The sequence below is a fragment of the Mustela lutreola genome, chromosome 10 (genome assembly GCF_030435805.1).
Source record: "Mustela lutreola isolate mMusLut2 chromosome 10, mMusLut2.pri, whole genome shotgun sequence".
Taxonomy (NCBI): domain Eukaryota; kingdom Metazoa; phylum Chordata; class Mammalia; order Carnivora; family Mustelidae; genus Mustela; species Mustela lutreola.
The window spans coordinates 84,802,391-84,874,479 of record NC_081299.1 but is presented as its reverse complement, the minus strand read 5'-3'; the positions used below and the strand labels follow the sequence as shown (position 1 = coordinate 84,874,479).

General features: G+C 38.3%; 1 long non-coding RNA gene across 1 annotated transcript; it reads right to left on the bottom strand.

The window, feature by feature from the left end:
• Positions 1 to 22,168: 22,168 nt before the first annotated feature.
• LOC131808982 (uncharacterized) lies at positions 22,169 to 35,484 on the bottom strand. Its single transcript, XR_009345020.1, has 3 exons — positions 35,355 to 35,484; positions 25,821 to 26,003; positions 22,169 to 22,238 (listed from the first exon to the last, which is right to left on the bottom strand). It is a non-coding gene; the product is annotated as an uncharacterized LOC131808982 (long non-coding RNA).
• Positions 35,485 to 72,089: the final 36,605 nt, after the last annotated feature.

The following is a 72,089-nucleotide window of genomic DNA, read 5'->3' as shown; positions in this document are numbered from 1 at the left end:
GTGATTGGGCAACAGGTGCAAACCTGGACCGTCCTGGGCAAGCTGGATGTATGGTAACTTAGTCGTAGAAACTGCACAGTTAAAATTCCATGGAACAGCACAAAACAAATGCTTTTGCTTTCCTCTAAGGAGCTCCTGGGGCTTTTGGTTTTGAAACACTCTAAGTTTTGGTTTAGGCAAAATTTATTATCGAGGTAGGAGTGGAGCAGGATAAGGACCAGTATATTGTCGTCCTTGAGAGCATTGACTGGTTGACAGTGGATAAATGGCTTAACTTCTCTGTGCCCCAACTTCCTCATCTGCAAATTTGGGGTAATAACTGTTATTGTGAGAATTAAATGTTAATTAGAAAGTGCTCACAAGAGTGTTTGGCTCAGCAGCTCTTTCTGCCCATGGGTCCTGTCTCCATGTTTTAATAAAACCACAATTTGCACTGAAAAAAAAAAAAAAAAAAAAAGGAGTGTTTGGCTCTTTGGCTCAAAGGATTATATAAATGTTCGTTATTTTTATAATTATCCTCGCTTTGTCGATTGCTCCCCAAAACAAAACAAAACAAAAGCAAAACCCAAAAGGAATAGATCAACAAATTATGTTCAGGGTTAGCCTGATATTTGGGTTCACTTGAAGATGGAAAGTGATCCAGGACAGATTAAACCGGAAATCTGGGCCTCCTCCAGAAAGAAATATTTCTAAGTTTTCTCTGGAAAGAAGTGAAGGGGAGGAAGAGGTCAGACAAGACCTTATTTTAGTGGTTTGGTTTAAAGTCTCGGAGATGTCCAATGCTGGGTCAACTCTGTACTAGACTTGTTACCCATGTAGTAGTGTTGTCAAAGCAAATGATGTTTGAAAAAACACTAGAAGCAGCCAGAACTAATAATCATTAGTTCTTATAATAATGAAAAGGAATCAGCTTAATGGGCAAGATTTAACTGGAAACATATAAATAGGGACCCACAGGGGGGTTATTTTTATAATTATCCTTGCTTTGCTTGTTTATATTTATAAACATATAAATATGGACCCCCTTGGGGGGTTAACTGTTTACAGTTAAATCTTGCCCATTAAGCTGATTCCTCTTCATTATTACAAGAACTAATAATTATAATTTATGACATCATAATTATAATTATAATTAATACAATAATATAAAATAATTATAGCTGTCATTCTTGAGCATTTATGAGATGCCAGGCCTTGCCTTGAGTTCTTCATATATATTAACTCATGATAAGTACTATTGTTGTTAACATTTTGCAGGTGAAGATACTGAGGAATAAATAAGTTACAGGTTTACTCAGTTTTGCATTCATCAGTGTCAGATACATACTGGGCACCTAATAAGTAATTTATTGAATCAGTCTGCTGGGAGGTGTATTAATATTTTCTAGCAGAACCTATGTACATGGTTCATTCTATTCAGTATGAAGAAATTTCAAGAATCTACTTAGAGGAAAAACATTTACAACCAACTTCTTACCCTTGCATAAATTTGTTCTTGGTATTTTGATTTCTGTAAGACCATAAGAATTCACAGTTATGAACAACATTCCAAATAACCTTTTAAATGCCATCATAGGTAAGAGTGGAAGTGTTAAATGAGATTTTGAATTCTGGAAAATAGCCTGACAAATGAGTATGGGCAATTTTTAATAAATCACCTATGTTTGGCTTTGAAAAGCCTTATTGTGGATACTTTTGCCTTCAGCAATTTGATTTCCTAATTATGTTTCTACCTCAAGACAGTATTATAATTGCTTGCATTTTCTGAGCACATACTGGCTGATAAGGGGAGAGGGGCACTTTTGGGCAGTTCTGTAAATGTCAGGAGGCCAGTCTGGGGTTAATGATGCGCTCTGAATCTTCCACACAATGGAAACCCCACACAGGAAAATTCTCCAGTGGAGAGTATGCCTGTGGTAAAATGTGTGAGGCACAGAGCAGAAAAAGAGGCAGCAGGAAAGACATCAACAGGGAGATAGCACAGAGTAGCCATTAGAGGCAATTGATCAGGGAAAGGAATAGAAGATGGTAGTAAATGTTTATTCTCCTCAATGGGCTATTTTGTAATGGTACTTTGTATCCTACGTGATTGGCCACAAAAGCAGGCACCACATTTTAATGTTCTGGGTCAGTTACGAAAACAATAACAGGGGAGAAATAGTATTCCCAAGGATGTGATGATATCAAAGTGGGTTTATTTGCTACATTTAAAATTTAAAGAGCCAGGCTCATGAAATGAATTCTAATTAGATTAAAAGCTTTCCTAAACTCCAAAGGGATGCAGTGGCTCATCCCTGTTCCTCCCTCATCATGCCTCTGTTTCGGAACTGCCATCTAAGCACTGCCATCATCTTGTCAGCCTTGCTTTCTTTGGTGAAAGCTACTACTCTCAATGATTCATCTGATCAACATTCATGCAACAATAACCAGAGGTGGGCAAATAGTCCAGTAGGGAAGAAAAACACTAAAACGCAATTACAGATCACCCTATAGTTACGATTAATGTTAAATGCCTTGAAGAAAAAATTTATATTTCTTAGTACATTGTATCTAGGGACCTATCCCAGATTAGTGTGTGTGTTGGGAGATGGAGGAGGGTTGGGAGAAGGTGTTGCTGCATAAGTTACCCTTTAGACTTGAAGAATAAGCAGGAACTGGCCAGGAAGTGGTGGCAAGAGTCTAGTGATGGCAAGTCAGGTACATATGACTGATCTTACTCCGTTCTTTATATTAAAAGGGTTTTGTGACTTTGAAGTTAGTCAGTGGACTATCTCTGGGGTGGGCTGATTGGAGGGAACATGATGGAAATTGAAAACATCACATAATAACAGTAGAACACTGGATTGGCACATCTTTCTTCTAAGATGCTTGTCCCCATCTTGAAAAGTAGAGATGTGCAGAAGAATTATGGGCATGTAGGTGAACCGGTTACTTTCTTTCTGGTTTTGGAGGTGCTGGAAGAGGGAAAGAAGAGTGTGCGTGGACTCAGCAGAGGTGGAAGGTAGCAGCCAGAAACTGTGAGATTGTTCTCCTCACTATAGTGCAGTTAGTGTGGGCTTATAGGGACCTCTGTCTGGACAGACAAGGAATATGGAAAATGCCTCCTAAGACTGGCAGATATAAAAAGCCCAGATGGTAGATATAAAAAAAATCTATCTCCAAAAGCATTCTGAGGGGAATTCAGTGCTGTTCTCCAAGCAAGAATTTGAAATCTATACAACTTAAGACCATTATGTTGCTGATAATTTCAGGTATTTATTTCTGCCGCAACACGGGGGACGGGGGACTTAAACAACTTTTATTGTGCTTCATGCTGGATTCTATAAATCACCTCAGAAAAAGGCTGACATTAAAAGCAAAAATGAGTTAAAAATCCCGTGTTTAAAGAGAAAAAAAGCTGTGTGGGAGGCAGGGCTCAGTCTGGGAGATTTGAGAGGAAAGTTCTCACGATGTTCACAGCCCACACGATCACAGGGTGTAAAATCTCAGGGAGGGGATTCTTTGGCAGCAGCGACATAGATAATCACATTTTCCTCAGAGCAGATTTTTTGTTCAAGTTTTTAATTCATGTTAAGATTTAAGGAAGTGTCTTTAATTACAAAAATGGCTAAACACTTCTATAGTATCCTTTCAGAAAACAGATTCCTTGAGGAATGATTTAATCCAATGATTAGGCTGATGACAGAAAAGCACAGACTTGTTATGTACTCAGTGAGGAATGTGTGTGTGTGTGTGTGTTTAAGTATGAGCACAAGATAGGAATATGCATTAAATTATTCCATTTCCCTGCTATCAGGTGGATAATGAGCAAATCCCACAAACATGGTTCTCCTGCAAGGATCATGGTTATTGTTTATTCATTCTCAAGTACAGATTTCTCCACATGAAATCGAAGTAACCAAACATAATTGTTCCTCTGTCAACTCTTGATTATTAGCGTGTAAATTATGCCTGAATGATTTACAGGGTCATTAACATCACTTCATCAAGGAGCCCAGATTATTTGAGTTTTGCTTTATGCCAGCTTAATGCTGAAGGAGCTATGAAAAGTTTCATAGTAATGGTAATGATACACATCACTATTTATTGAGCATTGTCTATGGGTTTAGTGTTTTCCATGTTTTATCTCATATAATCTTCCCTGTAGAATAGATATTATTCTTTTTTTTTACTCTTTTCTTTTAGTTAGTTTAATATTTTTGAGGTTCACCCATATTATAACATGCATTCACACGTCATTCCTTTTTATTGCTGAAAAATATTCTTTTGAATGGATATTTTATTGATCCATTCATCATTGATAAAAGTTTGGGTTGCTTCTACTTTTTTGGCTGTTATGCATAAAGCTATGATTATTTGTGAACATTTGTGTATAACTTCTTTTGCACAGATATATTTTCAATTCTCCTGGTTTATATCTAGGATAGAAATTGCTAGGTCATACAGGAAGTCTAGGTTTAACCTTTTGAGGAACCACCAAATTATTTTCCAAAGCAGCCACACCATTTTATCCCCGCGACAGTGTGTCAGGGTTCTGACTTCTCTCCTTCACCAACACTTGTTATTATCAGTCATTTTTCTTATAGCCATTCTAATGGTGTGAAGTGGTACCATTGTGATTTTGAGTTGGTCACTGATGACCAATGATGTTGAGCGTCTTTTCATGTGCTTGTTGGCCATTTGTATATCTTCTTTGGAGGAATACGTATTCAGATCCTTTACTTATTTTTTAACTGGGTTATATATCATTATTGAGCTGTGATAAGGTCTTTTTTTCCATTTTATTTTATTTTATTTCTTTTCAGTGTTCCAAAATTCATTGTTTATGCGCCACACCCAGTGTTCCATGCAATACGTGCCCTCCGTAATACCCACCACAGGCTCACCCAATCCCCCACTCCCCTCCCCTCCCCTCCAAAATCCTCAGTTTCTTTCTTAGATATTATCCTTATTTCTGTTTTATAGATCAGAGAGAGGGAAATTGTGAAAATTGGCCAAAATCAGACATCTCATCATGGTGATCAGTCTGGCAATCTGACTTCTCTACAAATTTGTTACAACAAAAGTGAAACATATTTTATTGCTTCTTTTTTCCCCCCAAATATATGGAATAAAAAATTTATCAGAGGGTCACCTGGGTCACTTGGTCAGTTAAAAGTCTGCCTTTGGCTCAGGTCATGATCCCAAGGCCCGAGATCCTCTCCTGGGATGGGGCTCCTTATGCCCCTCCCTGCCATCCTGTTCCTTCTCTGTTCTCTCTCTCTCAAATAAATAAATAAAATCCTAAAAAAAAAAAAAAAAAAAAGTTATCTGAATTGTTCCTTAGCCACATGTTTTATTTTGCTTAATAACACAAATTTAGTGACAGTAGGAGTTAAATATTATTGATCAACACTTGTGGACTAGTTTAATGATGCTATTTTTGCTTTCTTGCTTCAGTATTATCAGTTTGTAAGTAAATGATACCTTTCCCCCCTCTTTTCTTATCTCTCAACATGAGAAAATCTTGAATAGATCTTTAAGAAGTTTCCAGGTATAAAGTATGTAGCATGTCCGACATGTATTTGGCTTTGAATCCTTTCCTCTTTGGGGGGAGCATTTGCACAGCAAATATTACCCAACTGTCATAAATGCTCTTCTAATACTTACATATTTTACCTCCTTTTCATCTCTCAAATCACTATGATCTGGATTTTGTCTTCAAGACTTCTATCATTTCAAATCCCATGGCCTCTTCTCAGATCACATCTCATGATTTCCCAGGAAGTGACTTTATAGACAGTTTCTGACTTGTCTTGGAATGTTATCCTTTCTGGGTTTCAGTTCACCATTTCCTTTTGGTGTCCTCTCTTCTCAGTTTTCTTTATTAACTTGCCTTTATCTAATTATTAAGTGTTAGTGTTCCCTAAGGTCCCTTCTTCAACTGTCATCTCTTCTGTCTCAATGTTATATTTCCAGTTTCTTCATTTAGACTGACACATGCATTCCTACTTTCTGAATCTTCCCTGAGTTCTTTTATTTTTAATTTATTTTTATTTTTTAGAAGTGTGGGGAGAGAGAGAGAGAGGGAGAGAAAAGGGGCAGAGGAAGAGGGAGAGAGAATCTTAGGCAGGCTCTCTGCCCAGTGTGGAGCCTGACGCAGTGCCCCATTCCATGACCCTGAGATCATGACCTGAGCTGAAATCAAGAGTCTGATGCTTAACTGACTGAGGCAACCAGTGCCCCATGAATCTTCCCTGACTTCTTTAGAAACAGTGAATTCCTCTTCCCTTTCCCAGCCAAGAGTACTTTATTTATGCCATAGTATACACTTTCATCATGTCTGCCTTCTGACTAGTCTCCTTTGAGGAAATGATAGGCTCTGTTGCGGTCAGCTCAGCAGATTATCAGAACGGAAGTCTTTGTCTCACTCATGCAAGAGTCTGCTGCAGATCGCAGATAGAGCAGTGCTCAAGGGCAGTGGGTCGCCACTCCGTTCAGGGACTCAGGGATCCAGGACACTTCAAACCTGAGGCTCTACCTTCTAAGTAAAATGGATATTTTTCTGAATTCCATGGCAGAAAAAAAAGATTAGAAATTTGATTGGGTGTAGCGGCTCATCCTGCTCTGTGCCATTCAGGTTTCATTGGCCCTAGCTAATCATGGGTTCTGGACAGCAAGACTGGGAAGCTTAGTCTTCCGTGTGCCTGGGAAGGACAGGGGAAGGACTGGTAACCAGCTTAGCACAGGGATTGTATCATAATCATTTTTTTTTTTTTATGCCCCATACTTGACACAGAATTTGACAATAAACACCAATACGTGTTTCTTAAACCGAATCTTATCTAGTTCAAACTTGCATCAAAAGGTGAGGCTTTCCTAAAGGAAAGGGAGCTTCTGCAAATTACTCCAGGAGATATTTCCAGAATTAGGACAAGAATCTAAGTCCATTGCTCCTTTCACTACACTTGCTGTTCCTGAAGGAATTTGTTATAGAAGGATTGTATGATTTTGCTGGGCTGCGCATTAATTTCATTAAGGTGGCGACGTTTGTTTTTGTTCGTTTTCTTGCTTGCTTTAAATCCTGACTTACACAGTTAATAGAGATATGGCATGAAATATATTAGGAAAATGAATCAAAGGCAACAGAATCAACTTAAAATAGATTATCAGTTAGTTGCCAGGCAACATCAATAACTATTTCCAGTTCCTAAATAGCCCATGTCTCTTTTTCTACCCAGTCTTTAGTTGCATAGCACATTCTTCTATTGATAGGGAAAAAGAGAAGTGTGAAAAGTGAACCATAGTATTATAATTACCACCTACCCTTACTTTTTTTTTTTTAAACCATAGTTTCTCAAATAGTAATTCTATGTGTTTGCTTAGCAATTTAGGACCTTCCCCTCAACCCCCATTTTATGTTTACTAACTTTTAAATTAGTACATAGGGATTCTCTCAGTGCTATTTTTTCTATGAAAATATTAAATCTGATGACTACTGTAATATCTTTTTTGGGTGATCTTATTTCTTTCAAAGCTTGGTGATCTCATTTACTTTATATCTCAGGGTTCTCCTCCAAACTCCACCAAGATTCTCTCTTAAGCTTTGCTTTTGCCTGTGAAACTCCATTTGAACATATAAACTGATCTTAAATGCAGTGTTTCTAAAATAAACTCATGATCTTCTTCCTTTCTCCCAAACCTCCTCAAACAAACAATCACAGAGATTGCTGGGTGTGGCATGGGGCTGGTTTCTAGTCAGTGGAATCTGAACAAAGTTATGGGCATCCCTTCCAAGTCTGGCCCATACCATCTTCCCCACAAACCAACAAACCACGGCCACCAAATACCACCACCAAAACAGGTGAAAGCTCCTCCTTCCTAGTTTTTACTTGGCTGGAGATGGGTATGCCGAAATTGGAAATCATACTGTTAAAAGTGGTGAAGCTCTTATCAATCTGAATTCTCAAATGGTTACAGCAAAGAAGCCCTATCACTTTCCTGGACTGTTCTCATAGCAAGAAATAGACTTTTTTGAATCATTGGTTGAGATTATTGTTACCAGAGACATAATACAGAAACCTTGGTTTGTTTATCTAGGAAATAGGAAAAGTAACTGTTTTGAGAACCAAATGAAATAATATAAAGAAAGCATTTATTTTAATGCCTGATTATTAGAAGATAAGTTTTAGTTTCTTTACTTCCTTCTATCTTCCATTAGATACAAGGAATACAGTCCTTTCTTCTTTCCTTCCTTAACTTTCTTCCTTCCATCTTTCTTTCTTTTCTTTTCTTTTCTCTTCTCTTCTTTTCTTTTCTCTTTTCTTTTCCTTCCTTCCTTCCTTCCTTTCTTTCTTTCTTTCTTTCTTTCTTTCTTTCTTTCTTTCTTTCTTTTCTCTACTTCTTTCTTTTAGAGAGAGAGAGAGAGAGAATTGGGAGGAGAAGGAGGAGAGAGAGAGTCATAAGCAGGTTCCATGCTCAGTTCAGAGCCTGACATGGGGCTCCATCTCATGACCAACCCTGAGATCATGGCACTGAAATTAAGAGTCGATGGTCCAATCACTTGAGCCATCTAGGTGCCCCCCTCCCTTTTCTCACTTCTTATATGTCTGATTCCTCTACCATTTTTTCCTGCTTTGTGCTTGGCAAAGAAAATAGTGGTTATGAGACTCAACCTCTTAATTTCCTGTTGCCAAATCTACAAACAGTCATGGGTCCAAACCCCCATTTTGCTCTTTCCTCCTGTCCCAATCACACTCCTTCTGCCATTTAACATTAACCAGTGTGTATTAAGTGACTAGTACATGCCAGGTAATATGGGAAGCTCTGCATGGAATATATCATTAGAGCTCATGAAGAAAGTACTATTTTATATCCTCATATTGCAGATGAAAGAATGGGATCAGAAAAATGTTTGATCACAAAGCAAGTGTGATTGAACCACCATATATTTTTAGATTCTTTCATTCTATTTTCGCTTTCTAGGTGTATTTGAACATGCTCAAATGTCTACAACCTCCGGAAAACCATTCCCTGAAGCTACTGCTCCCTTCTTCATTATCTTCATCTACTGTCTACCTCCTCACCTCCACTTTGCAAGCTTAGCTCCTCACGTCTACTCTCTGGCTTGTGTCCTCACCACACAGGTAAAGTGCTTCCTCTGTTTAAGGAACTCACCCAGTGGAAACTGCCTAGTTTTTAAATCACTCAACCTTCCTGAATTATGCAGTTCCATTGACTACTCTCTTTCTTTTCTTTTTCCTTCTTTCCATGCTCCCCCCACACTTTTTTAAACATCCTTTTCACTCCACATTACTTGCCTAGCCACTGTTTCTCAGTTTCATTTTGGGTACTCTTTTCCTTTTTATATGTTGGTGCTCCTTGGGGTTCTATCCAGCTCCCTCCATTTTTTAAACTCTAAATATTCTGCTGATATCATTCACTCCTATGGTTTCAAGTATCAACTAGATGCCACCCCTCCCCATGTCTTTTATTCACATGCTATGAACATTGCTCTTGAATTCTATAACCATTTAAGTAATTTCTGTGTGACATTCTCAATTTAGATGCCACACGAGCATCTAACTCATTTCTAACTCATTTCTCAAACTCATTTCTAACACTGATTTCATAATCTCTCTCCAAATATCTTTCCTTGTAACAGTTCTTCTGAACTTCCCTGTCTCAGCAATTTGTCCATTTAAGTTGGAAACTGCATATGATTTTTGGATCTGGTCCTTCATTACTCCCCACACCCAATCAAGTTCTAAGTCTTGTTAATTAACCAGAAACTCTGTTTCTAAAATATAATTCAACCTAAGAGGGTTTTTGTTTTTTGGGTTTTGTTGTTGTTGTTGTTTGTTTGTTTGTTTTCCCTCCATTTCCCGTTTTGTACCAATTTACCCCTATCCATGCCTCTGGAGCATTGAATGCTGAAGATACATTATTTGCCATTTTGAGAAAATAGCAGGCCCTTTCATATTTCGAAAAAAGCTTACTTATCTTTTTCTCCTTTTTGTGCTTGGAAAAATATTTCAATAATCAGCTATCCTGTCATTGCCCTTGTGAACCTTGTGAAGTTTTCCTTGAGGCAAAGTTGGGTGCTGCCCTCCCGTCCTCCTGTGCTACCGTAGAACTTTGCACCCACCTCCTTTCTAAGTATTTATCAGAAAGTTTACATTATTTGAGTATTTATCTCTCCTGCTAGATTGTGAGACTGAATTGGACACTTCCTAATTTTAAAACACCTTTGCTAAAGGCCCAGTTCATGGAACGGCCATTTGCCAAATGATTGGATTCATCAACTTTATCAATTTATTCCAAACAGTTGTAGTTAAAGCTCTTTGGATGTTTAAGTTTGCTTCCCAACGAGGACATATGATTTTCTGGATATTAACATTTTATGGTGGATCTATCTTCTGAGAATCTGGCAAAAGGGTGAGGTTAACAAAATAGAATCAGTACTAATTTAAAAAATTTTTTTTCAAAGGAAAACCTATTTTCCAAACCCTCCTTTTTTGTCCATTTTATATGTAATGGGACCACTTGTCTACCTCTGAAATATTTTCAGTTATCTTTGAATGTCATTTTCTATTTTAGTAAATTTTAAGCATTTTCTTATTCTTTTGCCAATTCCTCAAATGGCATCCCAGCTTTCCTTTTTTATATCTAGCATTTAAAGTTTAAGATTAAATTAAACTTTAATGAAGATTAAACTTTAAATTTAACTCACAGGCACTAAAATAAATCAGAATTTTAAACAAGATTAAAATTTAATGAAATAAAATGTTTAAATTAAGTTAAATTTAGAATTACAATTTAAATTCATCCAAAAGGATCAGAATTAGTTAAAAACATTACATCTCCATGAAACTAAGAATGTGATTCTGTCAAAGAACAATTAGGGTATCTTGACTTGGGTGACTACCAATTTGCAAAATGATCTTACGCAAAATGCAATGATCAAATGCAAAATTTGATTTGCAAAATCAAAAACAATGAAAAAAAATGACCACAATGGACCAAATCAAAAAGATGTCAAAGAAAAGTAAAAAACAAATTGATTAAAAATATTATAAATGACAATTGATGAATGCTGAAAGGCTGGCTCAATACACAATACACAACGACATTGTTTTTTTTTTTTTAAAGATTTTATTTATTTATTTGACAGAGAGAGATCACAAGTAGGCAGGGAGGCAGCCAGAGAGAGAGAGAGAGGAGAAAGCAGGCTCCTTGCTGAGCAGAGAGCCCAATGCGGGACTCAATCCCAGGACCCTGAGATCATGACCTGAGCTGAAGGCAGCGGCTTAACCCACTGAGCCACCCGGGCACCCACACAACAACATTTTAAAAAGGAGTAAAAACCAGTGTAAACTGAGAGTCCCCATGTGAAAAGTAAAATTCTACTGATGCATGTGAACTATTTCACATTCAGTTATCAAATCAAATATTCTTCTTAAAATCTATACGATTATCTTTTGTCAAATCAATATATTTGATGGGTGGGTTGTCAGTGAATCAGACATTTGGTGAATTGAGTTCTAGTGAATTTGCATGTTTGCCATCAGCAAACTTGCCTACACTCTCAACCCCTTCTCCAATTTCCACAACCCTCTTATAAGTATGGCATCCTTAAGTGATGTCTGTTATTTCTTTTACAATCAACTTACTTATCTGGTCAGAGGTTTCTCATTTCCCCCCTCTTTCTGAGGCCTCTTGCCTCTTATTTGGTTGATAGATTCTGGACTTCCTCAAGGACACTACTATATGCTACTATAAAAGCAGTGTATTACTTTGTTCCCTTAGGCCCTCTTTTCTTAATGTTTATTTTTCAATGTTTATTTATTTGTTTGTTTGTTTGTTTGTTTTTAAGAGTTTATTTATTTATTTGACAGACGGAGATCACAAGTAGGTAGAGACGCAGGCAGAGAGAGGAAGGGAAAAAGGCACCCCGCCGAGGAGAGAGCCCGATGCGGGTCTCGATCCTAGGACTCTGGGATCAGGACCTGAGACAAAGGCAGAGGCTTTAACCCACTGAGCCACTCAGATGCCCCTATTTTTCAATATTTAACATATTTGTAAAATACAAATCAAAATGTGTCATTCCCTGTCTAAAAACTTTTTAACAGCTCTCTGTTATTCTTAAAGATCCAAGTTCAGTCTATGGCCCAGAATACAGCCCAGAAAATGTTCCTGCACATTTTGGCCCCTGGATGCCTTTTTGTGATTCTTGGAGGACTTGCTCCTTTTTGGGCTCCAGACATTGACTTTTCAGACCTGGGGATGTGCCACACCACTGTCCTGCCTGGAGCCTTTGTCCGTGTATTTTCCTGCGCACGCCTCTTGCTACCTACCTCGGTGCCCTTTGTTATGAAATGCCTCTCTCTCTCTCTCTCTCTCTCTCTCTTTAAACTAGGTTTTATTTTGGAGCGCAGTTTCAGGTTCACAGTAAAACAGAGTATGAAGAACTCAGAGAGTTCTTACATGCTCAGTGCCCCTACGTTCATGGCTTCAGAATGCTCTTCCATTTTTTAGCCTCTCCTCTGCTAGATACATTTCTATTACTGTTGGTTCTCATAGAATCATATTCTTTTTTCAAACATCACTTTGAGACCTTAACTTTTTAGTATGATTCTTTGTTCCTTGTCTTTTTTTCTCCACAAGGCATAAACTCCATGAGGGCAAATACTGTTTATTATTGCTTATCATTTGCTTCCCAAAAAATAATCCTATGCCTGGCATACTGTAGATTGTCAAAAAACATCCAACATCGTGGGTGAATGACATAGATCATATAACCCTTTAGAGTCCAGGGGTAAAACACAGCTCTATGTAATTACCAATATGGACTTTGAAAACCTCAAAAATAATTAACCACAATTTTGCTATTTCTTTCTAATTCAGACAAATTCAGATTTTGCATTATAATTATTCTTGTCCAGCAGCTCTTAAAATTAACCACAGATGTTATACTAACAGACATGTTAAGGGAAATAAAATTAGATTGTTATACATTAAATATAACAATTCCTTTCTTCTTTGATTCTTTTCTGTTTTCAAACCTGAAGTTTTTGGTTTCAAACCTGTAAAAATTTGCTTGCTTTAACTAAGAAGCACAGATCACCACAAGGGGGCAGGGGTAGACAAATATTCAGGTTTTTTTTTTTTTTTTTTTTTTTTTTTTTACTGTGTTCTGTATCACCAGAGTATTATTCTTTGACAGAGTAAATTTGGGCCATTATTTTTTGTATGAGGTGTTTTTTTTTTTTTTTTTTTTTTTCCATTTGCCATTCAGTTTAAAATCTATAAGTACTATTACCCTTTCCATACAGTGTATGTCTTTTCAAAAATGAACAGACCTCCACTACACAAATTGTAGGCATGAAATAACTTGTCTTTTCAGTACATTAAGTCATTTTAAAGAATTATAAGAATGATATGCTAGGCATGGTAGTAAATTGTTCATTGGTAATTTTATAGCTAGTTTCTATTCCTTTTTTTCACCTTTAGCACCCCTCCCCCTCCCACCCCTACATCCCCCTACCCTTTCCCCCATACACACATAGAGGCTAGAAGGGGGAAAAGGGGATTTTGTAGTTTTCTTTTCCAGGGTGGGGGGAAGACAATAATTTAGGGAATATTTGAGTATTTATTACATAGAACAAAGAAACTGAATACTTTCTGGGAATAGGATTTCATAGTATAATTCACCTTATTTTTCTATATTTTGTTCACTAAATACATATCTATCTTCTTCACTTTGGTTAAGAAAAACACAACCTGAGCTCTGTGTGGCTAGCTTGACATAGTTCTCAAAACAGTTTGGGTTGAACTTTATGTAGTGATCTAATTACATGACTAACTTTATATTATTGCTTATTCTGAAATTTAATTCCCTATAAATGAAGAGCTCATCAAATTTAGAGTTGAATTTTAAGAATGTTAAGTTTAATGATAATGAAAAGAAGATAATTTGCATGTGAACAGCCTTGGTTAGGAGAAAGTTTAGAAGAGAAAGAGGGCTTTTTAAGTCAAACTAATAGAAAGAAGGAGACTTTGATTCAGACTGGAAACCACCAAAAAGCACACAGGCTGTTTGGAGACAAGTCACTTAACCTGGATACTTTTCTATGCCTCTTTGCCTTCCCTTGCTTGCCTTCTGACTCTGGAACACCTCCTCCAACCACGCCCCTCATTTTTACTCCCGGTAGTACAAGTAACTAGGCATATCTATTACACTATAATCTCTAGCCCATGGAAGATACTGCTAATGTATCACCATACTCCTCCACCCCCACCAATCTAGCCTCAGTATCCTTCTCAATCCAGCTCCTCAAAATAGATTGAATACCAACACCAATTAATTACAGTTGTCCTATGAGGCAAAGCACATTTGCTGTCTTGGTGAGTTAGCCCAAACTGGTTACTGGTTGTCACACCAAGGTTGGATAGCTTTGGAAAAATGTAATTTTGACTTGACTATGATATAAAGATGTTGGGGAACAGAATGTCCCTTCTCCCATTACACATGGTGACAGAATAATACCATTCAGTCTGAGGTGAGAAAATAAAGCAACTAAATAAACTCTTCTAACATTTAATCTTGGTCAGGCTGAATTAGAACATTCGTCAGTAAACCCCATGAGGGGTTCCTGGGTGGCTCAATGGGTTAAACCGCTGCCTTCGGCTCAGGTCATGATCTCAGGGTCTTGGGATCGAGCCCTGCATCGGGCTCTCAGCTCAGCAGGGAGCCTTCTTCCTTCTCTCTCTCTGCCTGCTTGTGATCTCTGTCTGTCAAATAAATAAATAAAATCTTAAAAAAAAAAAAACCCATGAAAGAAGAGACATACCTATTTTGTTCGTCACTGTATCTCCAGCAGTTAGCCAATAGTCTGACACACACCAGATACTCAGTAATGTTTGCTGATTGAATGAGTGAATAGTGAATAATGGCAGATACCATGTTTTATGCTACATGATTTTCTCCATTAAATGAGGTAGTTTTTCACTCTAAGCTAGTAACTTCCAGAGAAATAAAAGGGAGAGGTTTTTTTCCAGAGGGTAATCCAGAGCTTTTCGGAAGGTAGCAATGGAAAGACATGAGCAGTAAAAGTTGGGAAACCTTCTGTGAGGGCCATGTCTGGTCCATTTCACTTTCAATCATCAAAGAATCATATAATTTAAAGAGTTTAGAACTGGAGATTTCTCATGAGTCAATATGATACTATTAAATTAAACATGAAATACTAAACATTGGTACACTTCTGAGACCCATCTTTGGGAATATTTAATTTAACTCTTACATTTTTGAGGAGAAATATTATAAAACCTTCCAAGGATATTTAATGTGATCTTTATTTCTAAAGGTCAGTTAAGTCTGAGGTTAATTCCTTGTATTCTAAACCGGTATCCTAAACTAAGAATAGAAGGCTCAAAACTGAAAATCTTATTATTCATATGACCACAGTAAGTGTGAACAGTTTTCAAGTTTTAAACTTGTGTTATAGAAGCAGAGGGCCTCCGGGGCATCTTTCATTTGTTGACATGTTGAGGAAAATGTTGCAAAATACTTCAGAGCTCATCAATGGAATACATTAGCAAGGTCCTTAGGTATTATCTGGGCAGGTACTGCCCAGTAGAACTTTTTGCCCCAATGGTGATACTATTTCGATTGTCCAATGGAGTAGCCACTATTTATATGTGGCCATTGTGTTCTCGAAATGTGGTTAGTGAAACTGAGGAATTGAATATTTAATTTTTTAAAAAATTAGTAATTAAAATTTATACTTGAATGCTACATGTGACTAGTGTTCGTTTATTTGGACAGTGAAGCTCTAGAAGGATAAATGCTTAATTCGAGTGCTGTAAGTTTTGAGATGAGATATTAAACATTTTAGCAAATAAGATATCAGACTAAAACTAATGGAAAACTCAAGAATGGTAGTATGGGAATTTTAAAACGCAACAAGTTAAGCATCTACCATGTACTTGATTCTTTGCCAGACAATTTTATATTTATTATCTCAGTGAATGCTTGTAAAACTCTGGGAACAAAGATTTTATCTTTATTTTATAGGCAAGGGGCCAGATATTAAAACTTCCTTAGTGGAAATAGGATTAGAACTTACACCCATTTGGTTTCAAAAGCCATGCTTTTGTACAATTTGAGTGAGCAGAAGAAAACTACCCAGATGCAGCTGTGAATGTGTGTCCTAGGAGGCAAATCAGGGCTTGAGTGAGTGTCACATCCAAATATTAGCATAGAATTTCTTAAAATCCATGGGAAGGCTAGGATTGGCTTCTGATGATATCATAGGGCTGAAGATAAGGATGGGTCAGATGGTCTGGGTTGGGAAGAAGAAGGATGTTTAGGTACATAAGCAATAATTGTTGGACTTAATATTCCCATTAGCTCACGCTAACTATCGTAGCATTCTTGGCTCCATTTTGTGGTTGGATACTACTCTGATGTTATTTTTCTCTCTGGTAATGCTCTGTGACTTGATTTTATCCCCATACATCATAGGACTCATGCAATGTGTTATTCCCCTGATAAGTGTGAGTTAGGGCATTTCCTTATTGTAACCGTGTTGAGAAAGAGCTTCTTTTTGGTGCAGAGGATGCTTTACATCACTAAACCTAATGTCTCTGGGTGCCTATGTCTTCCTTAACACCTAAATCATCCTGTAGAAAAATGTGTCCTGTATTCTCAGAATAAAAGGATAATAGCATTTTTCCTGACTTGTCTTTAGAGTGTGTGTGCCACAAAATAATAATAATAATAATAATAATAATTCTGCACTAGCTTACATATTAAATGAAAGTGTCTACTTAAAGATAGCTTAATATCAATTCCCAGGAAAGGATTGATCTTTATTTGACATTCTTAAGTTGGCTTTCCCAGTGATTGAAATAAACTAGATATGAATGATGGCCAGGGTGTGTGTGTGTGTGTGTGTGTGTGTGTGTGTGTGTGTGTGTAGGCTAGCCCTATACCTTGCAATTCTGGGATTGTTTTAAAACCAGAAGTCCAATATTAGAATTCTTTGATAAAGATTGGGATTATGAGTAGGGTTCACCGTATTTCCTTTGAATGGAAACAAGGGCAATTTTGTGATTCCCCTGGGAATTGAACCTAGGATCTTCTGCATTTAAAACAAATGTGCTAACTGCTATACCAAATATGAATCTGGTGCAAGATGGGGGACTCTATACAAGGTTATCAGTCCACTGAAATAGTGGGCTTTGGACGTAGTATGTGAGCCCAGAAATGGGATGTGAAAAGGAGACTAAATTTCTGAAAAAGCAGATGAAATGGTGCATCCGTCTTTGGGGCCGAAGCTGGAGGGGAGCTGGAGAAACAGCACAGGAACAGAAACAAGATTGTCACAAGGCAGTTAGGGAGCAAATTACTTGAATTGCAGCCCACTTACATTTGAGCAAATGTGCTTCTGGGACCTTGGGGCTTGTTCTTAAAAGAAACAGTCCTGTAGGATAAGTGCCTTGCCAAAGTCCAGATTGGCTTCAGTGCTGGAGAAACAGACACATTTTGCAAAATCCTAATGTTCATTGCTGAAGGAGAGCTCAATTCCCAGGAAAGAATTGTTCTTTATTTGACATTCTTAAGCATCAGCCATGTATTAGGCAATCTGTAGCCAGAGAGTTGAAAGAAATTTCTGCTGGCATAGTCTAGTTGCTGGATGTCTTCTGGAAAAATAAGAAATCCTGTTGAAGAACTATGTCAGAATCCACTCCAATCTCTCCCTCACCCCCACCCTCACCCATGTCTGGCCTTTATAAAGAAGGGTAATAAATCTCCTTTCCAAACTTATCTCGGTTATGGCAGAGGGAAGTGGAAATATGTTGTCCACTTGAGGGGAAGATTATTGAAGTACCATGGTACATGATTTATTAGAGCCTGTTTGATTTAAACTCTGATTATACCCCAAACACTCAGTTCTGCTTCACACGCAGAAAAGATCTCCTACAGCCCATGCTACCTTACAATCCTTCTCACTCCTTATCCACTTTGTAGGGGAAGGCAGACTGTTATTAGCCTATGAAAAACACACCCTGGGTTGCATGTATTATGGAGAACTCTCCTATGATACCTCTTCATTTTCCTCTTATTTTACCTGTGGTGATGTCTGCAAGTGCCTAAAGCTGGAGCTCGATGTGGTACTATGATGGGTAGTACAGGGAACAGAAAGGCTACCTCCTTGTTGTCCATGAAAATTGGCTTCCATTTCTCTCTCTCTCCCTCTGTACATGTAAACATGTCTGTCGCCACACTCAGACATATACAAACCATATGATAGGATAAGGTGATAATTCAAATCCATTCATTCTTTTAATAAATATGTATGTTGAACATCCTGGAGGGACAGGAAGAGTTGCCCTAATGAAATGACTGTAGACATTATTTTGTGTGTTCTTTCCTTCTTCATTATTCTCTTCAAATCAGATGATTTATGTTTCTTGCTTCAAGCTTTCTTTTACAGAGCAAGGAATAGAAATTCCTTGAAAGCAACCCTCTTTCGGAAAGACTGTGCTTATAAGAGGGGAGAAATGGGGAGAGAGGAACACTTTCAGTGAAACTGACTGGGAAGGGTGAGAGCAAGGCTGCTGGGTCTCTGAGTAGAATGGTTCTACCCCTTTTCCTTGACAGCATCCTTGGGCAATGGCAGGACTCAAAGTTATACCCAGAGACTCAAGCCTTGACTACAGAATTCCCATTCCCCATAAAGAGTCCTGGAACTCAAGAGAGGCACAAGGCAATCAGGGGCCATGTGCGACAATATCTGAAGGGAAACTAAGCTTTTCCACAGTAATCAGTAACAGGACAGGCCTCTGCAAAGACTTGGGACAGAATAGGAGAACTCAGCTGAATTTTTATAAGACACTAAGGACATGAGGACAAAATGCTATAATAATTATTAGGATTAAAATCTCTCCAGATTGGTGGGATTTGGAATTAAGGTGATTAAGCAGTATTGGATTTAAGTTAATTTAAAGAAAATAAAGCAATGCTTTATTGCTTGCACATCTGGATTTGTGGATTAAGTCCCTACCTGCTATCACTTAGCAGGGAACACAATTGTAAACAAGTGATTACTGTTGTGAATTGACTGATCTATGAAGGAAGAAGTCAGGGCATTTTGGAAACAACCTGAAGCTTAGTTGGGAGTGTGTTTGTGGGATATGATGGATGAAGGAAGTAATTATTCCTTGAGTGAACATTTTAGCTGTTATCTACAGGATAAATGAGTTACCTTGGTTAAGGGGACATAGGAAGGTTGAAGAATGTTCCAGGAAGTGAACAATATTTGAAAATATCCTGAGGTGAAAAAGAGCGTGGAACAGCCAAATGTGCCCAAGACATGCACGCAAGGCCGGGAAAGGTCAGACACAGAGAACAAAGAGGGGTCAGGTTGCTTGAGGCCTACTAGATTATTAAACACAGATAATATGAGATATGGAAAGTCACTGAAGGATTTTAAGTAGGGGAGTGAAATAAAAGATTCGAGATTTTTCTAAAATTAACTTTGGTTGCAGTTTGGAAAATAAAGGGACAAGAAAGATTTAAAGGGCCAATGAGTAGGCCTTGTGATTATAGTTGGTTGGCCTAGCTTACAAAGGAAGATGGTGAGAAGTCAAAAATAAAGAGAGTTTTGAGAGACTGAATCACTAGATCCTGATGACTAATGTTGAGGTAGGGGCATGAGGTGGAGGGGTAAAGAGTGAGAAAGCTTTCTACATTTCTAGCTTGAGTAATAAAATAGAGGAGGGGAAATAATGGAATTAAGAAACACTGGTTGAAAAACACAATTTAAATTCAGTTTTGAGAAAATGAGTTTGATCTGCTTTGGAGATATCTAAGCTTTCATATACATGTTATAATGACCGTAATTACTGAATGTCATAGTAATTTATTATTGGACTAAAGGAGATCATAATGAGTACTATGATAATAAATTAAAAGTAGGTGATTCTATGTTGTTAGATACATTAAAAATATTTTAAAAGGAATTAAAATGGATATGTACAATTACTGACAAAAGTTAACAACCTTGACCAAGAGACCTGCCAAAGACAGATTGTGGACCAAATAAACTTTCCTCAGATTTTTCAGATGACAGGAAGAAGCTGGTGGAAGAAATAGTCGGAAGTGGCTAACAACACACCTTGAAACCCAGGAGATATTAAGTTCTTCAATTTCAGATTGTCAGGCAATGTAATTCATTACTATAAACAACAGACATTCCATCAAGCCACCATGAAGAGCGTTTAGTCTGCACAACCTTTCAAGTGCTGACCCCTCCAAGTGCATCGCCTCTGAGAAACCATGAACCAAATGGAAAAATGTGTGGTTGTTGGTCAGAAAAGTCTCTACATCTTGAAATTATAATGGTAGCGATTGGTTGCTAAGTTTGCTACCCCTCCGCCCATCTGTTAAGAGCTATCATTATGAAACTAGACATTTGGCTTCGGGTGTAAACTTTATCACAAAGCTTGCCACAGATGGAAGAATCCAGGGAGTTTCTAGCCAGTCCTTGCTTTCCTTCATGCGGGGGATCATGGTAGAGACTGCATGTTCACAGAGCTCTTTTTCTCAAAGAGAATGGAAATGGAAATAGAATTATTGCCTCAGGAAGCAAAAACAGGAAGATAACCCTTAGATTATTGGGGCTATCAAGGCCTCCTTGCTTAAACTCCTTCAGTGGTTAGTGGAAGACACGGTGAGGAGCCAGGCGTGGGTATCTTGAGGATCCTGAAGCATCCTGTACTTTTCTTAAAGACATTTAACAGATTCTACCTTCTAGTATAGTTAAATGGCAAGTTTTCTTCTTTTTAGATAAGTATAAACTGCAAATAGCAAATAAGAAAACATTAAAGGGCTTCTATGTGCTTATTGGAATAAGCAGCACTTTGGCACAATTTGACTACAAGGCTGGCTGTAACAGTTGGGAAATATCTGGGCAGGGCCAGAGGTGGTAGTGGGGGTGGGGTTGAAAAGGGAATAGGAAAAGGAAGTGAAGAAGGAAGACTATTGTTCCCAGCAATATGGTCCCCCTTGTGGCCCAGTGCCTGGAAACTCATAACACTTGTGTAGTCAAAGGCCCCAAATAAGGGATAATGCATAGTAAGGCACAGTCAGAGAAGGCAGTGTGGATCTGTCTGACTGCAAATACGCAACGGCCAGCCAGGAAATGACTGGGTGGGTAGACCACGCATAGGTAGTAGTAGGAACACATGGAAGAACAGTGCTCTAGCCTCGGTGGAAACCAAGAGGTAAGAGTAATTGGTCAACAATATCTACTCCATGGGTGGTTGTGGAGATGAACTGAGACAGCTGGCTCATCGTGATTCAATAACTGGGCTGTGGGCATTAGAAATCAGGCTGGTTAACAGGCCCTGACATGAGATATGACCAACAGGGTCACTGCAACTATGGCCGTCAGAGAATTCATATTTATTACATGGAACTACTCTGCTAGGCACCTTCCATAAGTTACCCCCTTCACCCCGACATCAAATATATGCACACGTATGAACATCTCTATGTTATAGAGGGAGAAATTCAGACTCAGAGAGGTTAAAACAATTTTCACAAAGACACTCAGATGATCAAGGATGGAGTCAGATTTAAAGTCTACCTGATTTTGTGCTCCGTTGGTGTGTGTCTTCAGAGCACTGGGAGAGGTGGGTTAGAGGAAGGTGGGTTCACAAGGAAGAGGTTTGAAATTTGGAAACTAGACAGAGAGGAACTTAAAAATATAAGCATAGGAGTTCTGTATTTAGTGTGCCCAGAACCCACTTGGTGGCCTCTGTGGTCCATTGCATACTGCATTATACTTAGTTCCATTTGTGTAGCCTAGTCTGCTAGACTGGATGTACCCTATGAATAGGGAGATAACTTTCTCCCCTCAGTGCCATGTACAATGTTCAGAGAATAGTTGGTGCTTACACATTTATTGAATAAATGAATTCATTAAGTCAAGGCCAGAACTGCAAGTTACAGCACCCAAATGTACAGAAATCGGTAGCAAAACCCAAGCAGAATAATGACATCTGTAAACAGAAATCTTTTTTGAAGCAAAGTAAGGTGTACTATAATATGTTTGGGTTAACCTGTTAAGCAGAGTGTTACAAGCGTGAACTTGAGGGCAGGTCCCTTGACACTTACCGCGTCTCTAAAAGTCCTCCCAGGCCAACGTCTTTCACACAGGAGATATTCAGTGATATGTTACTGAATTCTAAAAAGAAGATAACGGTTCAAAATCATGTATGATCTTCATATCTTTGGGTAACTTGTTGGGGCATTCGTGTCTTAAATCTTCGTACATGAAACGCATATGCAATTTGTAGTTTTAAGATTTAAGGTCACAACTAAACTATAAAAAGCCTCTGGATAAAAAGTGAAAAGTGGATCGGGGTGCCTGGGTGGCTCAGTGGGTTAAGCCGCTGCCTTCGGCTCGGGTCATGATCTCGGGGTCCTGGGATCGAGCCCCGCATCGGACTCTCTGCTCAGCGGGGAGCCTCCTTCCTCCTCTCTCTCTCTGCCTGCCTCTCTGCCTACTTGTGATCTCTCTCTGTCAAATAAATAAATAAAATCTTAAAAAAAAAAAGTGAAAAGTGGAAGTATTTTGTGCTATATAGCGACAGTCTAAAATGTAATACTTCATTCACTTTTGGACCCCAAGTTCAAACCTCCTATCAAGATTACCTCTACCTTAAAAACTGGACAAAGTCACGCCCCCAACATTCTTCTGATAACCTCAATTAGTTTAGATGTGAGAATACAAATTGAAACGAGAAAGGAAATGCTTGAGCTGCTGGGAAGTGGTATTGACATTACTGAGACTCTTTGGTCCTTTAATTGTGCTGGTAAAAAATACTGATGGGGTCAAACAATTGAAAACTCAATGAGATGAAAACAACCGGGAAAGACAGGGGTGTGGGAGGCTGAGAGGTTAATATCAACTTCTGTCTAATTTAGGATTTGGATTAAAGAACAGAGAAGCTCAAACCTGCTCAAATCATGCTGCCATCTGTGACTCCGATGTGGCATTTGGAAGAGTAAAAACACATGCTGGAAAATTACCAAGACAAAGAAAAATTCTGGAATCTCGGCACAGGATTTTCCGTTGTGGCTAAAAGGCTGAGCTACTTTGGAAACATTTGGATTCCTTCTCTGCTTTATCTGAGCCGCCAAGCATCTCTTTTAAAGCATAGACATTGCATTCTCTATAAGGAGGAACCTTTGTGAGTTAATCAGTCATCATTTTCCAGGCTCATCTAGGAGTCACATCATTAAGAAGTATGTGTTGGTAGTTATTGATTATCTAACAAAAGGGAGAACAAGAGAAATTAAAATCTTGTTTAAGTGGCATGATACTTAATGAGCTCTAAGATGTTCTCTGTAGCCCCAGTTCCCATGGAAATTATTTAATGCTAAGAGGGAGTTCAAACTCCTGAAGGAAGCTGCATATTTTCAGAGAACCTAAGCTGAGAGGCAAAGCAAGAAAGGTCTGCATTTTCGAATAGAACATTTTGTATTACATGCACATCTGCATTCACTATTTTTTTTAAATAACTTTATTTATTTTAGAGAGAGAGCTCAAGCAGGGTAGGGACAGAGAGAGAGAGAGAGATTCTCAAGCTGGCTCCCATGGAGGCTCTACCCAGAGTCTTGAGATCATGATCTGAGCTGAAACCAAGAGTTGGACGTTTCACACTGACTGAGCCACCCACATGCCCCTGCATTTGCTCTTCTTACAAAGGCTTCCAGGAAGCTGGCTGAGGGCAGAAGACAACATCATTGTACTTCCAATTTCAAATTGTCACTCTACTTTGTATCCTTCACGTACTTGAGTCTAACATGAGTTGATATGGACAGAAATCCTTTTTTTTTTTTTTTAATCTGAAAGGGAAATTATGTGATATGAAGTATCCTAACCTCATACCATTTCTGTGAATTCCCTGGATTATAAAAGGGGCTTCCATTCAATTCAGTGTAAGGGAATTTTTTAAAATTTGAAATTTTGGGACCAGGCTCTTGTGTGCAGGCATGGTCTAGAGTGTGACGGACGTCGAGGACAGCACAGCTGGCCCCTTCTCACAAGCAGCTTTTTTTTTTTTTTTAAATATTTTATTTATTTATTTGAGAGAGAGAGAATGAGAGAGAGAGAGAGAGAGAGAGAGCATGAGAAGTGGGGGGGTCAGAAGGAGAAGCAGACTCCCTGTGGAGCAGGGATCCCAATGCAAAACTCGATCCCGGGACTGCAGGATCATGACCTGAGCTGAAGGCAGTCGCTTAACCAACTGAGCCACCCAGGCGTCCTCACAAGCAGCTTTCTACCTTGGCTGCGTCACCGGCATTGTGTGGACAGATCCAATGTTACTGTCATCCAGTTACCTTCCTTCAGTGACAGGACTGTGGGGCCTCACGGTGAGGGATAATAAGCTCAAAGCTTTGGTTCCAGGGCCAGACTTCTCTCTAAACACTTACAAGGTTGTTGGCAAGCGACTAACCATCTCTACACCTCGCTTTTCTCCACTGAAGAACAAGACCAGCATCAGCTAAGACAGAGATTGTGAAAAATTAAATAAGATATCCAATAATGCTAACTCCTCTTACCCTTTCCCATCAGTTTCTAAACAGGCTGTCCTCTACAAAATACCCCACTCACAATAGAAAGGGCTCTTTAGAGTTGGTGCCCAAATGATGTTGACGTCTACATTCCCCCTTCTGCATCTCTCTGTCTTTCTTAGTAGCGGAACGCTGCTCCTGTTGTCGTTTGCCGTCCTTTGAGGAGATGTCCTGTACCTATTGTCATCACGTGGGATGCCTCTAGGCCTACGAATATCACATACGTGGCTCCTGTGGCCAGAGTGGTTCAGGTGACCTGGTTGGGTCTTTCAGCCAAAGCTGCAGGCATACTAGATGGTGTAGGCCCAAAGAGCCTTTCTTTTCTGAGGAGTGTGACCATGAAGTCTGTGGAGGAGAGCAGAGCCAAGTGACTTGGCAGGGCTCAGTGACTTTATTTGATTTCCTAAACACAGCGAGCCCAGAGCGAAATCCTGCGTGCCCTGGGTTTTTCATCAAAGGAGCCAAGAAATTATCTTTTTTTCCTCTCTCTTTTTTTTTCTTTAGCAAGTTTGGATTAGTTTCTCACCTTTTCAGCTGAAAGGGTTTTGTTGTTGTTGTTGTTTTAATTAATTAATTAACTAATTAATTAATTTGCTGGAGAGAGCGAAAGCACTCAGCTGGGAGATAGGCAGGCAGAGGGTGAGGGAGAAGCAGACTCTCTGCTGAGCAGTGAGCCTGATGCGGGACTTGATCCTGGGACCTGAGGATCATGACCTTAGCTAAAGGCAGATGCTTAACTGAGCCACCCAGGGGCCCCTTATTGAACAGGTTTCGATGAACACTTCCAAGGGTGGAAATTGATGGAGGACAGGGGGAAGTAAAATTTAAATTAAAAGTAAGATTAGGGTGCCTGGGTGGCTCAGTGGGTTAAGCCACTGCCTTCGGCTCAGGTCATGATCTCAGGGTCCTGGGATCAAGTCCCACATCGGGTGCTCTGCTCAGCAGGGAACCTGCTTCCTCCTATCTCTCTCTCTGCCTGCCTCTATGCCTACTTGTGATCTCTGTCAAATAAATAAATAAAATCTTTAAAAAAAAATAAAAGTAAGATTATCTTTTACTTGCAAACTGTTTTCTTTAGAGGGTCCATATACTGCCTCAATTCTCTAATGTATTTAAAGCAAAATAATCAAGATGATCGCTCTAAAAATTTCTTGCTTGGAGTTATGTCATAGGAGCCCCAAAATACCTTGCATCATGAGAAGAGCAGCACAGAGATTATCATCTGAAACATGTAGAGAATAATGATGCATCTCCACCAGAAGAGAGCACTGTAACTGTCTGCATGCGGCGTCCACAGGAAGAAGCCAGCATTTTTGGAATCTCAGAAACACCTTTTTTAAAAAATTTCCCTCCACCACAGCATCTCAACCTTAAGAGACAGACAAAAGAAAGTCCGGTTAAAAGCTGTCTGCAGAAGGAAATGGTTAACAGAAATGAAAATTAAAGTAAGAGTAAGACCATAGAATTCCCACATGGTCTTGTGAAACAATCCAGGCAGTCCTCGCTGCAGAGAACCCTTGCAGCGGGGAAGCAGCAGGCAGAGGTAAAAAGGACATATTGCTGTGCAAAGTGGATAGCCAATTAATGGAATGTGTTATCCCAGGGGTGTTGTAAGCCACATTAGTAATGTGGAGAGTCTTAGATAAATGTATGCTTATGAGATAAATGGGGGAGCTTTTGAAGGACGGAGGACAACTTGGGGAATGCCCTCTCTTATTTAACGACCACAGAGTGCTGGGGGTTGGGGGGGTAGTGGAAAAGCCCTCGTGACTCATGGAGTTACAAGTGTGGTTTAGCCTTTTCAAAACCGTGTGATCTTGAGTCCACTTGTCATTATGGGGTCATAATACAGCTATCTGACATCACTGTGGGAAGCTCAAAACAGATCATTATTTCAGTGCCTTTGAAAGACAACAGATGAAGTTGAAAACAAAGTTCTAACACAAGTAAAGGACTGCTTATATCATGATCACCAGTAACCCCTGGCCAGGCCCCACGGTCATTCCATCCCTTCATCTCTATCTGGTGTGATGGATCAGCACTGTTGGGCAAGTTACCACTCTCTCCTTGAAACTTCTCATGTCCCCACCACGACGCTGCCTTCACCAGCTTTTTCTCCTTTACTCTTTCTCCTTCTTAGTCTCTTTGCTGTTCCCTTTTATCTCTTCAATCTTTAAATGTTGGAGGTGACTCAGAGCTGAGCCCTCTTTTCTTTTCAATCTACTCTCTCCTCCTGGGGGCAATTTCATCCAGACCAGTGGCTTTAAATTCTGTCTATACCCTTCATGACACCCAGTTTATATCTCTAAGTGAGATTTTTTTTCCCCTGAAACTGGGGATCTCTATTACCAGCTTCCTACCTAGCCTCTTCACTTGGATGCCTAATAGTTGCCTGACATTTACCAAGTCCAAAGTAGGGCTCCTGGAATTTCCCTGCATACTTGTTGCTTCTAAAACTTCCTCATCGGGTCAATGTCTTCTTCTACCTTTTAGCTGCTCAGTCCAAGATCTTGGTGTCATGGTTGACTCATCTCTTTCTCTCCTCTCTCATATCTGGTCTATCCTGTCAACTCTTCAAACTGTATCTGGAATCTGACCACTCTTCACCTTCACTGCCTCCACCTTGGTCCACACCGTCATCATCACTCACAGAGGCTGGATTACTAGAACAGCTTCCTAACCAGTTTCCTAACAGTCTCTGCCCTTGTCATTTAGCAGTCACAATGTGTAGCCCAAGTAACCTCATAGAAATCAGCTCCTTCTTCTCCTCTTCTCAGAATTCTTCATGGTTTCCATCTCAGAGTAAAAGATGGTATTCCTGACATTTTATGATCAAACTCTGTCACCTCTAAAAAATAATTTTCATCTACTTACCGTTGTCCACTCTAGTCTAGCCATACCAGATTTCTTGTTATCACTCTACTACCATAGACCTATTTTCACCTCAGGATATTTGTATTTCCTGTTTCTGCTGCTTGGAACGCTCTTCCCCCAGATATCTGCACGGTGAGCCCCTTCACTAACCTTAAGTTTTTATAGGAAAGTGGCCCCAGTGAGGTCTTCCCTGGCCTAGCTAACATTCTACCACCCCACATGATACTTCTTATTCCCTTTTCCTTATTTATGTTTTCATTTTTTTATTATTTTTGAGGATAAAAACTTCTTTTCCCAAAGAATTCCAGGCTCCAGGACAGTGAAGAAATCAGGTCTCTGGTAACAAGATTTTCAAATGGAGGAGTCACCTGTGTGAACATGAGCATCTGCTTAATTATGCACTGAACAACCCTGTCGTGACTTCGGGGGTCTTGGCTTCTGTCTTTACATCTGCACAGGGCTGTCTGAGGAAAGAAGAGTATGGCCCTAATGGGGACAAACCAGAACCAGTGGGAGGAAATATAGGAGGCCTAGAGGCTGACTTAGCATATGCAAGAACCTATATATTGACTCCCTTGATAGGAAGACCACACTTCTTCACAGCAAGTTAGTAGAGACTAGATGACCATCTGGCAGGAATTTTATATCACTGATTTGTGCCACTGACTGCTGAAGTCCCTTTTACCCTTGGAAGCTGAAGTGACACCAGCTAGCAGGGATGCCTGGGTTTATCTGAGAGGCAGGCTGGTCAATGGGGTCTTGGCTCAGGACTGCTGGGCTCACAGCATCCTTCCACTGGCTCAGCTGCTCTTTGTGTCATTGGCCTTGATACTTTTGATCTTCTAGGTGGACCTGTCCCTCCCGAAGAGCTGAGGAGTTCTTAGAAGCTGTGTGCTCCTGCACATTTTACCAATTGGATCAGGCTCAGGATTTTAAACTGTGGGAATGGTGCCAAGAAGCAGTCAGAGACTGCTCTCATGGATTCCTAACTTTGGAGGGAGTGGCTGCTACCTGAATTTACCTTCCTGGACCAGTGCGGCACTGGTCCAGGACTTTGGTGGGCCTTAGGAGGCTGTGACAGTGGTCAGCATGTAGACCGTGAGTGCTTGGTGCCCCTGCCAGGAGACAGACAAGAGGGGACCAGCCTCAGTGGGCTCTGTTGTTTGGGGGTACTTTGTTCTCAGCTCTTAGGAACAAGCATGCAAGAAGAGGGCTTGACCCTTTAACAGAGAGCAACCTCATAGAGTCCCCCAGATTCCTGAGCCTCCTCCTCATGATTTTTCCAGTCCTTCCATGGATTAGTGTCACTGAAGATTGTCCTTGGCTCCAACAGCCTTGGCAGCAAACCTGGCTTCACCACACACATGTGCGCATGTGTGTGTAAACAGTAATTCAGTTGATAGGTATATTGTTTGTATATATGTAATATAATGTATATATGTATGTATAAAAATATTTTTGAGTTTTGATAACTTTATCAAAATTTACCTGTGGTAAACTCTGGCAAGGGCAGAGAAAGAACGAAGGACTGTCATCAATTAATGTAATTTACTCCAAAAGGGGTAATATATTCATTAAGGAAGTCAATATTCATTCAGCAGCTAATTAATTCAATTGTTCATGAACTTATTCATCAAACAAATATTTTTCAAGTGTTTGGAAGGTTCTAGACTGTATGTATTCTAGTCCTGATGGGTTCCTTTTTAACCATTCAACAGGAAAAAAAAAAAAAAAAGAAGAAGAAGCGAAATAGAAGCCCCTAGCTCATACTGCCTTCTTATTTTTCATGGTGAAGACTAGGTCCTCTCTATTATATCTGCTCTGTGGAACCGGAGAGTTGTTGGAGAGAAAAAGTCAGAATATCTATGAAGGACCATCTTTTTCTCATGCTATTTGGAAAGAGTAAGACCTGGCTAAGAATTAACTCATCTCTCTGTATTAGGTCTTAGTATTTCATTCGTTATTCACTTATACATATCCTAGTCCACAGTGATTTGAAACAACTTAAGGAAACACATAAAATACTATAATGATGTAGGATTAAAAGGCAAAAATAGCATAAGGAGACAGACTGAATGGAATGTCAAGATTAGAAAAAAATTAATAAGAAATTCAGGACCTTGGGGTTCCTGGGTGGCTCAGTGGGTTAAGCCTCTGCCTTCAGCTCAGGTCATGATCCCAGGGTCCTGGGATTGAGCCCCGCATTGGGCTCTCTGCTCCGCTGGGAGCCTGTTTCCCCCTCTCTTTCTGCTTGCCTCTCTGCCTACTTGTGATCTCTGTCAAATAAATATATAAAATCTTAAAAAAAAAAAAGAAATTCAGGACCTTATAATGAACACAATTATTATAATTGAACAATAACTTTGGCAGTGAGTTGCCTAGTAGCCTAAGTGAAAAGATAATCCATTATAATTTCATATCTTTAGGAATTTAATGATATGTGAGGGAAGCTCAGTGTAAATAAGTTTCCCACAAAGTAGTTCATCTTTTTTTCCCACTTGTATATAGTATAATAATATAAATAAACAAATAAATATCGTGTGTGTGTGTGTGTGTAACTTTTAGGGAGTCTATCTTGGCTACTGTATATATGAAAAATATGATCTGGAATGATCTGGAAATAAAATTTTAGCCATTATTTTTAACTAAAAACAAAAGCATAAGAAGAAGAGGATGAGAGATATTATGTGGGGTAAAGGAATTTTAGGTAGGCCAGCAAAGGCCTCACTGAGGCCATTTTTTTTTTTCTAATTTCTTTTTAGCTTAACAGTATTCATTGTTTTTGCACCACACCCAGTGCTCCATGCAATACCTGCCCTCCCTAATACCCAGCACCTGGCTCCCCCAACCTCCCCACTCCACCCCTTCAAGACCCTCAGGTTGTTTTTCAGAGTCCATATTCTCTCATGGTTCACCTCCCCTTCCAATTTCCCTCATCTCCCTTCTCCTCTCCATCTCCCCATGTCCTCCACGCTATTTGTTATGCTCCACAAATAAGTGAAACCATATGATAATTGACTCTCTCCGCTTGACTGAGGCCACTTTTGAGTAAAAACCAAATGTTAGTGAAAGAGCTCACCATGTGGATGTCTGGGACAGAGCATTCCAGGCAGCAGAAACTGAAAAAGCAAATGTTTTGAGGCAGAAGTATGTCTGTGATAGTGGAGAAAAAACAAGGAGCTATTGTGGCTGGAGTAGAGAGAACAACACAGTAAAAAGAAGATGATTTTTTTAGAGGTAACAGATCATAAAATATCAAGGACACTTAAGCTATTTGAATTAAACTATTTAACTATTTACCTTGAAGACACACAATAATATTAGTTTTTGAATGATTTCAATAATGTATAAATATTTATGCAACACATTTTATTGGTTATTATTTATAGTAGAGATAAACATTTTAGTAATCAAATACACGGTCTCTTATTATTTTATTTTATTAAGTCACATTTACACAGTTTTGATATTAGACAAAAATAATTTTATATAAACACAGGCAGTTGGGACTTTTCTCCTTTCTATAAACAATCTTCAATAGTTCAATACACGAAAGGGGGGAAAAAAAAGAACAAAAGACAGAAAAGAGAAAAAGATACAAGACAGAAAGTACTCATCAATAGTTTTTTTCCCCTTAAATTACTCTGTCACTATAACATACATTTTCCCCCCATGAGATGTTTTTTTCTTCAACAGCCTTAATTATTTTGATTTTTATCAGACATGATTTTTATTTTCTGTAGTCTTTATATGTGAGCCATGTCCAGATGGAGAATAGTATAGAATAGTCCCCCTCTATATTTTTTAAAATCAGCCTTTTGGGTAGAAAAAAATGTTTTAGAACGGTACTTTAAAATGACAATGTAAATAAGATGATAAGAAAGAGTTTGCTTTAGCACTATCACAGGAATTGTAGAAACTGAAAAACATTTTAGTGGAAAATATAGACATTTTTAGCTGTTAAGCTAGTTTTTAGAGCTACCTTCAGAACTGTATGTTCCTGCAACTTTGTCACTCTCAACAGCTACCATTTATTCTTTTTTTTGAACACGTATTTTCAAAATAAACAGAGCTCTGCTAGTAGTGCCAGCACTTAGAGAGGGGAGCGAAAGAAGAGAGAGGGGAGACTTTGTGTCAACTTTTGTTGACTATACCAATTCTTAGTCTGTGGCTAGATCTTTTGTCTGATAGTATCTATTATGGGTTGTGTTGTGTTCCTCTAAAACTTAAGTCAAGTCCTAACTCCTGGTACCTGTGAATGTGGTCTTATTTAGAAATAGGGACTTGGCAGGGATAATTGGGTAGGGAGGTGCAATGGTGTAAGTCCTGTTTGGAATCTGAAAGCCTGAGAACTGAAAGCGCCAAGGTCCCAGGGCAGTAGAAGATGGATGTCTCAGCCCATGCAGAAAGGAGTTTGCCCTTCCTTCACCTTTTTCTATTCAAGACCTGAACCGATTGAATGATTCCCACCTCACTGGTGAGAGCAACTGTTGTTCAGTCTACTGACTTAAATTCTAATTTCTTCCAGAGACACTCTCATAGACATACCCAGAAGTAATGTTTTGCCAGCTATCTAGACACCTAGCCTGGTCAAGCTCATACACAGAAAATTAACTATCATATAAGACATGGGAGAAGGGAAGGATTTTATAATTTTATGATTAAATATCAGTCTTCTAGTGAGCCTGAATTCCTGGCTATGACTTTATTAAGTGTTTCTCTGCCTTTTTACCACTTACCCCCTTTAGTATGATGGGTAGAGTAGAGGTGTCTGGGGTAGGAGGAATGACTTGCTCTAGGAAAGCAAATATATTTTTAAGTCAATGCTTATTATTTGAATACATATTAAATTCATACTAAAAGTGAATACATTTCCTGATACATACTGAAATGTTTGAAGCTACTCATCTGTATCTGGAATCCATTTTGCAACCTTCTGTCTGTGGTTCTTAACAAAGAGCAGAAGGGAGAGGGGAAATCTTGACACTACTTGGGGTTTGTATTGGTGTTGATGCCTATCCTTGGTTGAGAACCTCAGATATAATAAAAAGATTGAGGGATTGATTTGTGTGGGTCTTAATATTGCCTTACCTTATATTTGAAGATAGGATATGTCAACTGATATGCCCCAAACTACATATTTAATCTGTGGTACAGCAAGACTCCAGTCCAGGGTTTTGAATTCCCACTAGAGTGACCAAGCATCCCAGTTTGCATGGGACTGAAGGTTCCCCAGGATGTGGGGCTTTCAGTGCTCCAACCTGAAGGCCCCAGGCAAACTGGAAGTGTTACTCACTGTCACAGAGAATTTAAAACCCAGAAAAAAAGAGAATATAAGATGAGGAGGTTTTCCCCTTGACATTTACTATCTGTGTGCTGATTACTTAGAGGATGCTTATGTATGTAACGTGGCAGATTACAGGAAGATCAATTTGCTGGCAAACAGTTTATAAATTACTTCATTACTCATATCAGTGTTATCTGAGATTTCTATCTGTCTGACACAAGCAAACAATAAAACAGACTAAAGCTTCTCTTTTCATGGGAACTGTATAAGTGCTAAGTCTATCTGCCTGCTGGCAGCCTACGCTTGGGTGGGAGTTTGATGGCAGCACTCAGTAAATCTTTCTATGCTTTAGATGTTACCATCAGAATCAGGAGTGGGAGGAAACAGGATGGGGCTGGAGAGAAAGCATCTTGGCACAGCCAGACGTGGAAACATCTCATACTGTCTCTATTTTCACCTCCACTGTTACTGGATTGCTCTTTCTTTAATGTAATCATGGACCATGGTCGCTGACTTATTCTAGCTCCAAATGACCCTGGAGCTATGTGCCTCAATTCTCATTAAAGCCTCAATCCCAGTGCTCTAGTTGTTATAATCATCTTGCCTCTTACTTCCCTCCAATCCAGGGCTGAGGCTCACTGTTTTTCTAGGTAGCTCTTTCTCCAAAACGACTGAAGTCTTGTCCCTGACCCTCATCAAATTGCTTAGTATCCTCTGCACAAAGACTAACCCTACCTATCACTTGTGAACAGCAGTTTAAAGACCAACATCTCCTAAGGCCCTGAAGGATACAGATAATTTGCCTGAAATCTGGCTGAAGGTGGGTCTATTGCTCAGGCACTATATCCGGCCTGCTGTAATTCCAGCATTTGTTTGAAACTCCCCTCTCACTTTCCTAGCCAGAAGGTTAGGCTCATGTTAGGCTAGACCTGAGAGGGTACTGGCCGGGTATGCTGTTGTGGGAAGCTGGAGCCCAGAAGCAGGAAGTGGCATCCTGGAAGTTGGCTGAAGGTCTGTAACTGGGGCATCAGTCCAAGGGGCTTAATGGAGAATCAGATCCAATGTAGGGAGGCCAAATGGGATTAGGGGGATCAGGAAAGTGGTAGAATTAGGATAGGAGACAGTGGAGGTGCTGTGGAGGATTGGTGAGCAGACACACATAGTAACTCTTATCCTGGGATGTCCCTGACTCTTGAGGCATATTGCATTTGAAGAGGATGTAATGAAATGACTACTGACTTACCCTAATAGGCCGGTCAGTTGCCCTATCATGTACTTCCTGACAAGTAGTCTTGCTCTGAGGAAACAGCAAAGTCTCCCCAACAATCATAAGCCTATTTCAAATACTTTCTTTTCAACCAGTCAGTATTCTGGCTCCTGTCTCACCTTCATTGAGTTTGTTATTGGCCTTCATCTAGGTTGTTTTTGAATCCTTAAAGAATATCTTTTTAGATGAGTTTTTCCTCTAAAACTAGATCCTGTCTAATTATTTAATGATTGTGCAACTAACAGAGAAATATTCTGAGATGATAATTTCCATGTTAGGGAAAGAAAAATTGAGGCTGATTTAGACCAGACAAAGCAATATTTCAATTTTTTACTTTTTGATGTTGTAAATGACCATGGAAAATTTGCTTGAATATTTTCTATCATTGGAACAGGGGCTTCTAACTTGTTCAGGGGTAATGTAAGACCTCTGCCTCATGGCCATTGGGGTTTAGAGGATATTTGCTGATAGGAAAATTATTTTACCGAAATACCCTATCTTTAGCCACCCCTCTACTTAGCTGCAGTAGCACAGGACTTTGTCCTTAAGGTGAGTGCCAGTCTGGGGAGAAGGGTTTTCCCCAGTGAACAGCTGTTCTAGGGACCTCTAGCTCTGCCACTTTAGGGAAAATATTCAGCTTGCACATTCTTTGTTTTTTTGAAAAAATGCCTCTGGAAGTTTCTATTATATGAGAGGATTTGTCCTCTGGTAGAACACCATAGTTCATTGTTCAGAACTTTCTGGAAAATTCAAAAGCACAGCTTTTCAAGACTCTCTTTTCCAGAAAGCATTTTATCCAAATTAAAAATTAAATTCTGAGACACAGTTAATATGTGTTAGCCTTTGTAGGAGCAGCACAGATCTAAGACTTTTATGTGAAGAAACCTATAGTTCTTAACAATTGACATGTGGAATATGGCAAATATGATTGTGTGTGTTGAAATGCTTTTTATTTGGTGACTTAGGAGTGACAACCATACCTGGCCACTGCTGGAGAATGTTATGATGGCTTAGTACTTAGTACTTTGGCTCTTCTTTCATTTTTACTAATTTTTGTAAATAGGTAAGATAGTTACTAAGAAAAGAACATTTTGAAATAATTTAAATCTTTCATCTTTATATGTATTATGTCAAAACAAAGAGTTAATAGAATAGATCTAATCAGTGTGTTTAAAAGGAAAATGGCGCCACCTGCAAAGATTAGCGGACATTTGGATGCTGTTTAGTTTGTACCTGCATTGGTATAAGCACTTTACATGTACTTACTCATCTAATTTTTATAAATTAGGTACCTTTATTATTCAAATTTTTATAGATGAAGGAAATGAAGCTTGGAGAAGTTAAGCAAGGTCCAAGGTCATACACACAATGTTGGAGCTGAGACGTCAACGCAACAATCTTTCTCTAGGGCCTACTTAGACAGTGGTAGGAGGCCCAAACTGTCATTTTATCATGATAGGCTCAGAACTTGATGCAGTTCCCTAGGTTACATGAACCAACAATAGGTTTTCTAAGCACATTCCAAGCTATTCTGTCAACCTTGGACATACTGTCCTTGATGGAATCCATACCAATCATTAAGCAAATGACATGACGAGGACTATATTTATTGAGTAGGTGTGCTTGGGGCTTTACTATCTCTAATTTTATTTGGTTCCAGCTGATTACTTGATTATATGGATGTGATTTTACTTACTATTTTTGCAATTATTTCCTCAATAACTCTGATTACCTCTTTTCTTTGTTAATCACCTTCTCTGATTTGGGTGATTTTATCAAAGTGCTGATAGTTGTAGCTCAAAGAACAGAATGCCCCACCTGCTCTTCTGCATTATAACTCTCCCAACATGGAAAGTGTCCAAATACTCTCTTTTTTCTGTCAATTGTTTTGTCTCTTCTGTAGAGGCCCTGATGGTTATTCTTCACTGGCGGATACTCTCCACAACCTGAGCTGTATTTCCTAGCTTTCTCCTTCTAACTTTAAAATCTAATTCGTCCTTTTTGTCTGTCCTTTGTGTTGTTGCTCATCCCATGTCTTCCAGTCGCCTTCACGTTTCCTCTGTGAGTCTTGTTCCCCATCTCTCGGCATCTCAAACTGTGACCTTGCTTCTCTGTGTATTATACCTAAGGATGACGCTTCACTTTTTCTTTTGTAGCAGTAATCCTTAACTTTCTTCATCCCATTCACTAAAAGAAGCTCATGAACATAAATGTTCCAAATCCTTTTCTGGACTTCTCCTTCTCTCCCATTTCTCAGAATATCCAGTCCATTATATTAGAGGCCCTAGCTAACTTTGTCTGTGTCAGACACATTGAGTCGTGATAGTCCTTACAACAGTTCTGTGAAATGAGTACTATTATCACTCTCAAGTTTGTCAGTGAGGAACTTGAAGAATAGATAGGCAACGTAACTTGCTCAAGACTATACTGATAATGAGTCGTAGAGCTAAGTTCTGAATATGGATAAGGTAATTTCAAAATCTGTGAGGTTTTTTTTTAAGCCATATTTATTTATTTTTAGAGAGAGACAGTGGATATAAACAAGGGAGAGGCAGAGGGAGAGAAAGAGAATCTTGGGGAGACTCCCCAGTGATCCTGGAGCTGGACATGGGGCTTGATCTCACAACCCTGAGATCATGACCTGAGCTGAAACAAAGAGTTGGATGATCAATGACTGAGCCACCCAGGTGCCTCTCAAAATCTGTTTTTAACCTGTAGAGATAGGTTGCAGTCCTACTTCCTTTCTAAAGGCAATGATCTGGCTACTTAGCCTCTGTCATCGCATTGCAATAAATATGGTCTCCTTATCACTTAATAAACAGACTGATCAGTATTGTCAAATATAGAATCTGCTCCTTCCAAAACAGGAGGAGAACTTCTCACACACTGAGTTTTCTATTGATGATGAGAGATACAATAACTTGTTCTTTATTTTGAAGGAGATCCTCTGGCATACCTCAGGTGCGTGGACCCCAAAGAATTTTATGGGTTTAACAGGCTCCCATATCCTTGTATGGTTTGTCCCCTTTCTCAGGTCGGAGGGGGAGGGGAGGCATGTTTCTTATTGAGGCTTGGAGAGTTGCTTGCTACTTTTTACTTATCAGGTCTGATTACACTGATGTCATCAATAGAGTGTATTAATGTGATGTGCTGCAGTGTTCAGAAGGTTCAAGTCCCTTCAGATTATATTGTGACAAGGGCAGCAGTAGAGTTAACATAGCCCTGCAGCAAGATTGCTAATGTTTAATTGTTCATATTACGTGAATGTAAAGCCCTTCTCATCTCCTTTCCTGATGGATGTTGAATAGAACATATTCACCAAATCAAAGACACATATGATATACCTAGGGCCATATTAATATGCTCTAGTAAAGATATCAGGTCTGGAAGAGTAGCTGTAACTGGGGCTAATGCTGGTTAATTTGTGTTATTTTGTGTTACTCCACTGTCATCCATCAGGATCCATATGGTCTATGCACAGGCCATATGAATGAATTAAGTAGGGATAAAGAAATGGGGACCACCACTCTTACATCCTTCAAGTCTGGACTGTGGCAATAGTCCATTCTCCTTCACAAAAAGTCAGATGATTTTTTTTGATTTACTACCTCAACTGGAGTGGGTTCTGATGCCAAACACTTAAAGACTCTGTATTTTAATAGGAAGTTGCTTAAATCTTAAATTAAGATTTATAGATTGAGGAAGAGATGTTAAGATGATGAATAACCTTAACACACACACACACATACACAGACATACATATGTATAAAGGAGATATCCATAGAAGTTAGACAAATGGTGAAGATATGGTGAAGAGTCCGTGGGAAGACTCTGAGAAGCATCCAGAAGTTGCTGGAGGTACTTAAGGAAATAGAATACTACTAATGAGTATTACTAGAGTAAATTGATATTAATGAGCATTTACTGTGTACCAGGCACTTTATTTATATTTCTTCAATTAATTTTTTTGATAAGCCAATGGGTCAAGGGCCATATGGTTCCCATGTTACAACCAAGAACACTGAAGTTTGGAAAAGTGAAGTAACTTGTTTCAATTCTGGTCCCAAGCTGGTAAGTGGTGGAAATGGAATTCAAACCCTCTAGACTGGGGGCTGTAAGCCATGCCTCCTGCATGTCTGTTGGCAGGAACATATCCTGTTGGAGGCTGCAGTCTTTGATGACTAGAGTAGAAGTAAAAACTCATCACCTGCGGAAGAGAGATGCAGAAATGACTCTGAATGTCTGAATGCTTCTGCCTGAACATTGTTAATGAAGGGAACATTATTAGGTGTTAAACTTGCTGAACATGATGGAAACCTAAGGGGAATTTGGTTACTAGAATACCTTCTCTTACAAATGGTTGTCAATGTAATTAGTGCTCTGTAGATTCTGTAGATCTGGTACAAAGAAATAGAAGAGTTTTATGAAGATGACCTCTTGAGAAGGTAGGGAAGGCTTATTAGCTTCTTTTGTCTGCCTTCGGATTTTATAATCCCTCTGCCTCCCCAAAACTATGCATTAACCATTTGCTAGCATTTTAACTTACTTCTTGCTCATTCAATGCTAACATCACATTCATTTGAAACGGGAATGGTTGGGGTGGTGTTTAAAGGCAAATTCACTGGTTAAAAGCAGTTTTCACATAACACAAGCTTAATCTATGTTAATGTTTTTCTTCTTTTTTAAAGTACTTTTTAGAAGGCTATATTAAATAATAATAATGAAAATTAAATACATTATCCCCAACCACCATAAAATAGATGGCTTAATATTTTACTTCCTTACAGTTTTTATTAATATGCATGCATCATTTTTACATAATTGTAATCAAAGCAGAGATATACTTTTGTTTTCTTTTTCCCCATTAATGTATGAGCGTTTTCCCATGTAGCTAGTTAGTGTTTTTAAATTAACATGTTAATGGATGTATATTACTGCATGGAGTTACTGTAGCGAAATGCATTTAACCATTTCTACACCATTGAACAGTTAGATTGTTTTTAACCTTTTTACTGTCATAATAAAGAGCAATAAGGTACATAATAAAGAGAAATGAGGGACACCGGGCTGGCTCTTGATCTTGGGGTCATGAATTTGAGCCTCATGCTGGGTGTAGAGCTTACTTAAAAAAACAAAGAGCAATAAGCAAATGGAATATGGGGTCTGGGTGATCTAATTTTGAATCCTGACTTTGCTGTATAGGAAGTATGGAGCCCTGGGCTCCATTCACCCTGGTCTGGGTGAATACTCCTCGTACTCAGTAATATGCTGTACTCAGAAATATCTGTTGTTAGAAACTATGCTTGGTTCTGGGCACACAGAGGAAATCGAGAAAGATGTGGTCCCTTCCCTACACAGCTATGTAGCTAATAGGTCAGTAAAGTGTAAACAGTCATATGACTGTTGTGAGGAGTAAAAGAAAAAACAACTGTTAAGTACTTAGCGCAGTGCCTGGCATATTCTATGTGTCTAATATTACTCTTATTACAATTGGTTTTATTATTGCTTGAGTGATGTTATTACTATTTTTGTTATTGTTATTTAAGCATATATCTTTCTTCATAGCTACTGGTTTTTAAAGATCATTCACTTACCGATTGCTTTTATTGAGTATAATTTAACATTTCTTGAAGCTGGTCTTAAGGTGATATTAGTTTATAAGTTAAGCATGGTATTTTAATTAATTATTAATTAATTAATTTTTACAGATTTATTTATTTGAGAGAGAGTGAAAAAGCATGAGCAGTGGGAGGGCAGAGGGAGAGGGAGAAGCAGGCTCCCCACTGAGCAGGGAGCCTGATGCAGGGCTCCATCCCAGGACCCAGAGATCATGATCTGAACCTAAAGTAGATGCTTAACCAACTGAGTCACCAAAGAGCCCTAGTGTGGTATTTTTAAATGACACCTGAAGAGAAGACCAATGTTTTCTTTAGTTGAGCACCTCTCCCTATTTCAAACTTTGTGCCAGGGCTAGGAGAGGGAGCAGTGGGGCCTAACATCTGTCCTCAGGGAGCCACAGGCTGGTTTTTCTTTAAGAAAACAATGGGATGATGATGTTCTATATTGTTGTTTGTGTGTGTGTGTGTGTGTGTGTGTGTGCGTGTGTACACACATATATATAAACTACATGGTTAATTTTCAATATTCATATTCAAAGAATATGACTTTGTGCAGGAAAAATCCTAAAATCTACATACTAGTATACCACCTTTGTAATAAAAGATATATTCATTTTCTCAAGTTTATTTAAGTCTGCATGACTGATTTATTATCATCTTAATGATGATGGCTCCATTGGATCCATCAGCATAATTAAAACTTTGGTTTTAACTCCTAAATTATGAGTCATTGTTGCCACTATTTAAAGCCCACAAAGAATGCAACCTATTAATGTGGCCAAGTTCACATTGATTAGAAAAGTTTTGCTACAATATAAATTTTATTCATCAGCTTTGCCTGAGTTTCCTTATGTGAGACCTTGTACAAGAAATTCATGATGAAGATTTTGTAGAATCCATTTTTCTTATGGATTCATTAACTTTAATAAATTAAACCTGAACATTGATATCTCTATAGTTAGCAGAGACGCCTAACCATAAACTCTAGACCTCAGGGGAAAGGTTTCAAGTAGAGCCTGATCCACAGTGCCCCTCAGGGGACAGCATTTCTCTTTTACCCCTCAGCCACAATGGTTTGGCACACATTTAAAGTATTACAATTTGCTAAGTTTTGATTTATGTCTACACCCATGAACCTCTGATGATAGTCAACCCAATGAACATTTCCATCACTCTCAAACGGTTCCTTATACCCTTTTGTAATCCTTCTCCACCCTTTGCATCCCTACCTACCCTGAACTTCAGGTACCCCGTGATCTCTTTGTTGCTACAGATTAGTTTTCTGTTTCTAGAATTTTCTAAAAATTGAATCATACAGTATGTATTCTTCTTTGCCTGACACTGCAAAGCTATTTTGAGTTGCATCCAGTTTGTGGATGTATCAATAGTGTGTTCTTTTGATTGCTGAATGTGAGCCCGTTGTGTGGATAAACTAAAATTTGTGCATCCATGTACCTGTTCATGAACATTTGAGTTGTTTCTAAGTTTGGTTAGTGTACATAAAGTCATGGAAAAGACTGTGTGATTTTATTTTTCGTGGGCAAATACCCAGGATAGGAATGGCTGGGTCACGTGGTAGGAATAGCTAATTCTTTTCATGGCCTGCCAAACTGTTTTCTAGAGCGGTTGCATCCTGTTGCATTCCTACCGGCAGTGTGGAAGTGTTCCAGCTGCCCTACATCCTTACCAACACTGGGTACGGTTGATCTTTTCAATTTCAGCCATTCTAGAGATTATACTGGAAAAGCCAGCAAACTGTGGCTCACAGGCCAAATCTGGCCCACCACCTGTTTTTGCAAACAAAGCTTCATTGGAACATGGTGGTACCCATTCGCTTCTTTTCTGTGGCTCTTTTTGCTTTACCGCGGCAGAGCTACGTAAAGGGAGCTTATAAAGCCTAAACTATTTATGATCTGGTCTTTATACAAAAAAATTTGCTGACCCCTGGTGGAGTGGTTTCTCCTCCAGGCTTTACTTTGCATTTTCCTAACGATTAATGAGACTTAAATAGCACACATAGGTATTTAAGCTGCGGGCTTTTGTACTGAACACCAGGTGGCAGAGTTACACTTTTCCGTTACTGCTTTTCTAATTCCAACTGGAAAGAATCATCAAGATCATGCATCCAGCTACTTTTCTGAAACTTGACTCACCTTTTTGTCCCCCGTGTTCTTCACTATGTCGTGTTTAATTGTTAGTCATGTGTCATCTAATTTTTCTACAAGCCTGACTACTTAATTTCTTTTATTCTAATTTTCTGCATAGTTGTAAACATCTTGTTCCTGAAGTAGCATTGATTTCCCAAAAATGCCCCAAAGTTTTTGTTGGTCCTTAGACCAGGGTTGGCTAAAAAGTGGCATTTCTGTCCTTTACCCAGTATAGACTACATGCGTACTCACTCTGGCATATCTTCTATTATTTGTTATGTTACGTTATTTGTCTCTGAAGTATTTTATATATGTAAATATACATGTACATACACAAATACATTTTACACTCAGATGCATGTAAATATGAAACTATACCTTTTAGCATCTTTATGAAATTGTTAAAACATTGAAAGAGTGTAATGAACTTGTTTCCCAGCTTTCATTTTGGTCCTGTATAGTCGATTCTCAACCTTGCATTCAGGATGGTCTTTGAAGATAAGTCACTTATGTAACTAATTCCTCTTTTCAAAATCTGTGATGTTTTTCTCTCTTATGTAAACATGAAGTCCTTTCTCTGATCTTGCTGTGTGCTTTCTCCTCTTGAACTCCCCTCCTCCCACTCTTTCCTTTGCCACCCTAGCCTCCTGACTAGCCCAAGGACATACCCAGTCCATACCCAGGGCTTACGATTGTTTTCTTGACCTGGAAAACACTCCCCTATTTGCTCCTTCATTTCCTTCAGGTGTCTGCTCAAACTATATTTTATCAGAATCTCTCCGTGACTACCCTATACAAAATGGTCCTTTCGATACCTCCACTCTCATTCTGTTTTCATTTTCTTCACACACTTTTCATCCTTGGTATATTGTATATTTATTTATTTTCTTCTTACCTCTTTCCTTTCATGAGGCAGTGAGCTCCTTGAGACCTCAGATTTTGCCCATTTTCTCCCCAACTGAATTTCTACTACTTGCAACAATCTCTGTATCTGACATATAAAAAATGCTTTACAAATACTTATTGAAAATACTGATTGAATGAATACTACAAGCTGCTTTTTTCACTTGAGATTATATTTTTGAGATTTACTCATGTTTTTTGTGTTGATTCATTTTTTTCCACTGCCGTGTAGTAGTATCTTGGATGGCTATATCTCAATTTATCCTTCTTGTTTGGTAGATATTTAGGTTTCTTTCAGTTTTTCACTGATGGAATCCATGCTGAAATATATACTCTTAATTTTTTCTCCTTGAGCACATGCACTGGTTTCTCCGAGGTGTATTACTGAGTGGATTTGCTGAATTGTAGGGTAAGTTTAAATTCAATTTAAACAGGTACCATCAGGGAGCCTGGGTGGCTCAGTGGGTTAAGCCTCTGCCTTCAGCTCAGGTCATGATCTCAGGATCCTGGGATCGAGTCCCGCATCGGGCTCTCTGCTCAGCAGGGAGCCTGCTTCCTCCTCTCTCTCTCTCTACCTGCCTCTCTGCCTACTTGTGATCTCTCTCTCTGTCAAATAAATGAATAAAATCTTTAAAAAAAAAAAAAAAAACAGGTACCATCAAATTTCTCCCCAAAGTGCTTGGCTAATTTATTCTCCCACTAGTGGTCAGTACATGATTAATGTGAGTTATTTGTCATTTTCTGAGCATTAGTATCGCTGGCTCTTTTGTGTGTTTTCTAACAGGATTCTAATATACAAACTTGGGTTGAATGTTTTCTGTAATTTTTTTCCTTTGTTGTGATCTTTCTTTCTTCCATTTATTGTACTCTAGTGAATAGATTTGACCTATAGAAAGGATATGTGTAAAAAGGATATGTAAATAATAGTGCTATCCCTGCTGGAAAAAACAAACAATCAAACCCAAAGTGATTATGCTGTGTTTGGGGGGGATACAGTATGGTCCATCTATTGGGCACTGTGGTAAGTTCTTTTATACATCATCTTATTTTATTCTTGCAATGGCCCTTCCGGTTAGGTATCTCTAGATAGTACTTGGACCCTAACACTTCGTGCCTACTGTCATACAGCTAAAAATTTATTATTTCATAGTAATATAAGGGAGCATGATATGAAACATAAATGTAATTTTGTGTGGGAATTGAAAAACTTTTTTTCTTCATGTCTCCTTTACTGAAAAAGGAATTATTCCAGACTGACTGTTGAATGAGTAAGTCTAAGTTCTCCTTGCAAGGACCCTCATTTTTTCTTGATTTGCATATGGCTCTTCAGAAAGGCTGGGGGGTCAGACAGAAGTTTGCATTGACATCTCTCAGCAGTCCCTGTAGACTCTGCATTGCTGCAGAATGCGATGTTGTTGCTCAGCTGACCAGATAGGTTGATTGAAGAGAGAATGGGTAAGAGGCAGCTATCATACTCTATGCCACTTTTAGGACAGGGAATGAGTTTTGAAACCAGGAAATGATGGCATCCCTCTTTCAATGATCTTGAGAGTCATTTGTGAAGGAATTATCCACTGGAACCCATGAGAGCTCTATAAAACTCTGATCAGAGTACATGGCAGTCTTAATAGAAGGTCTCTGGTTTAGAAAATACTATTGTCTAAAATGAGAAACTCAGAATCCCTTCTAAAATCTTCCACCTGCCAAATACACATCAATCTTTTGAGACTTACACTTGGTGAAATAAAAATCCAGGCTATTACTGCTCTCCCAACACAACACGAGAAAGCCTTCCTTGATATCTTGATGTTTAGGCTTATGTAAGAATGTTTATAGAATATCTAACCATGCTTCCTTTTTTAAACTTATTAAAGCAATGAAAAAAAATAGATTTTCTCATATTTTTTTTCGTTGATGCTTCCAGAGGCGTTCCTAAGGGATCTTCAACCTGAAATACAGTAAAGTTGGAAATTAGTGTTGTGATCAAGTTGGTATGCCACATCTCATTATTCAATTTACAGCAGATATCTTGGCCTTTGAGTTTTTTCCTACTTTAAGGACGAAAGGATTTTCTTTCATAAGTAATATCCTTACTCAACCAATAAGATGGAATTTTATTACGATTGTTAGATAACTCACTTGACAAAGAGGGTCAATGACAGTTAAATGGCACCAACAGCTCATCGAAAACAGTGATTTCATCCCACTCACCATACTTGTTCCCACTGCCTAGGAGAGGGCTTGATGTATAAAAGGAGTTCAGAGATTAGTTACTGAGTCAATATTATAAATTCATATAGGTCTCTATATCATATTTTCCTCTTCTCTCCATAAAATCATGCTATATCCCTTTTTTTAAACTGGGAACATTTCCTTTACAGGTGCATAAGTTTTTTAATGCTTAAAAAAAAGAAAGATATCTTTTTTTTGAGAGAGAGCCTGTGCACATGTGTGTGCAAGTGGGGATAGGGAGGGACACAGGGAGAAGGAGAGAGAGAATCTTAAGCAGGCTCCACACCCAGTGTGGAGCCTAATGTGGTGCTCAGTGTGGGGCTCAGTCTCATGACCCTGAGATTAGGACCTGAGCTGAAATCAGGAGTTGGATGCTTAACCAGCTAAGCCACCCAGGTGCCTCCAAAATAGAAAGATCTTGATTGATTTTTTGAGATGGAAATATGTAACAAGGTCATTTGAACTTCTCTTGTGAACAATGATTTCATTTTTGCATGTGGTAGAAGTGATGTGTTTCCTCTTCCTCTGTTATTAAAAAAAACTGACAAGCAAAAATGATCACCCAAGTTTTTTGTTTTTTTTTTTCCCCCAAGTTTCTTTTTGATTATTCACTGACCAAACTGGAAACATCCACAAAGGAACGCTTCAGGGTAAAATGTTACTGATGGTTGGCATTTCTAGAATTACCATGAGATAAAGACTGCAATGGAATTCTAAACATAAAGGACAATAAATTTGATTTGCTCTGTTCTTTCTTTCTTTTTTTTTTTTTTTTAACAAGCTTTGAACTAGATAACATTTCCCTTGAGGTTTTTTTTTTGTTGTTGTTGTTGTTGTTGTTTCCCCCTTCTCCAAGCTTTAAAGAGATGACAGAAACAGTAAAGCCTATCATTTGGTCATCCTCATGTATTCAGCACTTTCATATATGCTAAATATTACTGTAGATGCCAAGAAGAACATCTGCATTTGAAAATTACCAACATCTCTAAGATTGCAGAGCATTAAAGTGCAGTTTCCACTCAACATCGTTTTTCAAGCATATGCCTCATAACAAAAATTCTCAGAATATTAGTGTTTATGGGGAGCTTCTGAAATATACTGAAATAAAACCAATTGAATTATATATTTACATGTGGATTTCTATGTTTTGAGATTCTATAATATGAATCTATAAATTAAATTCTTGTTCAAAATAGTCCCTCTAGCATGTATAAGAACAATATTTCAAGCTGCTTCCCTTTCCTTAACAAAGCGTTGGTGGTATAGTGGTGAGCATAGCTGCCTCCTTCCCTTTCCTCAGCAAAAATTTCCATGTCAATTACAAAAGACTCATAGTTCCATCAAGTTCCTTTACATTCTTGTATATTTTGAAAGGATGGTATAAGCATCTATATGTGTGAGATAATAACAGGATGATTTTCCTCTTTAATCTGTTTTTTTTTTTCCCCCAGAATGCTAAGTGTTGAAAACTGAAAAGGAAAATGCTTCTTATAGAAATGTCCTTCTTTTGGAAGAGAGAGGATTTAAAAGAGAATAAAAAATTTTAAGCTTGATAAGTTCATGCATTAGTCATTGGCTACTTTCAGTAAATAAATTATAGGAACAATATGAGGAAATATATGAAATGTTTTTGTGGGAATTGATCTTGGACCTATAATAGGAAATGCCCAAAAAACATTTCTAAAATGAGTCTTCAAGTAGAGCCTACAGACCATGTTTTATTCTGTGATGTTTAACTCACTTTAGATTCTACTGTTCAGGCCAAAAAACAAATAAAACAAAACAAAACAACAAAATAAACCCCAAACAAGCAAGCAAACAAACAAACCCTCATTTAAAGATTCACAAAGTCTTGGTAGAACATGGCTGTAACTTTGTTCCATTTGACTCTGAGCCAAAGACAATTCTTCACTTTCTGGTCCAACTGTGTTTGTTATTAATTAACAAGGAGGTAGAGTACATAAAATATTCTTTAGTGTTAAATATTTGGCGATTTCAGACACAATAAAAATGGGTATTTCAGGGGTACCTGGGTGGCTCAGTGGGTTAAGCCTCTGCTTTCGGCTCAGGTCATGATCTCAGGGTCCTGGGATTGAGTCCCGCATCGGGTTCTCTGCTCAGCAGGGAGCCTGCTTCCTCCTCTCTCTCTCTGCCTGCCTCTCTGCCTGCTTGTGATTTCTCTCTGTTAAATAAATAAATAAAATCTTAAAAAAAAAAAAAAGGGTATCTCATTAAGTCAAATAAGATCTCTTTCTTTTCAAATTGATGAAAGCAAATATCTATTTTTATTTGTTTTAAAAAATTTAAAAAAATTTGTCATCCTACCATGTCTTTCCTCTTCTGGAAAAATCATTTCTATTTTTCTTTGAGATTCTTACCATGTGAATCTGGTGAGCCTGTTGCTGGCCCTATTGTGTTATACCAGTCACATGGTGACTGCAGACTACAACACCTATCTCTTTCCAATAGTCATTGGTTCAAAGTGGTAGGCAAGTGATTGGTTGGGTCACACCCAGTCCTTCTCTGGAACAGTTCTAAAGCAGGACAAAAGAGCTTGCATTTTGCTCTGCTTGTAGAAAAGTCCCCATCATCACCTCTTTATTGTACACCCACCAAACAGAAAGGAGGAGAAGAAAAACATAGAGATGTGTTGAGACTAGAGTTGGAGGAGGCACTGATAACATTACTTGTGTTCAGGAAACCAGATGTTCCTAAAGTCAGCACCTATTTTATACTATGCAAGTCAAAAATTCCCCTTTTTAAATGTAATCTTATTTTGGATGATTTCCTACACTTGCAGTGGAAAGAGTCCTAACAAAGGCTTTCATCATGTAGCAAAGATCTTTTAGTGTCCACTCCACTATAACTTTCAGTGGAGTTAAATAATTGTGTATCTACTACAAGAAGGCATATAGTTACACATCACATAATTTGTGGTTTAGTTTGCTATCTTGAAATAAGGTGGTTCTGTTCATAAACATTTCAGGTGGGCATATCTTCTGTTACTGTTGAGCAAGATCTCAGAAGCAAGGTCTCAGAAGCAGTAGTCACTATGCCTCTCCTAATTGTCAGCCAGGTATGCCCTTAAGGAGTAATAAAAGGTCAATTATTAAACTTACTATGAGTTTAACAGTATCCTATTACAACCAAATTCTGACAGGAAAGAACATTAATTGTAACTTGGGGACTGATTCCAGGTTGAATATAAGATGAGAGTTACTGGACCCTATAGTAATATGGAACTAAAAGGTCACTCTCCGCAAAGTCTGGATAACTTCAGTTTCAAGGACTATGCTTCTGACATTTTTGACTGCCCTGCTTTTTCTCTTCCCTTGAGTCCCTGTCCCACTGCCACCTAGACTTGTGTTCAAGTCCCTGGGTGTTTCTTGGCTCCTGATGACCTGCTTTGGAGACCCTAGGCCTATGTGCAACTATGCTGCCTGCAATCTCCATTCAAGACACACTAGCAACAAAAGCAATTCCTACATCAGTGTAAAAAAAATAACTTTAGACTTCCTTTTGTGAAAAACTAGAGTAGCAGTGAAGAACACAAGGTTTGGATTAAAACAGACCCACGTTAAAACTCTATGTCTGTCACTCACTAGTGCTGAGATGAGCATCTTTAAAATAGGGGCAATAATAGCAATCTTGTAGAAGTGTCATTAAAGTAAAATAAAATACTGCACTTGAAATGTCCAATATTGTTCTCATAGATTATCAATAAACTATATCATCTATATTTTTATAACACAGTAGGTCCCAAAGGACCCCTTGCCTGAGGGCTTGTTTCCCAACCAAAAGAAATGTCCCTGCAATTTCTTCTTCTAAGTCCAAGGTTCTGGGACTTTTCCTTATGTTGCTGATGTCCCTTTATCATCAGGGGCCTTCAACACATTCATGTCTTTAACCATAGTCAGAAGTCAAAGATTCTGTTATCCACTGAGGAAAGCTGGGCTTAGTACCTATAGCTTGCAATGCACAATATGAAATACTGAGCTTGACTAGTTCCTGGACCATCTTCCTTCTCCTGGATGCAGAGTTCCCATTAGCTGCTCTGACCTGGCCTATCCTCTCCCCACATAGAAGATGCAATTCGGCAGAGTAACGATTGCTGGGAAAACTCACCTGAATCATCCTCAGGAAGCCAGAATTATTGTAAAGGGGAAGAATAATGTATATTAAACTATGGAGATTTGGATTCTGGTTTTGCCTTTTTTTTTTTTTCTGTGTGACCCCAGACATACTACTTACTCTCAGTGCACGTTTTCTTCATTGTAAGGAGAGAAAATAATGATGTTTGTGAAGATGACATGAATTAGAAAGTATGAAGCACTTGGCACCTAGTGATCACTCAATGAATAGTAACTGCTGTGATTTTGCTGAGGCCAGCATGACTGTTATGATTCCTTTAGAAGACCTTGCTTTCCACTTTCATTTCTTGTTTCCGGTAAGTTTTAAACCATTAGGAAGTACACTACTAGCCTTCAGAGGTAATGAGCCACTGGAAAGGTTCTTGGGATGTCCAAGCAGGTTAATATTATGTAGTATTTCACTTGGGGCAATTACATTGGAGGGAGATTTTCTCATTTCAGGGCTCAAGGGCAATGTGTTCCCATGTTTAATGAACAAAGTTTTCAAAACTGCTCTTGTGAACTGCTGGAAATCTGTGGTTTAACTCCACAAGTGAGAATAGCCATCGTTAAATGAAGTGGATATGAAGGTATTTCAGGGTATACTTTGGTGCAATTTTTGTGATTTTGTTAAATAATCATCCAGAAGTATTTAATTTAGCTTAATCATTACCACCAAATCTGACAACTTTTTGTTAGTTTGTTCGAAAGCAGCAGAGTTTGCTTTCTTGAGATGTTTCGACTTATAACAATGCCCCATTGCCAGAACATGGTGGGCCTGAAATAGTTTATTTGGGGGATGGAATCCGTTTAAAGGTGGAAGAAAGCAGAACACGGTGTAACTCCATTTTTAGGTATTTCCAGTAAGCAAATTTATTTTTTTTATTTTATTTTTTTTTTAGATTGTATTTATTTGACAGACAGAGATGACAAGTAGGCAGAGAGGCAGGCAGCGGGTGGGGAGGGAGCTGGAGAGCAGGTTCCCCGCTGAACAGAGAGCCTAATGCGGGGCTTGATCCCAGGACCCTGGGATCATGACCTGAGCCGAAGGCAGAGGCTTTAACCCACTGAGCCACCCAGGCGCCCCTCAGTAAGCAAATCTTAGCAGACACTGTTTTCAAAATGGCTGCTCTGGGTTTAACTAGTTTGACACCAACCATTCTTCTGGAGGACCTTGCTGAGAGACTCTTATTTTATATTAAAGCGGAAAGATCCAACAGAAGCCTAGGCCGCCACTGTCCCACCCTGGGGCCAAGACGTAGGTCATGGTAAGTTTTGTCCCACTTCAGCTATGTCAAAGTTCAGAATGTATGTGCAGATTAAAAACTAGAGATAAATTTAAATATTTATTGGATAAAATTTTGAAGTTTGAACATAAAATAAAATTTTGAACATAAAATTTTGAAGTTTGAACATAAAATAAAATTTTGAACATAAAATTTCCTTTATGTTCTAAATATTTTATAATGATGACAGTAAAGTATGCAAACATATAAACTACAGGGCAGCTATTCAATCTTGAATATCTTCTTTTTCCCCCTTATCACCTCTTGCTATCATTTACCATTTATCTTACCGGAGGAACATTCATAGCAATAGCCTGGACCTTAACAGATGATAACTAATACACAACAGAAAAACAACTTTGCATCTCAGTTCAGTAGGGATTTCTTTCCTCAAAAAGGTGGTGATTGTGCCTAAATCATCTCAAAACATCAGAGTAGTTTGGCCAATGTGCTCAAATATACTTAAGAAAAAAAAATGAAGATACAGAAAGAAAAAAATAAAAAGTATTTAAGCTTTTATATTTATTGACTATCAATACTAAGAAAGTAGATGCCTCATTATTTTCCCATCTGGAGTAGACATAACAATGCTTTGTCTCCCCAAATTTTTATTAAATACCATTAAACATGTTTATACTAGAATTAAACAAAGAAGGAGATTCATACCTCTTTTTCAAGAAGTCATCTCCTTTTCCATTAAGCACAAAATTATGCACTGTTTCCTCTTATTATCCTGTGTTAGTGTCGACGATCAAGTGACCCATGAATTAATTTGGACCTATGTTTAGGATGAGACTACCTTAATGTAACTCTGATTGTGCTGTCTGAGAAAAAAAAAAAAAAATATATATATATATATATATTTATATTCAATCATTGTCAAACCAGGGCAGGGGGAATCTAAAAAAAGAAAACCCAACCACGTTAAAGTTTTTTTTTTTTTTTTTTTTTTTTTTAAAGATTTTATTTATTTGAGAGAGAGAGTGTGGAGGGCAGGCAGAGGGACAGACAGACTCCCCATTGAGCAGGGAGCCCAGCTCAGGGCTCAATCCCAGGACCCTGAGATCATTACCTCAGCCGAAGGCAGACACTTAGCTGGCTGAGCCACCCAGGAGAAACTGAAGGCTGCTTACTTTTATTTGTTTATTTATTTATTTATTTACTTTTTACCTCTTCTATCTGGGAATATATCGTAATAGCGACAATTCTGTTCTGTTTCTGTGCACTTAAGCCTAAAACTCACATACTGTCTCCATATTACTAAAAGCTTTTGGTCTGATTCATGAATGTCACAATGCAGAAAGATGGATGCATTTTTCCTGACTCTCATGTACCATTTGACAACCTCCCACTCAGAGAGAACTGGCAGACTGGCTGGGTAGTTATTGTGTTCTGCAAAGAGAATTATTACAAGGAAATATTCATTCAACAGGAAGGGAAAAATGAATCTCACAGATTTCAGCACAATATGAATTGATTTATTTCAGACAGTGAAAATCTCCATGTTAAGGTTATGTAATGAAGATCCTTCTCATTTAAATGCTTTTAAATTTTTTTTAAAGAAGTGAATTTTCTTTCATTAAGAAAATTAGAATACTCTCACCACTCTCATTCCTGTATATATAGAACTATTACTTAAATTACGATAATTACGCTTAAGTAATGGCAGCTCTGATTTATCCCCATATGGTGCCCCACTCCCACTTCCATTTCCACTCACATATTCACTTGGTAAATTGCTTTTTCAGGTACTCTAATGTGAAGCAATTGCATTGAAGGTCACAATTAACAGCTTCCCTGTATCCGTGGCCATTGCGGTATGACCTTGCAGATTCTTCCACCAAGAGGTAAATCTATTCCCTCACTCCTTGAGTCTGGTCTAACATTGTGATTTGCTTTAGCCAATAGAACATGGCACAGATGACACTGTGCCACTTCTGTGCTGGGGCTTCAGGAGATCATGCATGCTTCTGCTTTTTCTCTTGAAACCATACCACTGGGTCACTGCTGTGTGAACAACATGGATCACATTGGGGGTTAGGGCTTAATAAATGAATTTTGTTGGGGGAGTCACAATTCAGGCTATAGCAGTATCTATGGGGGTCATATAGTTCAGCCTTTCAGTAGGATATGCCTACATCTAGATTTTCCTAACAAAGGAGATAAAAAAAGAACCTATTTAAAATACTCCTGGTGGGGTCCCTGGGTGGCTCAGTCAGTTAAGCGGCTGCCTTCCGCTCAGGTCATGAGACCAGGGTCCCGGGATCAAGTCCGGCATTGGGCTCTCCGCTCAGCGGGGAACCTGCTTCTCCCTCTCCCTCTGCCTGCCACTCTGCCAACTTGTGTTTCCTACCTCTCTCTCTATCAAATAAATAAATAAAATCTTTAAAAATAAAAGAAAATATTCCTGGAATTGATGATTCAGCAATCATTGTGTTAATAATCTGTCAGTAGGTTCTTGCTTATGTCTACTTACAAATTTTCAATTTGTTTAAGTTAAACTCTTTCAATTCGGTTCAACACTTAAACTCTCTTCTGTAGTTAGAAGAAGGAATGATTGGTGTAGTATCAAAATTTCATTTCTTGACTGTGGAATAGTCCTATCATCACTTCTTCTCCTCACTGTGTTTGTAGATATTTCAACTTTATGATTTTCAGGACTAGAGCTAAAACCAGCAATACCAACTAGGATCTCTGAAAGTTGTTTCATCTAGGACATATTTGAAATTTTCTTAAATTGGATAACTGGTTACCTAAAGCATGCTGCTTCCATGGAACCCACAAGATAAAACTCAGAAATACGTAAACTTCTTCCATCACCGGAGGACAATCCACATACAAAGAATTTCTTTTAAGACAAGAACCAAAAGTGTATTAATTTTAGTTGATATAACTGATGTTTACTTTAATATAGGACCTGGTCTGTCTTAGTTATCTTTGTATATGGATTTAGTCACTTTCTTAAGAGTATTGTGTACTGATCTCTGCCAGTTTTCTTTTATGACATTCTTGAATTAATTTCATTGTTTCACCTATCTCTGAATTAACAATGAGTGAGATCCTACAATATGTTAAGTATCATTCTAAGTTTTGGGGTTACAATAGTAACCAAATGAGACAGAATTCTAGGAATCTTACTGTCTAGTGGGAGATGACAATACAAAAACAAATATAAAATACACTATGTGTTATAAAGAAAAATCAAGATAAGTAGGTAGTGGAGGGAAACTATTTGAATAGAAGGGCCACTTAGATGGTTAGTATATCTGCAGATACATGATTTGAGCAGAGATCTAACTGAAGTAACAGAACAGGTTATACAATTATCTGGTAGGAGAAAGTTACAGGCAGAAGAAATAGCAAATGTCAAGACCTGAAATAGTAACAACTTTGAAAACTTTCAGCTCAAGTAATATTTCCTCTCCTTTAATTGTTTTTTAAAAATGGTTAATTAGTTAGTTTGGTTTTTATTTGTTCAGTTTTTTTTTTTTTTTTTCTTTCTGGAAATGAGGTTACAGAACGCAGCAAGAGAAAGCCTTATATAAAGATAAAGAGGTTGAAGAGAATTCTCCATGGAGATTTCTAAGATTAGGTTGCTTAAATATTTGAGAGAATTTGTCTGGCTTTGCCAGGCCTATCACATTGTCCCAGAGCTGATACAAGGTTGGAATTTGTAGGCCCAGTGGTTACTGTCTGCCTCTCTGCCTATTGTTAATTCATTAAGCGAATTTACAGGTACCCAAGATATTTCAGGCACTGTGTTAGATGCAGAGGATACTAACAGACAGGTAAATTGTGGTTCCTTCCATCAGAAAGTTATTTATTCCTCCTTGAGATCAGCTGTCATAGTGGTAAAGACAGGGTTCTGGAGTCAGGGTTTATATTCTGGGTCTGCCATTTACTAAATGCAGATGGTGCACAATTTATGCTTATTTATACTTTAAATTTCCAGTTTGCAAAATGAGGATTCATTCATTCCACAAATACTTATTGGGACATTTCTAGGCATAGGTGCTTTGGGATAGGATAGTCAGAAAAACAAAAATAAAATAATATTTAGTTGATGGGAATGTTTTAAGAATTATGTAAGATCATATGTACTCTGTCTTAGCACAGTAACTACTAAATAAATGCTAGCTATAGATTTCTTATGTTGTAAAACTCGTGCTTGGTAAAATAAAGCCCTAAATGAAGGTAGTTGAATTGAACTGAGTTATTTTATGGGGAAGCAACCTGTGTTACACTCTGAAAATACAAAGGAGGTTGTTAAAAGTAATGGCTAGTAACAAACTAGGTTATGGAAGAGAAACCAAAATGTCTCGTGTCTGGGGTCTGTTCCTCAACTTTGGGGTTGACATTGAGCAGCATTCAAGCCATTCCCCATTCTTCTTCCCATCTGTGGCAGAGATGCAAGTTGCCTTCCCAGTACCCAGCCTCCTGCTTTTCTTATTTCTGCTCCCAGTTTTGTTTTGGTTACCATGCTTCATCTGAACAAAAGTACTACACTTCCCAGCATTCCTGGCAGCCAGGGATGGGTGCTCATGTCATTCACACTGTCACTGTTTCAGTAGCACTAGGTGTTGTTTAAATGTGGAATCGTGGCTTTCTCACACCTGGGCATTTACCATTTTCCAGAAGTTTTGTTTATCAAACCAGAAAATAATTTGCATAAATGAGTAGAAGGGTTTTCATCTTCACTAGTTAAAAAAGAAACAATCGAAATGCATTCCTTTTTTACTCATATCTTTATTTTAGTTATTTTTTTAAATGGATCTTTTTATTTATAGCCACATGAAAAAATTCTTTTGTTTGATTTTCTTCAAAGGTTCCCTCTTCCCGTCGCTTGTCCTTTCTTTCATTCCCAAAATGTAACTTGAAAAGTGCATTAGGGCAAAATCTATTTTTACCTACATTTGGTTGGAGATCAAATGCTGAGGGCAAAACCTAGCTATCAATTGCACAGTCATATTTTAAATTTGGATTAAACTGGAGCATCAGAGATCAGGAATATACCACTTCAGTTAGATTGGCATTTTGTTCACAGGTGGCATTCTTAATTACCCATCACTCCTGGAAAGGATCTGTTGGAAATCATGAGGCATCATCATTTCCCCCAACTCCTGCCAGTTCCTATGCCTCAGAGTGCCACCTTTTCTCCTTTGACTTCTTTACTAGAGCACGTCCCTCAGGCATTTCTTTCCACTTATAGGGTTGAAGTCAGCACTTTCCCAGAGTGGGGAGCTCAGGATTCCTTCCAAGGAGTTCAGGAAAAGCTGAGGCACTTTGGGCAGAGGATCAGTATATATTTCATTTCTCCAAGTCAGCTGAAAAATTGTCACGGAGCCCTTACATTTCCTTTTGAGCTCATCAGTGAATTTTCTTTCAGAGTTGAAGGCTTGCATATACTGTGGATGTCTGATTTATCCTATCATAATTCTCCATGGGTATCCATTTAAGTGGTGTGTTATAATGGAAATAGCATTGTCTTGGGAACAAAGGCCCTGAGTCCCTGCCAGTTCTTATCAACATGACCTCAAACAAATAACGCAGTCCCAAGCTCTGGTTCCTCATCTGTGGAATGGAGTTAAGGCCTGCCCTATCTATCTCATAGGATTGTTGGGAGGTTTGATAAGGTGATAATTTGTGGAGGGTTTTGTATGCTCTAAAGCGTACATACTCTAAAGCAGTATGGGTAGGTGATTATAAAATCTCATTACTGAACCAGAACTCATTCCCTGTCTCCAGGCATACCTCATAGAGGGGAAGCAATTTTACTTCTACACCAGGTTTCTATAAATATCCAAACCTTCCAGGCCAGGGAAAACCCCAGCACTTTCTACCTTGCTGTCATGAGACTTGGCACAGGGATAAGTAATTAGGCAGTGGGGTTCAAATTTTGACCTGGGGTTTGCTTTCTAATTGGGGGATGCTGCCTTAGTTACTCAACCCTGTCCAAGCCTCAGTTACCACATCTGCAGAATGGGGATAGTGATCATATCCATACTTCCATTTGATTCTGGGTTTATCTGAGACAAGCCCTGTAAAGTAGTTAGTATAGTGCCTGGCATACAATAAATAGTGAATATTAGCTATTATTCATTTGTTATTAGCAAGGGCACAAGTAGGTCATGTGATACTGAGAAGAGGATGGCTAATGTTTTATTTTTTTCCCCCTAAAAATGGCTAACAGTTTACCACAGAGACTGGGGTACTGTCTCTAAGGCTCATGCTAGTGCTGGCAGGTAGGTAGGTGTGGTTTTGTTTTTGTTTTTGTTTTGTTTTGTTATGTTTTACCTTTTTTATCGTTTAGGTGGAGGTCATTTTAATTTTAATTTGACCTCTTGGCCTCCGCCTTCTCCTTCCATATTCTGACGGAAATGAAGGGTCATCAGTATTTTATATAGACTGTGATTTTATTTTCTGCCCAATGTCTGACATTTTACATTTTTCTTTGTGCATTTATTTATTTATATGACTAATCTTAGAAAGGAAAAATAATAAAAATTACATTTCACTATAAATAAACTTCAATTTTGGGGAATAGGATAAAAAGATGGGAAATATATTCTGTTCTCGAAAATCTTGTCTATATGGTCATAGTACTTATGGATCTGTGATTAAAATTAAGGAAATTATCCTTGTTAAGATTTCAGAAAATATAACTTAAGCACTTTATTTCCTATAATTGCAGCTAGGAAAATAGTTATTAGATCCTAAAGCTCATCTATCATCTGTCTTTGTGGGAATTTCTGAATGTACTTGTTGAAGACCTGTTATTAATCTTCTCATAATCTATGAGTAGGGAGGCTATTGAGGACCTGATGTGGGTAAGGATAATGGGAATGCCAGGACCAAAGAGATTTGGTGAGGGTGAAAGCTAATAAAGAAATGAATATACTTCATTAATAGACTTGCTCATACCTAGGACTGGAATGGGCTAATAGGACAGGGCTCACATCCACAAACCTTCATTTTTGTAATACTGGTAAGGATGGACTCTGGTGTGATGTCCAGTGTATCAGCTTGTGCTCCATACAGGACTTCCAAGATATATCATTCAACTGTCCTTTGTTGATCAGTTAAGAACAAGGATAATTCATAAGAATACCCCAACTGGGTCTCCTGCATCTTTAGATTTCTATTAATTTTAGTTTTATTCCTTAAACTTAAAATATGTTCAAGACTCTCCTATATAAGTAAAAATAAAAATTACATATATTTATTTATATATGCATACACACACACACACACACACATACACGTAATGGCAAAGAAAAAGCCCTCCACCTCTGGGCTCCAGAGCATCTTTTTAGTTATTTTCGGAGTTCTCATTTCCTTGTTTCCTACTCATTGATTAAACTGCTTTCTCCCACTGTTAAGCGCCTCCACATACACTAGCAAATCTGCTCCCTACAAGGTCTTTAGAGACCTCTCGTAGGGCAAATCCCATGGGCAATGTTTGCATTGACTTTTCTGTGGTGTTTGATACTGCTCTTTTAAGTTTGTCACAATTATATTTCTTCCAGGATCCTCTTCTTTCATGTACTTCTTTTTTTTTTTTTTTAAAGATTTTATTTATCTATTTGACAGTCAGAAATCACAAGTAGCCAGAGAGGCAGGCAGAGAGAGGGGGGGAAGCAGGCTCCCCGCTGAACAGGGAGCCCGATGTGGGGCTGGATCCCAGGACCCCGGGATCATGACCTGAGCCGAAGGCAGAGGCTTTAACCCACTGAGCGACCTAGCGCTCCTTTCATGTACTTATCAAATGTTGATACTCTTTATGGTTCTTTCTCTTAACTTTATAAATATTCCTTGGGTCTATCATAGATACCTTCTTGTATGCCTATGGGTCGTACATACAAATCTTTAATCAATGTCCTTGTCCCAGTTTTTAAGCCCAGGTTTTTTTTTTTATCACCTATTAAATTGTTCTCTTTGGATATTCAACAGCTAATTTAAACATATTAGTTTCTCCCCTCTAAGGGCCTATTTAGCCAGAGCGATTCCATCTGGTTAAACAGTGATTTTGTTGTTTATGCAGTAAAACTTAAACTGACATTGTCCCCCACCCCCACCCCAGGGAACCTATTAAAGGCAAGTCCAGGAAACCAGTAAAATATGGTCAACCAGTCCCAGATAACAGAGCCCGGATGCAGGATGAGTCAGGCCAGGTGGAGACATCCAATCAGTGGGGCACGCATACTGTCTCCCTAGCTACCAAGGAGTGTGGACCTTGCCTTTTGGGCGCCTCTTGGGCACCAATTCTGACCAAGGTGACAGGCTAGTTCAAATAACTACTACGGGGTGAACTGTAATTCAATTGGCCACCCGTGTGTGACCTAGCATGACTGTGCAGCTTTTTCTGTATGTTACAATCTCATTGGCCACCTGCATGTGGCCATGCTCAATCACATGGCCTTTGCTCTATAAAAGTTAGTCTGTAAGACAGGGAGGGGTCACTCTCTTTGGGTCACCTAGAGAGTTGGCCACAAGGTCATATTTATTTATTTGTCCAGTGATCTCATTATGGTCCAAGACCAGACTCTTAGCCTTGTGTGCTCAGAAACTAGCCTCAGCCATGTCTCACTTAATAAGAATGATAGTACATAAAGATGCTAACTCACACTAAGAGACCTGACTGAGGCTATTTTATGAATTTAAATGAGAAACATCTGTGAAGCCAGCTTCACATTCATATTTGCTAGATAAGTACATTTGGTTCCTGTGGATAAGCTATACTGAAAGCCAAATTATCAGAGAGATGCTTAAGAAACATGGAATCAGAACAAGAGGATTTATATACATTATATAATTTCAATATTTTATGGTATAAGGCTCCCTTCACTGGACATAACAATCTTTGCAACATGAATATATGTTAGACAGAGGAGATAAATCTGCAAGCCTGATAAAATTCTCTCCTGGATAGTATTTGGATAAGAACTCCCAAACTTTGCCTCTTATTTTCTGTATACAACTCTCATTTTCTCTCTATATTTAAATATACGAACCATCTCTTATCCAATTGGCACACTCTTATTTTATTGCACTTAAATAAGATTATAGTCTAAATTTTAATGACCTGGAGAGAGTCTATTTTTTTAAGTGAAATTTGAAAATCTCTTTTTTGATAGATTGTGTTGATTTCTGAGGGCAAATTGTTTTTCTTATTCCTGTTTTGTTTCTGAGGTGATGAGGAGACTTTCACATTGTAACTGCTTGTTTATTTTCACGTCTGACCTACCCAGAAATCTCTAATATCCTAGAGATTGGTGACTATGATTTATTAATTTTGGTGTCCTGTTACCTAGCCCAGAATTTTATCACAGAAAAATATGTTGTTTAAATAAATATAGGTTAAAATTTTTCTTTGGTAGTAAAGTGATGTTCATTTTCTTTCTTTCTTTCTTTTTGGAATTTATTTATTTATTTGAGGGGGAACAGGGAGAGAGGGACAAGCAGATTTGGTGCCGAGTGCAGAATGCAACGTGGGTCTCTATCCTACAACCCTGAGATCGTGACCTGAGCTGAAATCAAGAGTCAGAGGCTTAACTGACTGGGTTGCCTCTGTGCCCCATAAAATGATGTTCATTTACATTGACATTTTAAGCTATCTTTAAGTGAAAGTGTTGTTTTCGAATCTGTGGTAATTTAAACATTTTAGAATTTGTGATTTTTGTGTATGTGTGTATTCTGCAATTTATCTTCCTTTTCAGGAAGTGATATTCAATCAATGAATAATATATTGAAACAGAGAAAAAGAAAAAGTAGTTAAAAGCAAGGTAACTAGCTTGTAATTCATTACATTAAAATATTCATCTGTTGAAATTATAAAATATATAGTGATAAGTAACATTTAGCTTATCAACAATGTAGCAGCTTTTATCAAATTGCTTAAATTTGAAATACCTAGTGTATATATTAAAAGCTGCTAACTTTGAATTCATCTGGTCACCAAGATTTCATAAGGTCAGAAAAATCTTTCTAACCAAGAATGTATAGTGATTAAACAAAAGCCATCATGTTTATAAAGTTTAAGTAGCTCATTCCAGAATGTTCAGGTACTTAGGACTGTGTCTGTAACCAGCTTATCATGAAGTTTATACCAAAATGCTAGAGCTTTTCAGGTATTCATGAGGCTCCCTGTGTGTTTTATTGAGATCTTGTTTTTATAGTCACTTAACTGCAGTTATAATGTAACTTCATTTTGGTGGAACACTGGTATAATCGGCAAAGTTAATAACTGTGTACCGATCCTATGTGCTGGAGGATAAATTTAAAAACTCTACAAGCTGTTCTGCTAATGAAATCTGATTGGCTTGAGAAAGAGCAGATTCTGTTAATGATCAATTAACTGTTACATTAAATCAGTCTGTTGATACTTTCCATAAAGTTCATATTTAGCGGTAGAAGGAAGTAAGAGTTGTCAATTTGTACGTGGTTATGATTAAGTCCATATTGGAATATGTAGTAAACTGAAATGTTTCTTTAAAGCAATACTTACCCCTTACTGGAAGATACCAATGTTTTGGTGTGCATCTTTCTATTTCTTTAGCTCTGTTTCTTCTGAATGATGCAGAAAGAATGATGATGAGTGGTTTTTAATTTGGAATTACAACTAAGGGTGAGGGGCTTAGACTGGAAGTTTAGGTCTGATGTCCATTGCTGTTTCAACTCTGTGCTTATCTTTGAGACAGCAGGGGCGTGTTCAAACCCGAATGAAATGTGCTTGATACAGATCTGTGCTAGGATCTGCAGAACATCAGGGGCAACCTTAGCAGTTTATTGGCATTGGTTTTAGAAAATGTACAGATTGAAGGTTTGCACCTGGTTTCAGAATTGTTTTTTGGTTTCTGCTATTGAGACTGGTCATGCAGCCTTGCCGTGGGCTTTTTGATCAGAGGCTCTTAAAAACCTTTCCTCAGATGAGACTGTGACAATCTTGTTGATCCACGATCCGAAGATGAAATGTGTTCTCTGAGACTGAGAAAAGACCCCAGGAGCTATGACTGGAAGGCTCCCTCTCTCTCATGTTGGCCTGGATTTGTTTTCTCGTGCAGCACCACAGTCTTTACTTTTATAAAAGTCTTCTGTGAATATACTGTGTGATGAGTCCTTTCAATGATCAAATACGGTATAACTGTTACTATATTATTTTTTCCCCTGAACCATTTAAGAGTAAGTTGCACATGATTCCTTTTTGTCTCTGAATATTTTAGTGTCTATTTCCTAAAGAAGGAAAGAATTCTATATAACCACAGTGTAATTATAAAAACCAAGAGATGAACATGAATACAATAGAAATATATTATGTATTATATAAACTGCAGATTTTGTTCACATTTGTCTTTAAACAGTTTTTATTAAGGCTTTAAACAAGTAATATCCTGTCTAGCACACCCCCCCCCCCCAATCCAAGGTCATACGTTACTTTTGGTGATTGTATATCTTAAATCTTCCTAACTTTCTGGGTCTTTATCTCTTATGATACTAATATTTTTGAAGAGTAGGGTCAGTTATGTAGTAGAATGTTTCTCAGTTTGGGTTAATTTGATGTTTCCTCAGGAGTGACTCACTTTATGATCTGTGGGCAGGAATGCCATAGATCTAACACTGAATTCTTCTCAGTGCCTTATGTTAGGAGGTATGTGCTATCATTTAGTCTCATTATTAGAGATATTAACTTTGATTATTTGGTTAAGGTAGTGTCTGCCAGTTTTTTTCCCTGCAATGTTTTATTTTACCCTTTGTAATTAATATGTCTTCTGTGGGTAGGTATTTTGACATTATGCAAATATCCTGTTACTTCCCTTAAGTTCTACCTTCTGGTTTTAGCATCCCCTAATAATTCTTGCTTGAGTCAACTGTTATTATGATAGTTGCCAAATGGTAATTTTCTAATGACATCAATCTGTCTACCTTTAATAGCTGGCTTCCTATCGGAAGAAAGGACCTTCACTCTTTCTTTCCGTCAGTGAGAACACACAGACCTCCTATTCCATGTAATACTATCTTTATTTATTTTGATATTCATATTGTCCCAGATTGGACCAGGGGGAACCAGTTTAAGTTGGCTTTTGTGTCCTTTTGACATGTCCTCACCATTTCTTTGAAATCTTTCAGACTTTTGGCATAACAAGGTTACCTGTATTTTTCTTGCTTTAGCCCTGGAATCAGCCATTTCTCCAAGGACTCCTGGTACCCTTCAATGGAGAATAGTATTTTGACGACAAGATCTGAATGTCAGGTACGCTAATTGCAACTGGGTTGTCTTGTCTTTTAGGCCCTCTCAGCTGATAGAACTAGGAAGTTGAATATGCATATGAATATTCTTATCCGTGCATTTAAAATTTTATATCCTACTTTCACTCCTAATTCTCTTTTATATTTGAATTTATTATCTTCTAATATAGTATATATTTTTTATTTATAATATTGGTTAATATAAGATTTGCGCAGTTTTTTTTTCTACGAGAATGTAAATTCCACAATGGTGAGAGCTTTTCATTTGCTTTGTTTGTAAATGTGTCCCAGGCAGCAAGAACAGTTTTGAGCTCAATAGTTATTTGTAAATGAAAGAATAAATGCATTCCAGGGGAAGAATTGTGCAGGAAAGAAAATACAAGTATATTATATAGTTCCATTGTAATTAGTATTTCCATAGTTATAAACAATATTAAATAAATACTGAATATTGATATAAATAAAATTCTGATAGAAGTATATTGTGAAAATGGAGGGAAAAGAAAGGTGTATATTTGTGTGATATGAAAGAAAGCTAAATCTTTTTTTTTAGACAAAGTCAGTAGATAATGCCTAACATTGAAAAGTTTTTTGTTTTTTGTTGTTGTTGTTGTTGGTTTTATACTACATAGTTGGGGGTCGAAAGAAACAGAGAACTTGAAGGTGGTTGTCTGTGAGAAATCAGGAAGTGGGTGATGGAGAGGGTATAGAAAACTACATTTTTATAATAAGCAGGACAAAACTACTTAATGTATTAAATTAGATGTCTTTGGTATAAGTAATATTTAATATTTTCTAACCATTTAATATTTTTTAACCTTTTAATATTTTCTAACCATTTCCCTCCATATATAAACATACACCTTTGATAATAATAGAAAAGCTTTTGAAAACAATGACATATATGAATGACTATATGAATATATGTAAGTTAGTTTTTCTAGAATCTTCTCTAAAATGAATCTTTTCTCTCAGGCAAGTCAGCAAAAAACTGCGTCAGTGGACAAGGGTTCTTTTTATGCTAGACTGTACATCAGCATAGAGCGATCTGCCTATATTGATGAAATTTTTGTATTGTTTAAGTGTTGTTGATACTGTTGCTTGTAATATTATGTAGGAGAATTTTTCTTCTCTTCTTAGTATCAAATATTGTATATTTCTCCAAAGCAATCAATTTGCTTTATTTTAAGAAATGGCAAGCCAAAAAACTGGCATTATTTCTCTGCAGGATATTAGAAAATTCAGAGACTCAATTCTGACATCTGTAACAAATGCACGGGATCTCTGGAGTATACAACTTGTCCACTAATTTGTGTCCTGCATGTCCTCATTGCCTGCCTACCCCAATTTTCTCCTTTTCCTGATTTCAACACATATCTTGTTGTAAGTTGTATTAAGCTTTGCGAACTTTATTAAATCTGTTCAAAATAAGGAAAGGTATAAATTAGTAAATAATAACTGACTACACATATTTTTATCCACTGAAACAGAGGATTTTGTCCCAGATTTGACAAAATTTGACAAGCTTTGTCCCAGATTTCTGAGCTTTTCCTAATCCCTAGAGATAAAAGATGTATAAACTTTTAAAATTGATTGCTTATTTGGAACTTTATTTTTTGCTTTCCTCAACTTAGTTAATGTTTTCCTAATCTTGCTTATAATTAAATTTTGAGGGAGACTTTTAAGATAATTTGAAATCAATATGCTTCCTCTTTATTTAAAAGCAATAGGACAATAGATTTTTGGGTTAGAAATGGTTGTAGTGGGGGCGCCTGGGTGGCTCAGTGGGTTAAGCCACTGCCTACAGCTCAGGTCATGATCCCAGGGTCCTGGGATCGAGTCCCGCATCGGACTCTCTGCCCAGCAGGGAGCCTGCTTCCCTCTCTCTCTCTCTCTGCCTGCCTCTCTGCCTACTTGTGATCTTTGTCTGTTAAATAAATAAATAAAATCTTTAAAAAAAAAAAAAGAAATGGTTGTAGTGATTTTCTGATATAAAATTCTATAATGAGCTACTCATTTCATTCCAGTTTTCTTTCTCTTGTTTTGTTGGAAAGGCTGTTCTTTAAGCTGAAGTACACACACATACACATACACACACACCACACATACACATACACACAATCTTTTTTAGTACTTTCTCTGTGGTATACAAGGTGCTCAGCAGCAGGAAAGCTCAAGCGAATAAAACAAGCTCCTTCAGCAAGTTACTCTCTGAAACCTGTGTCCTCATGTGTAAAATGGAGATAATAGCAGCACCTATCACATAGAATTTTGGTCTGGGCATTGAAGGAATTAATGCATATAAAGTACCACCACTAGTTAAGTGCTCAATAAGCGTTTGCCGCTGCCATATAATTTATAGGCTTGTTGCTAACGTCAAATAAAAGCACTTTGCAAAGTGCATGGCACTGTTAAAATGTAAGGTGGTAACAATAAATTAAATCTTAGTAGAGTTAGGTTAAAACTGCAGTTAGTCAAATAGTTCTTTTATATATGATTCTACTTGGAAGCATATTAATTTTTTATGCGATCATTTTTTTGGAAACCGAAATAGTTTTGAACATTCATGTCATTAAATTTCATATTTAACCCATCACTTCAGTGAATACCTTACTGACTCTTCCCCTTGACATTGAATGTGTTAGTTCTTGTTTTCCTGTTTTGTGTTTTATAAATGTTTTGTGTATATATATATATATGTGTGTGTGTGTGTGTGTGTGTGTATACATATATATATATATATATATATATATATATATATATACACATATTACCTAAAGTACTTATAGACTACATACTAATGTGTGTGTGTGTGTGTGTGTGTGTGTGTATGTATATCTCCAATAATCCTATTGATTTATACAAACATTATGTTGCTTCATGTTATCACCAAACAATTATATAGTTGATTGTTTTGGGCAATTTACTTTTTTTTTTTTTTTTTTTTTTTTTAAGTAGGACAGTCTCTCCATTTGTCTGGAAAGGAATTTTGTTTCTTTATGTTCCTCAGACACTTGGGAGCAAAACCCTGGCTGAAAGCTATGGGAAGCCCTGTGTTGTGTTGATTTTTTTTAATTTTTAAAAAATTTTTAAAACTTATTTTCAGCATAACAGTATTCATTGTTTTTTGCACCACACCCAGTGCTCCATGCAATCCATGCCCTCTCCAATACACACCACCTGGATCCCCCAACCTCCCACCCCCGCCCCTTCAAAACCCTCAGATTGTTTTCAGAGTCCATAGTCTCTCATGGTTTACCTCCCCTTCCAATTTCTCTCAACTCCCTTCTCCTCTCCATCTCCCCTTGTCCTCCATGCTATTTGTTATGCTCCACAAATAAGCAAAACCATATGATAATTGACTCTCTCTGCTTGACTTATTTCACTCAGCATAATCTCTTCCAGTCCCGTCCATGTTCTACAAAAGTTGGGTATTCATCCTTTCTGATGGAGGCATAAAACTCCATAGTGTATATGGACTACATCTTCCTTATCCATTCGTCTGTTGAAGGGCATCTTGGTTCTTTCCACAGTTTGGTGACCATGGCCATTGCTGCTATAAACATTGGGGTACAGATGGCCCTTCTTTTCACTACATCTGTATTTTGGGAATAAATACCCAGTAGTGCAATGGCAGGGTCATAGGGAAGCTCTATTTTTAATTTCTTGAGGAATCTCCACACTGCTTTCCAAAGTGGCTGCTCCAACTTGCATTCCTACCAACAGTGAGAATTCCTCTTTCTCCACATCCCCACCAACACATGTTGTTTCCTATCTTGCTAATTTTGGCCATTCTAACTGGTGTAAGGTGGTAGCTTAATGTGGTTTTAATTTGAATCTCCCTGAGGGCTAGTGATGATGAACATTTTTTCATGTGTCTGATAGCCATTTGTATGTCTTCATTGAAGAAGTGTCTGTTCATATCTTCTGCCCATTTTTTGATATGATTGTCTGTTTTGTGTGTGTTGAGTTTGAGGAGTTCTTTATAGATCCTGGATATCAACCTTTTGTCTGTACTGTCATTTGCAAATATCTTCTCCCATTCCATGGGTTGCCAGCATTACCTTGATCCCCACACCAGGCAAAGACCCTACCAAAAAGGAGAGTTTCAGACCAATATCCCTGGTGAATATGGATGCTAAGATTCTCAACAAGATCCTAGAAAACAGGATCCAACAGCACATTAAAAAGATTATCCACCATGACCAGGTGGGATTCATTCCTGGGCTACAAGGATGGTTCAACATTCATAAATCAATCAATGTGATAGAACAAATTAATAACAGAAGAGAGAAGAACCACATGGTCCTCTCAATTGATGCAGAAAAAGCATTTGACAATATCCAGCATCCATTCCTAATTAAAACACTTCAAAGTATAGGGATAGAGGGAACATTCCTGAACTTCATAAAATCTATCTATGAAAGACCCACAGCAAATATCATCCTCAATGGGAAAAAGCTTGCCGCCTTCCTGTTGAGATCAGGAACACGACAAGGATGCCCACTATCACCACTCTTGTTCAACGTAGTATTAGAAGTCCTAGCAACAGCAATCAGTCAACAAAGAGAAATAAAAGGTATTCAAATTGGCAATGAGGAAGTCAAACTCTCTCTCTTCGCAGATGATATGATTCTTTATATGGAAAACCCAAAAAACTCCATCCCCAAACTACTAGAACTCATACAGCAATTCAGTAATGTGGCAGGATACAAAGTCAATGTACAGAAATCAGTGGCTTGCTTATACACTAACAATGAAAATACAGAAAGGGAAATTAGAGAATCGATTTCATTTACTATAGCACCAAGAACCATAAGATACCTGGGAATAAACCCAACCAAAGAGGTAAAGGATCTGTGTTGATTAAGTAAAGGTTGTCTCCGCGTGGGTTGTTCTGGCCAGACTCTGCAGTGTTGGAGGCTGAGCCTGCCTTTGAGCCCGAGGAAGGTGCTGGCCTCTTGAATATCTGAGTCACTGTCAAACTTAGACCACAGGTGACTTGTGTCGCTATGTTCAGTTTTCTTGCCCACATTTACTGAGCAGTTTAGTATTAATTGGAGGGAAAAAACCTGCACAAAAACCATAATCCCTCAATTTGCACTTATCATGGTGTTAGGAATTTGGTATCAAGAAAGTCGTCTTCTCCAAAGCTGTGTCATATTGTTACGAGAGGTAATTCAGGGAGTGAGAAATAGTTCCTCTTTAATTTGAAGTTACTGAAATTCCTATTACACTGAAAGGCATACACCTATATCTTGGAGCATTGGGCTTTGGACATTTGCTCCTCCTACCCTCATACTCACAAATATCCCTAGCCCATCCAGGCAAACTTATTGCTATAAGGTGTACCCTTTGCTCCAATTCATGCAGAAGCTCCCTAATTCCCACATATACTTACTCCTGCCTACCTCTGAATCTTTGCTGATTTTCTTCTTTCTGACTAGAATCCATTTCTTAGGCCCTGTCTACCTATACTAATCTTACCCAAGGAGTTTCCCTAGGTAAATCTCTTCTAAAATGATCTTTTTACTTTCTTATTTCCATTGCATCATGATGGATTAAATATACATTTTATAACATATGAATTGTTTCATATGCATAAATGTTCACTTCCAAAGTAATATATTGTTAATCTGATATTAATAAAACAAAGAGGGGGCACTTGGGTGGCTCAGTCGGTTAAGCATCTGCCTTTGGCTCAGTTCATGATCCCAGAGTCCTCGGATCGAGCCCTATATTGGGCTTTCTGCTCAGCAGGGAATCTGCTTCTCCTTCTCCCACTCCACCTGCTCATGCTCTGTCTCTCACTCTCTGTCTCAAATAAATAAATAAAATCTTTTTTAAAAAACCCCAAAACCCAAAGATATATTTGACTTAGCTAACTTGATAAAATAACTGAAATAGCCATTTTGATATATGAATTTTTTTAAACTTTAATTTTTTTAAAAGAGTTTACAAAAGATGTTACATACTTCCATAATTAAACATCTCTATCAAAATAATTTAGCCTTGTCTTGGTGGTTTAGGATCATAAGCATTTGTTTTTCCCTGCTATAAATTACCTGAAGACTATTATTAAGTATTATTATTCAAAGCATAAGCACCAAAAAAGACTCCTTATTTCCCACTCAAACCTCTGCTTCTAAGATTCAATCAATCATTTACTTATTCAGTTAGTGTTTATTGATCACTGTACTTCAGTATTATGTTACTTAGGGAAATAGTAAAGCAGACGTTAATCTCATAGTACTTTTGGTCTAGAGTACTTATAGTTCACATACTAAACAAAAATCACATAAATAAAAATATATGTTCAGGCTGAATATGCTCCAAGAAGAAAAAAAATACAGGGGTGTTATGAGGGAGGAGGTACAAAGGTAACTGACTTAGGCAGGTGTTTCAGGGAAGATCTCTGTGGAGAAGTGAGATGTGAGCTGAAACCCGAAGAATAAATAAGTCTTAGCCAGATAAAGAGTGTGGAAAGAGCATCTCAGGCACCAGGAATAGCTGCTCTAAATCCCTGAGTGTGCAAAGGAGCTTGGTCCCTTTAGGAACTCAAGGTAAACCACATAGCAGGGGTTGCTGGGAGCACGGGTGTGATGTGGAATTGTGGCGGGGGGGGGCAGATAGAATAAAGTCTCTTTGGCTATTTTATAGACTTAAATTTTTACTAAGTGTACGTGAAAATAGGTTTGAACAGTGAAGTAAGATGTTACACATATGTTAAGATCTCTAGTTGCTTGTGTCAGATGGGTAAGGGAGAAAGTACCAGAAACAGGTAGATTAGAAGGTCCAGGTAGAGGTGCCACAGAATAGCCGTGGCAGTAGAGGTGCTGAAAAGTGGACAGATGCAGATGTGACTTTGGAGGCCTGATAAAGGATTAGTTGATGGTTCTGATATGGGGGTGGGGAAGGAAAGGTCAATGCAACCTTAGATTTCAGGGCACGCATTGGCTCACAAGTTCTTCAGGAGCTTCTGAAGTGCTTTTTGTTGTACTCTGAAACTGGCCCGCATACATGGAGGGCATGGAAGGAATGAAGAAAGTGGCAGATCACTCCACATTGGTGGATGACAAGTTTAAGAATGCAACTTACCACTGGCCTGGTGGTGGGAATTATGGAGGGCATGTATTGCACTGGGTGTGGTGCATGAACAATGAATTCTGGAACACTGAAAAGAAATAAGATAAAATAAAATGGAAAACACACACACTAAAAAAAAAAAAAAAGAAGAAGCAACGCAACTTATACACAAGGCTTGTCTCCTGCAGCCACATGGTGAGTAGATCTCTATACTGTCCCATCAGAATCTTAGAAGTGTATGGAGACTCTTATGGTTTGTCTCCCTCTCTGGTTTTATCCCATTTCATTTTTTCCTCTCTTCCCCCATGACTCTCTGCTCTGTTCTCAAATCCCATATCAGTGAGATCATATGACAATTGTCTTTCTCAGATTGACTTAATTCACTTAGTATAACACCCTCTAGTTCCATCTATGTCATTGCAAATGGCACGATTTCATTTCTTTTGATGGCTGCATAGTATTTCATCATATATATATATATATATATATATATATATATATATATATATATATATCACATCTTCTTCATCCATTCATCTGTCTGTTGATGGACATCTAGGCTCTTTCCACGGTTTGGATATTGTGGACATTGCTGCTATAAACATCAGGAAACAAACCGAGGTTTGCTGGAGTGGAGGGGTGGGAGGGATGGGGTGGCTTGGTGATGGACATTGGGGAGTGTATGTGTTGTGGTGAGTGCTGTGAATTATGTAAGACCGATGAATCACAGACCTGTACCCCTGAAACAAATAATACATTATATGTTAACAAAAAAAAGTGTTTGGAGAGGTCTTAACTAGATTCAGTCATGTATCCTTTTCAGATGGTCTCAACACCACATCATTATCTCAAAGCTATGTCCTTGGGCCAGCCTCTGGGAGCAAGGAAGTTGAGCAGAATGTGCATTCCAAGAAAAAGGGAGGGAGGGAGGAGCCTCTGATTGCTAGGGTCTGGCTCACAGGGGAATCCCCAGTCATGTCTTCTCCATGGCCTTTCCCAACAACTTGTGTAAGTATGCATATAGACAGTGTAAAATCAGCAGGCACGGCATTTTTTTTTTTTAAAGATTTTTTCTTTATTTATCTGACAGAGATCACAAGTAGGCAGAGAGGCAGGCAGAGAGAGAGGAGGAAGCAGGCTACCTGCAGAGCAGAAAGCCCGATGTGGGGCTCGATCCCAGGACCCCGGGATCATGACCTGAGCCGAAGGCAGAGGCTTAACCCACTGAACCACCCAGGTGCCCCGCACGGCATTTTTTGATATAACCATTACCTATCACCTGAAGCCTCACTTTACTTACTTTCACATCCTTGGTATAAAGCAAGATTTGAGGCTCCTGGAAGTCTGAATTCTGGAATAGGAGTGTCAAACTTCAGAGCTTAAGCTCTTTGACACCAGGGACCAAGTCTCACACTTTTGAATCATCCCACAGTGCTGTTCTCAGCACAGAGTAGGTGCTTACTAAGTTGGCTTTAGGTTAACCAAGTATGGTTTAATTAATGCCAGTTGCTTGCTTGAGGATTTCCTTGATCATAAGGATTATGTCTTACAACTGTTTTCCACTTTTCTTAATGGTGGGCACCATTAAGTCTTTGTCCTAATTGAATAATAAAGGTGGGACAGAAGGAAGAACATTCATGAATCTCGACGTTCATCAGAACAAGAATTAGACATGCATTGGGGCACCTGGGTGGCTGAGACAGGTGAACGTCTGCCTTCGGCTCAGGCGATGCAGGGTCCTGGGATCTAGTCCCACATCAGGCTCCTTGCTCCATGGGGAGCTCGCTTCTCCCTCTCCCTCTGCCTGCAGGTCCCCCTGCTTGTGCTCTCTCTCTCTCTCTCTCTCTCTGTGTCAAATAAATAAATAAAATCTTAAAAAAAAAAAAAGAATTAGACATGCATGCACATTATGGCTGCTCCTGGCTGTGCTTTTGGGTTCTACCTTACCGTGGAGAAATTATATTCTCTTCTTTCTCTGCCATTCTGTAAACTAAGCAGGGCACTATGAAAGAAAAAAATTAGTCCAATACTTTTTAAACAGTAAGGGTGGCTTTATTCAGGATTGTTGTGTTAGGTGTCAAGACTATCTCAGACTCAACTCAGAATGCAACAAGAACAAATGAAAGTTTATTGCCAAGGAGCCGGTAAGGGGAGTCAGCAGATGGAAAATTTCTAAGGGGAGACATTAATATTAGGGGGAATTCGTGCTAAACCTGTTATTTTCTGTGAGTGTTCCTGTTAGATTCTCATAGAAGGCAGGCCAGTGGGGTCATATATCACATGCAGGATGGTGGAGGATGAGGAACTGGGTCAGAGTCTCTCTAAACTGACTCAACAGAATTCTTGTTTAAACAGCAATGCAGGCCTAGCAAGGAAGGGGCT